This window comes from Urocitellus parryii, chromosome X (assembly GCF_045843805.1).
Source record: "Urocitellus parryii isolate mUroPar1 chromosome X, mUroPar1.hap1, whole genome shotgun sequence".
Taxonomy (NCBI): Eukaryota; Metazoa; Chordata; class Mammalia; order Rodentia; family Sciuridae; genus Urocitellus; species Urocitellus parryii.
In genome coordinates this window covers 86457698-86529786 of record NC_135547.1, presented here as the reverse complement: position 1 = coordinate 86529786, position 72089 = coordinate 86457698, and the positions used below count along the sequence as shown (strand labels likewise).

The window sequence follows — 72089 nt, the reverse complement described above, 5'->3', positions numbered from 1 at the left end:
CAACTAAAATAAATTGATTCCAAAAGGTTAAAAATAGAAGAATGGGTTGATACGATGGTGCACTGTAATCCCGGTTACTTGGGAGGCTGAGGCAGGAAGATTGAAAATTTGAGTTCTGGACAAGTTAGCAAGATGTTGTCTCAAAATAAAAAAAAAAGGGGGGGGGAGCTGGAGATGTGGCTCAGTGATATAAACACCTCTTGGTTCAATCCTCCATATCAGAAAAAAAAAAAAAGAAAAAAGAATGGGCACCAGGTACCATGGGGCAAGTAGCAGCAGCTCTGGAGGCTGAAGCAGGAGGATTGCTAGTTCAAAGCCAGCCTCAGCTACTTAGCTAAGCCCTAAGCAATTCAGTGAGACCCTATCTCTAAATAAAATATAAAAAGGGCTGGGGATGTGGCTTAGTAGTTAAGTGCCCCTGGGTTCAGTCTCTGGTTTTAAAAAGGAAAAAAAAAATAATGGGCAAAGATGTACAAGACAAATGCAAATGAAGAAAGCAAATAATGCAATCTTAATATCAGACAAGTTAGGAATTCAGAAGAAAAAGCACTGATTTATTGTGAAACTCACAAAAAACAAGGAAAGACTGGGAAACTGTCACATATTGAAGCAGACATGATCATTAAATGCAATATGGTATCTTGAATTTGAGCCTGGGATAGAAAAAGAATGCAGTGGAATAACTGATGAAATCTGAAAAAAATGTGGACATTTTAGTTAATAGCAATATACCAGTGTCAATATCTTAGTTTTTGACAAATGTAGTTATACATGATGTTAACAGAAGGGAAAACTAGGTGAAGGGTATATGGAAATTCTGTATTACCTCTGTAAGTTTCTTATGAATATATCTTTTAAAAAATAAAAGGTTATTTCAAAAAAACATTAATTGTGACAAAGAAGGCCAAAATTTACAATGAAGATATAAAATTTTGAATATTTTTGAACCAAATAACATAGCAACTGTCAACGAAATTAAAATGAGATTCAGAGGCCAACAGATAGTAAATTGAAACGCACTAAAACCAAGAGAAATTTAACTCACCTTTTTCATTCCAGGACAGATTAAAGCAATAGAAAATCCAGTAACAACATAGAAAACTTAAACAACAAAGTCAATATTAGGCCAAGAATAAAAATCTCAATAAATTCCAAAAAGTAAACAGAAGATATTTTTCTCTAATTACTACTGGAAAAAAATAGAAGTTGATATAAATGGATCTTTTTTTTTTTTTTTAGAGAGAGAATTTTTAATTTTTTTTTTTTTTTTTTTTTTTAGTTTTCTGCGGACACAACATCTTTGTTTATATGTGGTGCTGAGGATCGAACCCAGGCTGCACGCATGCCAGGCAAGCGCGCTACCACTTGAGCCACATTCCCAGCCCATGGATCTTTTTTTGACTATGCAAAAACTCAAAACAACTCTTGGATCAAAGGAGAAACTCAAGCCAAAATTGCTCAATTTTCAGACAATAGTGGTATTGAAAAACTACATATCCAGAATCTATGGTACAGTGAAAGCAGTGATCAGAGGAAAGTTTATAGCCTTAAAATACTTATATGAAAAACATGGAAAAAAGTAAATGAATAAACATTAGACTCAAAGAGTTAGACAAAAAAAAAAAAAATCCTAGCAGCTTGGGAGGCTGAGGCAGGAGGATCATGAGTTCAAAGCCAGCCTCAGCACAAGAGAGGTGCTAAGCAACTCAGTGAGACCCTGTCTCTAAATAAAATACAAAATAGGGCTGGGGATGTGGCTCAGTGCTTGATTGGCCCTGAATTCAATCCCTGTACCCAAAATTAATTAATTAATTCAAGGAGAGCAGAAGGAAAGAATTAACCAAGATAAAAACTTGAATCAAAGAGTTAGAAAACATCTAGATAACAGAGGATGAATGAATAAATGTACTGATTCTGTGAAAAAGAAATATATAAGCTCTTAGATAATGTAGTCCAGAAAAGAAAAAGAAAAGCACCAATATACAAAATAAGAAATTAATAGATGAACAGAACTATAGCAAGTAGACTTTTAAACATCAAAAAAGACTTCACACAACTCTACACAAATGGTTTTAAAGACCTAGGAGAAATGGATAATGTAGTAGAAAAATATAACTGACCCTAAAAGAGAAAATTCCAAACAGAACCATTTCCTTGGAAGAAATAGAGAAAGCTTTAAGGAGCTATGCACCTCCTAAAAGTATTAGACCAAGATCTTTTCACAAGGGAAAGTTCATTAATATCAAACAACAGATAATCCCAATGCTATTTTTAAATTTTTGGATCTCAATGCTATTTTTATTTTTTGAGCCTAAAGGAACATTTTGTGTAGTGCTGGGGACCAAACCCAGGACCTCATGCATGCTAGGAAAGCAATCTACTAGTGAGCTGCAACCCCAGCCCCCAAACACGTTAAAATCTTTTTATGAAGTGAGTATAATACTGATGCCAAGATCTGACACAGATTCTACAAGAAGCCAGGTACAATGGTACATGCCTGGGATCCCAGTAACTTGGGAGGCTGAATCACAGGTTCAAGGCCAGCTTCAGCAATTTAGCAAGACCCTAAGCTGGGGCTGGGGTTGTGGCTCAGTGGTAGAGCACTTGCCTTGCACATGTGGGGCCCTGGGTTCGATCCTCAGCACCACATAAAAATAATTGAAATAGAGGTATTGTGTCCAATTACAACTGAAAAAAAAGACCCTCAGCAACTTAGCAAAAACCTGTCTCAAAATAAAAAGTAAAAAGGACTGGGTATGTAGTTCAGCGATAGAGTGTTCTTGGTTTCAATTACCACTACCAAGAGGAAAAAATAGAATATATCAGAAAAAGAAAACCATATAAATTAATCCTTACTTATGAATCCTGATGTAAATCACAAAGATTTACATCAGGTTGTGATTTACATCAGGATTCATAAGTAAGGACTAAGGACTATGTGGAGTTTATTCCAAGAATGTAAGAATCACTCAATATTAGGAAATCCATTAATACACATTATTAAATCTAAGTAGAAAAATAATATCAGCATCTCTAGAGATGTCAAAGTTTTGTTTGACAAAACTCAATATTATTCTTTTTAAGGAAATTTCAATAAAAGAAATATATCGCTTCTTCTTTATATGATGTATTATTTCTTTCTTTCTGTTGATAGATTCATAGATTTCCCAAATTCATCATTTTACTTAAGCAGAAAATACTCCCAGAATTTATATGTTAAAATCAGAATTCAGGTAATGGTATTTACTTACTTTCTCTACTATAAATTTAACATTGTATTGGAGGTAGTAATCATTGCAATTAGAAAAAGAATAAATTAAAAGTACATATTTGGAATGGAGGAGACAAAGCTATTACTATTTATATGATAAGATTATAGAGCCAGAAAACTCAAATGAACCAATAGAAAAACTACTACAAATGAGAAAAATCAATAAGGTAGCAAGATATAAAATTAATATATAGAAATCATCCATTTGGAAGATGTATAAAATAAAAGGCTACATTTATTAAAGAAGAAAGATATAATAACTAGAAACCTTAAAAAGAAATGTCTAGCTGGGTGTGGTAGAACACACCTGTAATCCAAGACTCTTAGGAGGATGAAGCAGGAGGATCACAAGTTTGAGACCAGCCTAGGCAACTTAGTGACACCCTGTCCAAAATAAAAAAGGGATGGGGATGTGGCTCAATGGTAGGAGTGCTTGCCTAGTATGTGCAAGGTCCTAGGTTCAATCCCCAGAACTGCCAAAAGAAAAAAATTATGTCTCAAATCTTTGTGAGAAATATTTATATCACCCTAAAGAAAAATGTAGAGGTACTCCATGTTCTTATAAAAATTCAAAATCATAAAGATGTCAAATTAGTTGCTTTTTTTTGAGATGGTATCTTACTATGTTGCCCGAGCTAGTCTCAAACTCCTGGGCTCAAGTGATGCTCCTAACTCAGCCTTCCAAGTAGCTGGGACTACAGGTATATCACTGTGCCTGTTCAAATTAATTTATAAATTCAGTGTAAGCCCATTAAAAATATTTACTTTTTCTGAAATTAGAAAAGCTAATTTTAATGTTGATAAGGGAAAATAATAAGGGGCTGGGGATGTAGCTCAGTGGTGGACTGCTTACTTAGAAATACATTACCCCAGTAATACATAACACACACACAAAGCAAGCATGGTCAGGATATCTCTGAAAGGAAGAACAATGATAGGGGATTCCTGCCATAATAATTATTCATTAAAAAAAATAAACCTGTCTCTGTTGACTTCAACTGGGTTAGCTGGCATGTGCCTGCACTTGGTTGGTGGCTTGGCCAGAAGTAGATTGCTATAGGATGCATCAGCTGGGATGACCAAGTTCATTTTATTTATTTATTTTAGTTTTAGGTGGACACAATATCTTTATTTTTTATGTGCTGCTGAGGATTGAACCCAGTGCCTCACGCATCCTAGGTGAGTACTCTACCACTGAGCCACAACCCCAGCCCCCAAGTTCATTTTTACAAGTCTTTCACAGTCCTCCAGTAGGCTAGCGTGGGTATATATGGCTGTGGTAGAGGTCCAAGAGAGGAAGCAGAACATGTAAGAAGTTTTTTTCTAAGTCTGTGCTTATAACAAGTTTTCTACTATCCTGTTAGTTAAAGCAAGTCACATGGCCAGACAGTGTGCAAGGGTACCATGAAAGGTTGTGGATACAGAGATAAATGAAAAACTGGGGTCATTAATGAAATATGTCATAAAAATTGTGACTAAAAATCTGGAGGTGGTATATGCCTGTAGCCTAATCTACTTGGGAGGATGAGGAAGGAGGGTTGCTGCTTGAGCCCAGGAGTTCAAGGTCAGCCTGGACAACATAGTAAAACCTAATTTTGAAGGGAGAAAGGAAGGGATGAAGGAAGAAGGAAAGAAGGATGAAAGGAAGGAAAGACTAAGAAAGAGAAAGAGAAAAATAATTAAGAAATGAAAATAGAAAGGAAGAAATAAACTAAAAGAGAAAGAAAAATTAGAAAGGGCAAAAGAAAGAAAACATTTACATTTGTTTAGATATAATTTACTTGGAAAAAAATCTATTAGCTAAGTCAAAATAATGACAAACTGGAAAAAATTCCGAAAACTGATACCGCTGACAAAGATGTGATATCTTTAATTATACAACAAGGTTCTAGACATCAAAGAAAGGCCAACAATCCAACAGAAAAAGGAGAGATGATAAAAAGTTAATTCATAGTAAAAGATATAAAGATAATCCTTATACAAATGGAAACATATTCAACTTTACTCATAATAAGAGAAATACAAGTTAAAACTACACTGAGATACCATTTCTCACTTATCACATTGTCAAAAACCTCAGTCTAACAATATACCTCGTTGCTTGTAAGGCTGTGGTGAAACAGATACACCCACACATTGCTGGTAGAAATGCAAAAGGATACACCACCTATGGAGTTCAAATTTAGCAATATCTATTAAAATTATAAATGTAATTTTGGGGATTTATCCTATGGAAATATCTGCATATGCATGCGATATCTATTCACTGTAATACCAAAAACTAAAAACACCCCAACCATGTATCAGTCAGGGACCACAGTCATTAAATAAGAGTGTACATCCACATAATTTAAGACTCTAAGGCAGTCATCTATGTACTGTTATAAGTGGCTTTCAAAATAGTGAAAATGCTCTAATGCTCTGATGTGGAAAAACCTCCAGGTGTATTATTAAGTGAAAAGGCAACATATATAACCATATGGAGAGTATGGTACTTTGTGTTAGGGGGCGGTAGAATATACATTTATAGTGTTTGTAACTGCAGAAAGAAACATTGGAAAGAGAAAACAAATGAACAAAACTGATACCAAAGGGTGTTTTTTTTTTGGGGGGGGGGTCAACTGAGTGGACAGGGGTAAGTGAAATGTTTCAAAGCACAACTTTATTTTTAATAACATTCTTTATTGTTTAGACAAAAGCTAATTTTGGCTTCACCATTTATTTATTGCTAAAATAAATTCAAAGCAAGTATGCAGTTTCTTTTATACTAGAGCAAACCAGGAAATCAAGACACAATTACCATCATCAAATCTTTTTTTTTTTTTTTTTTTGATACTGGGGAATGAACCTAGGGTGGCTTAAGCATTGAGCCACATCCCCAATCCTTCCTTTTGATCTTTTATTTTGAGAGGCAGTCTCGCTAAATACCTAGGGCTTCACTAATTTGCTGAGACAGGTCTCGAATTTACAATCCTCCTGCCTCAGCCTCCTGAGCCACTGGGATTATAGGCATGTGTCACCATACCTGGCTCTCCCATCATCTTCCATCTCTACCATCATCTTCTAGACAACAACATGTCCATAAGTTTGGCCTGAAGAAACTCAGATTCTACCAGTTTTTGAGGCATTCCATATTTAATTAGTGTAGGCACTGCAGGTACTTTCAATTGGTTTCTGAAATCATCATTTGGATCTCTCCAGCAAGATTTTTCTCTTGGCAGTGGGTGAAAATACATCCTTCACTAATATGCTTCAGCCCCTCTTGAACAACTGGTTCAGCCTGCACACAGTAGGGATACTAGCTTTTCCCTTCAGAGTCCTTAGTACTCGTAAAGTAGGAGAAAATGGTCTTGTCTGTTGTGCTGCTTCACAGCCTGATTGAATTCCTCAAAACGCAACATGCTCACTTCCTTGTAGGTAGACATGAGTACTGTGCATTGCATGGTGCTGGAAGAGCCTTCTCTCAAAGCATAATTTTAAAATACTTTGATATTCAGTCCAGTTACTCAGGAGGCTGAGGCAGAAAGTTCACAAGTTTGAGGTCAGCCTGGGCAGTTTAGCAAGACCTGCCTCAAAATTAAAAAAAAAAAAAAAAAGAATTGAAAACAGGAATGGGGATGTAGCTTAGTAGTAAAGTGCTCCTGAGTTCAAACTTCAGTACCTAAATAAATAAATATTGAATAGTTTTGATACTGAAAATATATGTATATTAGCTATAGAAAATATATAAAAACAAAACACAATAGTAACCAAAACTCTAAAGAAAATATAAATTAATATAAAATAATTCTAAAGAGAAAACCTTAAACTTATATAATACAGAAGAAGACATGCTGAACAAATTAGGAGATATTCCATGCTCTTGGATGGAATCAGTTAATATTACAATGCTGTCAACTTCCCCAAATTAATTTATAAATTCAGTGTGATCCCCATCAAAATCTCACTTGCATTTTTTAAGACCTTGATAGATTTAAAACTTATGTGATGATATAATGAAGATAATCTTAAAAGAAGACTAAAGAGGAAAAAAAACCACCCTATCAGATGTTAAGATACATTATAAAACATTAAAACCAATGTGGTATTAGTGCAAGACTAGACATAGACACACTTATACATATCATAATATGGATATGATAAAGTTGGCATGGCAAATCAATGGGAAAAGGAGGAATTTTTAGTATTTGATGATGGAAAATCTGGCTTACTGTGTGAAAAAAAAAAACTATCTTCACCTATCACCACTTGTAAGAATGAATTCTAGCTGGGTGTGGTGGTGCATGCCTGTAATCCCAATGGCTTCGAAGGCTGAAGCAGTAGGATCAAGAGTTCAAAGTCAGGCTCAGCAATGGCTAGGCACTAAGAAACTCAGTGATACCTTGTATCTAAATAAAACACAAAAATAGGGATGGGGATGTGGCTCAGTGTTTGAGTGCCCCTGAGTTCAATCCCTGGTACAAAAAATAAATAAGTAAAAAAGAATGGATTATGGATTCTAGATGGATTAAGGCCTATATTTGAAAGGTGATACTATGAAATTAATGGAAAAAAAGGAGGAGAATATCTTTTTGAGTTAGGAAGGGTAAGTACTTTAAAAATAAAATCCCCAGGGCTGGTGATATGGCTCAGTAGTAGAGTGCTTGCCTAGCATGTGCAAGGCACTGGGTTCAATCTCCAGCACCAAATAAATAAATAAATTAAATCTCTAAACCTCAAACTACAAAGTGAAACTTGTAATCCCAGCTACTAAGGAAGCTCAACAGAAAGACTGTAAATTCAAGGCCAGACTAGACAACTTAGTGAGACCTGTCTCAAACTAAAAATTAAAAAAGCACTGGAGACATAGCTCAGTGGTTAAACACCCCTGGAGTCAATGCCCAGTACTGTAAAAACAAGTAAGTAAACAGCCAAACAAAACAAAAGAAAAAGCCCACAAAGGGAAAAAAAAAACTGATGAATTTTATTTCATCAAAATTAACAATTTCTGTTCAAAGAAGTCTAACATTTTCAAAGTTACAACAGAATATTTACAATGTCTGAATCTGACTAATAGCTAGACTCTGTTAGAAACTCCAGTAAATTAAAATGAAATCCATAGGAAAGATAGGAACTTCAACATAAAATATGAGCTGTTAAGCAAGCAATTTACAGAACAGGTGTTTAATACACATATGAAAGGATGCTAAAAATGCATTAGTATACAAAGAAATATAAGCTAAACCAAAATACTGAGTCACACCTGTTAGACTGGCAAATACTAGAAGGCTGGAAAACATCAAATCTCAATGAGGATGCAGGCATATAGAAATCCTTATATGTGGTCAAAGTATGGGACTGGTACAGCCATCCTGGAGAACCATTTAGAAGAACTGGTGTCCAATGTGAAACTAAATATATATGTACACTTTAGGATACAATCGTTCTGCTCTTGGGTGTATGTTCCAGAACAAATTCTCTCTTGGTACAGTGACATTCACCTGTAATCCCAGCTATTTATGAGGGTGAGGCAGGAGTATTCCAAGTTCAAGGCCACCCTTGTCAACACAGTGAGTCCTTGTCTCAAAACAAAATGAAAAAAAAAAGGAGAGGGGATTTGGGATGCAGCTTAGTGGTAGAGTGTTTGTCTAGTATGTATTAGGTCCTAGGCTCAAGTAAGCAAACAGACAAAAGAAAAAAAACCTTATTGCAAAACAAATCCTCATACAGGTCAATAAGGGGACATGTACAAGGATGTTCACTGAAGTATTATTTGTACCATTGGGGAGCTAGAGACAATCATGCTGTCCATTGAATATTTAGGGGAAATGCAGCAAAAGTGCCCTAGTTACCATGAGGAGGTAGAAGCAAGGGATTAGAAGTATACATAAAAACAGAAGAATGGATGAAAAAAGCAATAGAATGAGATATCATTACTTAAAATAAAATATACAAACACAAAGCATCATCAAGGAACAACTTGATATTATGTGCCTCCTGAGGTGATACAATATGAAATAAAGGATATTTTCTATGTACTCCTCTTGCTGAAAACATTTAATCTGAATCTAACCATATTGAAAGAAAGCATGATCCCATAATGTGGGACATTATACATAACAATGAGCCTGCAAGATAATCTCAACTTGAAGCCAGCTTGAGCAACTCAGTGAGACCCTGTTTCACAATGCAATAAAAATGATTGGGGATGTAGTTTGTGGTAGAGAGCACTTGCATAGAGTGTGTAAGGCTCTAGGTTAAATTCCCATATTGAAGAAAAAGGAAAGGAAAAGTACAACTATCCTGGACTCCTCAAAAATATCAATGTCATTTGAAACACACAAAAAATATAGGGAGAAGAAAGCCAGGTGTGGTAGCACATGCCTGTAATCCCAGCAATTTATGAGGCTGAGGCAGGAGGATCACAAATTTGAGGTCAGCCTCAACAGCTTTAGCAAGATCCTCAGCAACTCGGTGAGACCTTGTCTCAAAATAAAAAATAAAAAGGGCTGAAGATGTAGCTCAATAGTAAAATGCCCATGAGTTCAATCCCCAGTATACTCCCTGAAATAGGGGGGAGGTACAATAAAAAACCCACAAAGATATAGGGGTCTGAGCTAAACTCTGAGCCCTTGGCTATATTTGATATTACTGAATAACTGCTAAATTTTCTTAAGTGTGATAGTGGTATTGTGATTATGTAGAATATTTGGCAAAATAGTAAGGGCACATGGACTTTCATTATACTTTTCTTCTAACTGTCCTGAATTTTTTTTTTTAAAGGATTTTTTTTTTTTAAAGAGAGAGTGAGAGAGGGGAGAGAGAGAGAGAGAGAGAGAGACTTTTTTAATATTTATTTTTTAGTTCTCGGCGGACACAACATCTTTGTTGGTATGTGGTGCTGAGGATCGAACCCGGGCCGCACGCATGCCAGGCGAGCGCGCTACCGCTTGAGCCACACCCCCAGCCTGTCCTGAATTTTGAAAAATTAAAAATTTGAGGAAATATATGCATCTAAAACAATACATCTATTGCAAGGTGGCAAATGTAAAGATATGCATAAAATATCTTAGATTGACTGTGTATAGGAGGGAAATTAAAGTGGGAAGTAGAGATGAAAGTCATTTTAAGTAAAAACAGAAACCTTTCATTAAAATAATACATATTCATCATATAAATGGAAAACACAGAAAAGCACAAGGAAGAAAATTAAATTCACTGATAATCTCATTTTCTCCATCAGCAGTTCTCAAAATGTGGTACCTAGACTAGCAACAATAACAGCTTCTTCTTCGTTGTCGTCATCATCATCATCATCATCATCATCACTACCACCATGCTTGGGAACTTGTTAGAAACGCAAATTCCTGGGTCCTAAACCCCCTAAACCAGACTTACTGAACCAAAACTCTGGGTGTGGGGCCCAGTAATCAGTAATCCAGTGATTCTGATTCTAGCCAAAGTTAGAGAAATAGTGATCTAGATTCAAACTATTATTAATACTTTGTTGTAGATCCTTTGAGTCATTTGAAAAAATATTATTTGAGGCATTCAAATAAGTATAGAGAATAATGCAACACACACCCATGTACCTACTACTCAGCTCAGAAGATAAAATATTAGACAAAACAGTTGAAGTCTCCTGTGCATCTCTCTCTCTTTCTGTTCCTATTTTCTTCTCCAGAAATAATCACCATTCTGTTTTTGGTATTTCTATTTTAAAAATACCGTTTCAACAACTTGGGAGACTGAGGCACGAGAACTACAAGTTTGAGGTCGGCCGGGGCAACTTAGTGAGACCATGCCTCAAAACAGAAAATAAGGTCTAGGGATGTAGTTCAGTGGTAGAGTACCCCTTGTTCAATCCCCTGTACCCCCCCCCCAAATATGTGTCTACATAATCTATAAACAGCATAGTACATTATTTGAGATTTAAAACTCTATGTAAAAGTAGTTTCATACTTTGTGTATTCTTCTGCAATTTGTATTTATCTTGGCATTATTTTTGAAATTTATCTGGGTTCATGCATGCAACTCTTACTCATTCTTTGTGTGTGTGTATGTATTTTTTTGAGACAGATTCTTTCTCTGTTGCCTATGCTGGCCTGGAATTGGTGATCCTCCTGCCTCAACCTGATTCATTCATTTTCAATGTTGTATAGTATTGTGTTGTATGGCTATAGTACAATTTCTTTATTCATTCTCCTATTGGTGACATTCGAATTTTTTTTCTCCACTACAACAGTTCTGCAAAGATTACTCTTGCACATGCCTTCTTGAGCATATGTATAAGAATTTCTTCAGGATTTAACGTGTAGGGGAGATCTTCTACCTATCTCCAACAGGAGAACTGTTGGATCCCAGAGCCATCTTCAACTATTCACGCAATTTGTAATTGTTTTCTGAATCAATAGTACCAATTTTTATTTCTATCAAAGATTTGATTACATTTGTTCTCTACTGCATTTTCTGTGTACTAAGGATTTTGTTTAAAAAGTCCTTCCCCAAATCAGGTACAGTAGTGCAGGCCTATAATCACAGCTACTCAGGAGGCTGAAGCAGGAGGACCTATAAATCTGAGGTCAGCTTAGGCAACTTGGTGAGAACTTGGGTCAAAATATAAATAAAAAGGGTTAGTGGTATTGCTCAGTAGTAGAGTGCCCCTGGGTTCCATTTCTAGTACCACTCCCCTCAAAAAACCCTTCCCCAGTTAAAGGCCACAAAGGTATTTTCCTGCACATTTTATATTAGCTTTATAGTTTTACCTTCTTATTGGCAGTCCACCTTCTTATGTAGAATAAGTAGAGATCTAGGGTTTTTTTTTGTGTGTGTGTTAAATTTCCCAATGCTATCTATTAAATTGTTCATTTTCCAATGATTAGAGATATAGGCTTTAAACTCACCCGTTTTGTCAAATTTGCTGAAACCAACCTTGTACCCATTTTGTGCTAGGTATGATTGAGAACTGGAAGACATATGGTCCCTAATCTCAGGGAGTTCACTCTACTGTGGAGATATAGTCACATAAACAACTACAGTACAATATTCAGTGAGGTGTTAGGTTAACAGTTATATACAAAGTGCTCTGGGTTTTTACTCAACTGTGAAAGTTCATAGCAACTTCACAGAAGTGATAGGAGTTAGGTCTTTCAAAAAACTGAATTTGCAAATGCGGGAGAAATGTGAAGGTGGCCAGGGCTAGTTTGGTGTCCAAAGGAATTTTTATGCCTCTATGGGGAGAGGCTACAAGTCTTTCATGGATATAGGGCTAGGGAGTGAGATTAGCATGTGCTAAGGGGTAGGAGGGCTGAGGAAGTCATTTTCAGCAGATGTGCTTAAAGTGGAGGAACATACCCTCCGGGTAAAGCCCCACCTACCCTCTGCCCCCTCCGGAGGTCTAGATTAGAGGAAGAGGAGGGGCTGGAATTAGATTACCAAGGAAAAGCCATTTCAGACTATTTACTGTTTTTAGGGGTATACCCACTCTCCAACCATGTCATGTGCTCCTCGAAATGGTTTCTGAAAAAAAAAAAAAAACCCTTACTTGGTCCCACTTCAGAGACACAAATTCATTCCTTCCGCAAACGCTGCTCCGCAATTCAGGGAAGGAGGGAGGAGGGTCAGCATATGGGTGGGAGAAGCTCCCAAGTTATTCCTGGCTCCTTCTCGGGCAGAGCCTGGCCACGGATGTGAACTTCTGCAGAAAGTTCTGGGAGTGGCTGCCTCAGGGTTCTTCTGGAGCCCTGTGAACTGGGAAGGTTGTTGGGAATTGCTAACCCAATTCATTTCAGGTGGGAAATTCTCGGCTAGACATGTGACCCAGGCGGCCATTTTCTCATACCCTGCCGGTCGCCATCTTCCAGGCAGACAAAGAACCCCCTCCCCTGCCTACATCCGAGGCAGGCTGAGTTATTTCCCGACCACTAAGATTTGGGAACATGCTGATTTAATCCTAGAGAGAGTCCGGTATACAAGATTCTGTCTTACAAGTAGGTTACATGACCGTAGGAGGAAATCCGATGATTCCCCTTACCATTTCCCCGCCCCCTTCCCCACCCCCGCTATTTCTTAATCTACGAGGCAGTCAGGAGGCGGGGCCGGCGTGGGGGCGGGGAAGGCACCGGAAGGTGAGAGTAGATAATTTGAGACCCCGCCTCTGAAGAGGACGCGCAGCGGGCGGAACCCAGCTCGGCGACGGAATCACGCCTCGCGAGGCTGAGATCCGGAAGTCGGAACCTAGCCGTACAAGCGCATGTCCTCCGTCCTGGTAGTTGTGCTACCCTCTCCTCTGTGATCCCCGCCGGAAGTGTAGGTAAGAGACTCTTCTCCTCTTTTCTCTTGGTGAGCGCTCACCCAAGCCGGCAGCGCCATAAGGATCGACTATTTGAGGTGAAACCAGAGATGCCTGCCAGCTTGGAATAGAGAGGTAAACGGCTGGCTCTTTTCCAGAGTAGATAGGCCCGGAAGGAGGACAGGGATAGTTCCGCACGTGGACATGCGCCAAACTGAATTCTCGCGGGGTTGAGGCTTTGCTCCACCCCATCTAGAAAGGTGTAGACCCCGGACACACTGCCGAGAGGCACAGACCTCACTTGTATGGAAAATCGTTGATGGCCCTCCGCCCCTCGGGATAGTGAGTCTCTGTTTCGCATTACTCCCTTCAGTGTTAGGTGGATATCAACCCGCCAAAGGTGTGGCGACATCGTCCCCACCATATAGGGACACAGTGGCCAATACAGGGCTGAGTGGCATAGACCTCTCCTGGTTTAAGACACAGATCCTAATTGAGGCACCTCATCCCCCAGGACAGGCTTTGATGTATCTCCCAACCATTATTTCTGAGCTGAGAAACATGTGAAGCGTTAGGGAATCTCTTTTCCTGATGTAGACCCAGTGACCCATGCAAGTCTCCACTTCTGCTGAGTAACAAAAGCCCCGCCCCCACTGCACTGCTGCAGAGCTGATAAGATCACCCCTTCCTGGAGTGGTTAGAGGCACCGGCCTCAGCAAAAGGAGAACCTTGCAAATTACTCCTCCTTCCTGTGCTAGAGGGAGTCCTAATTGTGGAGAATTAAACCCAACCTCTGCACCATATAGTAGCGCTGATTTACTGTATTTGTAAAGGCCCACCCCAAAGTGCCTCACAGCAAATATGAACGGATGTTAATATATGAGGAGGTCGTCAGTGGAGCCCCTCGAGGAATCCCCAGCTAGGAAGACTCAGATTTTTATCCTCTCCTTGTGAAATAGACACAGAGACCTCCTTCCAAGGACTTATAATTAAATGTAGCCAAGGGAGAGACCTCACTAGAGCAGAGGTGCAGTTCCCCCACCCTGTAAAATGGTAAGAGGTAGCAAAATCACCAATCACCCTATAGTGCAGTGCACATAGGCTTCCTCCTCCTTATCCAAGGTACAGGAACTCAGATTCATTTCTCCTCACCCAGGGTAAAATTAACAAGACACCCCCTATCTGTCAATATATGAAGAGATAGATCCACATAAAAGTTCCACCATCCATGGAAGGTTTCAGAACAGCCCTCTGCAGGCAAGGTGTATATCCTACTCATTCAAAGCTGCACATTTTCCCTCTATTAGTTTGGTATTGGTGTCATCTCATGGTGAAATCAGGCATATCAGTGCTGCCCCATAGCCCTTTCCAGGGTAGAAAGACCTAGAACCCCTCCCCTCTCTTCCTAATAATTTGGAGATACATTCAATTGTACTTCTCTCCCATGTACCAGAAGTGCATTCAGCCACTGCTGGTTTCACATTTCTCTGCACCCCAGAGTAGAGGGACAGATGACAGCTCCCCTGAATTGACAAGGTGTACACCCTAGTCACACATGCAGGCACAGATTTCCCTGCTCTAAAATTTTGCACTGACCTCATTCTCATGGACACATAGGTAAGAGGCCCCTTTTCCTCAGGGTAGACTCCTGGAATCTATCCCCACCATTACTTCAACCAGGGTAGATGAGGGACAGGGCTTCCTTCTTGGGAAAAGAAATATCACCCCAATTCATGAAAAAAACAGACATGCCTGCTCCTCTCCCCTCAGTGTGAAGGGGTTTACTCTAGTTCCTTATTTAGGGTATAATTTACAAAATGGAGGAATAAGGATCAAGGACTCCATTCAATCCATTGAGATATCGGCTCCACTCAGGAAAAGGGTCTCAGATATACCCCTCCCTTTGGATAATGTGACACTGTGTGTACTCAGCCATATTAGAACCTAGTTCTAGGATAGCCCCTTCTCCCAGCACCTATAGTTGTTAGGGCTTTTTAATCATGTTCTCTGACATTTCATTTTACTTTTAGGGGGCTTGGGGCATTGTGGTTCCCAGGTCTGTATAAATTGCTTCTTCTCCCATTCTGATAGGAAAAAAGTGGGCATATTTGGAATTACCCATTTTCAAGCTGGACTGATACATCGTGATGAAGCACAGACACAGTGAGTTTTTTTTTAATTAACCCCTCCCAATCTTATGCTTTTAGTGAATATTCATAGAATTTCATAGTGACTTTTAAAAATTGCTCGGTATTTTCCAGATCATTCAGAATGTGTGTAAAATGTGGTATAATGGCTGCCCTCCTGACTTCCTTGTAAGAAATGCTTCCCTTATCCACCATTCCCTTTTTACAGGTGAGAAAACTGAGGTTCAGCAAGGTTAAGTGACTTGATCTTAGGTGAATGGCAGTAAATACTATATGGCACTGCCTAATATGCCTAATATTTTTCTTTATGAGTTATACCTTTAAGTTGGTACCATAAGTTGTACCAGTGTTAAGAGCATAGACTCTGGAGCTAGACTGGGTTTGAATCTCAGCTTTCTCACTTGCTAATTCTGTGACTGTGGGCAAGTTACTTAACTATATTCTCCTTATCTACAAAATAGAAGTAATTAATTATGGCATCTACCTAATTGCAATTATTGTGAGGATTTTTATTTTATTTTTATTTTTTTTGAGACGAGATCTTGCCATGTTACCTAGCTCGCCTCAAACTTCCAGGCTCAAGTGATCCTTCTGCCTCATCCTCCCAAGTAGCTGGAAGCTTAGCATAGTGGCATATGCTTGTAATCCCAGTGACTCAGGAGGTAACTCAGTGGTTAAGTGCCCTTGGGTTCAATCCCTAGTACCAAATATAAATAAATAAATAAGCAAATAGATAAATAAAATTTAGTCTTTTTGTTTCTCTTTGGAATCTGGCCTTTCAGAGGATGCATATACTATGCTACCCACAAATTGTTGTCTGGCTTCTCCTGACCTTTGGATTTTTCTTTTTATTTTGTTGGTACTGGGGGTTGAACTCAGGGGCACTTAAACACTGAGCTATATCCCCAGTCCTTTTTTGTATTTTTTATTTTGAGATAGGAGTCTTGCTAAATTGCTGAGATTGGCCTTGAATTTGCAGTCCTCCTGCCTCAGCCTCCCCAGCTGATGGAATTACAGGTGTGTGCCACCACACCTGGCTAGGGTTTTTCTTAACTCTAAAATAAGACATGTGGACAAATTGTTATTCTTTGTGCCTTAGGACTTTCTGCCTCCCCTCCCCTCATTCTTCAACTGAGTAACTATTGATTTTCAGATTTCAGTTTATTCATCACTTCCTCTGGGAATCCTTCTCTGATAACTTCCTTCCTTGGTTTCTACTCTGTGCATCCAAAGAAACTGGGCCTATTGACCAGGGTTGTCTCCACCACTGTACTGTTGACTTCTCATCCTTGTCTGATTCATCATTGTGTCCCAAGGGCCTGGCATGATGAGGCATAGTTGTATAAAGTTGTATATAGTGTATGCCAGGAAGTAGAGTGACTCAGTTTGTAGTGCTCATTCAGTTCCCTCTCCTACCATGATGTATGAAGCCTAGAAGGAGAAAACAAATATGTCACACAGATTCCTGCATAAAAGAAAAGAAAAGGACTTTTGGACAAATGCACTTCTGGGCTTCGCTGCCTTTATCTTGCCATGGTCCACAAAGAAAATGACAACATTTGGATAACACACTTGGTGGACTGGACAAGAATTGTGCAACCATTGTACAGTCTATTGATCCTATGCACCAGTGGTTCTGTATTCTGTGTGAATCATGGCCCTGCCTATGTAGAGCTTGGTGGAAAAAACAAATTTGAATATATTTTCTTTATAAGATAATAAAAATTTTATCAAAAATCAAACTTTTAATATCAAGAACAAATAATATTTATAAGTAGCACAAGAACAGTGAACAAAATTAATTATTCTTTATTTAGCAACATCTACTACCAGATAATTAAAATACTGATAATGATGAAAAAGACAATAATTAGGTGGTTGCAATAAAGTCATATTTTATAAAATATGTACATGTAGAAATCTAGACAGTTTAAAAAATGAGGAAATATTGTATGGAAAAATTATTTGGAACAAGAATGTTGTATGGAAAGACCATTAGACAGAAAGATTTTCAAGATTTGTTAAGTGGAAAAAAAAAAGCAACTTGTTGATAGAATAGAGTGTTAACTTTTTTTAAAAAAAAATTAACCACTGTTAAATTCTTTTTTTTTTAAAGTTTTTAAATTGTCAATGGGTCTTTATTTTATTTATTTCTGTGTGGTGCTGAGAATTGAACCCACTGCCTCACACATGTGAGGCAAGCACTCTGTTGCTGAGCTATAATCCCAGCCCCACAGTGTTACCTTTTATGGGAGAAAATAGAAATAAGAGTATATGTGTATATTTGCATAAAGAAACTGAATAATGCCCAGTAAGATGGTTTCTTGTGACAGTGAAGGGACTGTAATGGATAGTAGCAAATGTGGGAGAGAAGTCTTTTAAATACATTTTTATTTTTGTGTTGCTGGGGATTGAACCCAGGACTTCATATATGCTAAGCAAATGCTCTACCACTGAGACATACCCCTTATCTGAAAATATACTTTTGATTTTGGAGCTATGTGACTATTGTTAAAAATAAAGAATGATGGGCTGGGATATAGCATGGTGATAGAATGCTTGCCTAACATTCATGATTCCCTGGGTTTGATTTCCCAGCTCCAGAGAGAAAGAAAGAAGAAAAATAAAGCTATAAAACTACATTAAATGGTAAAAGTTAAATTGAGTATAAAAACTTTTTATAGTGCACACAAAACAGGACTTTCATTGGTAAATTGCAACTAAAATTACCAGACTAACTGGGATGATTACTGGGAAAGATGAGGGGGAGGTGCTGTGTTCTGAACTGGGCATACATAGTTAGGACCCAAATAATAATAATAATAATTAAATCTGGAAAGGTAATTGAGGAATCCTATAAGGAATGTTCAAATACATTTTTTCCCCTCTGGTACTTGGGATTGAACCCAGGGGTGCTCTGCCAATTAGCTACATCCCTGGCCATTTTTATTTTTTATTTTGAGATAGGGTCTTGCTAAGTTGTCATGTCAAGGCTGGCCTAAAACTTGTGATCCCCTGCTTCAGCAGCCTGAGTGACTGGGATTACATTCTTTTGGTGGAATTACATATCAAATCCAGGGTCTTATGTTTGGTAAGCAGCTGTGCTCCTGCTGAGCTACATCCCTAACTCAAATATAATTTTTTTGTAATACTTGAGATTGAACCCAGAGAGTCTATACCACTGAGCCACATCCCAGCTTTTTTTTTTTTCTTTTTTAAATTTTGAGACAGGATCTCACTAAGTTGTCCAGTCTGGCCTTGAACTTAAAAATCCTCCTGCCTCAGCCTCTGGAGTAGTTGGGATTACTGGCGTGTACCACCATACACCATGAAATAAAATCATTTTTATTTTATTTTTTCTCTCTACATTTATTATTTTTATTATAGGGGTACATAATTATGGGATTTGTTTTTACAAATTTATACATTGACACAATGTAACAATGACTCGAACAAGCTCCCCTCCTCCCTCCTCTCCTTGCTCCCCTCCCTCCCCTCCTCCCTCCTCTCCTTGCTCCCCTCCCTCCCCTCCTCACTCCCCTCCTCCTATCCCCCTGGTCCCTTTCCTCTACTGATATCCCTTAGATTTTCATGAGACCCTTGCTCCCCTCCCAGTGCAATTTTTTTTTACATCCATCCATCCATCCGTCTGTCTGTCTGTCTATCTATCTATCTATCTATTTATTTATTTTTATGTGGTGCTGAGGATCGAACCCAGGGCCTTGCATGTGCTAGCCAAGCGCTCTACTGCTGAGCCACAACCCCAGCCCCTCCCAATACATGTTTGAGTAGGTACATGTTTGAGTGGTTATTTAAAGGGGAAGTACACACACACACACACACACACACACACACACACACACACACGGCATTGAACCTGGGATGCTTTTTGCACACTGAACTGCATTCCAAGTTTCTGATTTTGAGACAGGTTTTTAATATGTTGCTGAGGGTCTCACCAAGTTGCCGATATTGGCCACAAGCTTGAGATCTTCCTGCCTAAATCCTGCCCCCAATCACCGAGATTACAGTTGTGCACCACTGTGCCTGGCAAAAGGGGAGTGTTTCATTACGTTAAATGCTTATGACCATCAGTTTTATTGGTACAGGTGTATAATGTTGACAGGTTGTTCAACAAACACTGGCAAATATATCTCAGTGAGGTGATGGAAGGGCAAGGGAACTGAGGCTTTATGTGAGAGCATGATTATACTGGTAGAATGTGGAATGTTAGTTGGACAGAGGTGGGGGTGACTGAAGAATAAAGAGCTAAACAGATTGCTGGGGCCCCTGATGGTTCATTTCTGTAGAAAGTTATATGAATTTGAAGATAGGAGAGAGGGATATCTGTGACTGCTTGTAGAAGTCTGAGCGATTATAGGTGATGCCTCTATAGGTATAACCAAATGGATGGGTGGTGAGTAACTGAGATGGAGTGGAGATACCTAGAGGTGAGGATGTCAAGGAAATGGGAAACCCCAGGTTATTGGAATAGTTACTCAGTCATCTTCAAAGTTATCCAGGTTGATGGTGACACAGATTGGGTTGAAAGTAAAGCAGTGATCCAGGTACTTTAATAAATCAGGAAAAGTGACAATTAGGTGACAGATACTGCAGCAATGTGGGGTCCTCAAAAAGCAGGGTTTAATCCTACTTTTTTCTTTTCCTTTTTAACAAGAAGTAATAGTTACAGACTGACAATTGTAAGTCTGGAGGATAGGTCTTTTATCTACTGGCCACAAAATAACAGTGTTCCAGACAGAAGCACCACTTTTTGAGAGGCCTGCAAGTGAAGCATTGTTATTGGGAAAGTGAAGTCTCAAGGCAGGAGGCTGAGGAATGTTCCCAAGGACAGGTTGAAGAATTAGGGTAGTGTTGATCACCTCCATGGGATTTTTACTCAATAATTTCCATCTGTCTAACTTCCCTGGAAACTGAGTGCCTATGCTGGCTGGATACAGGCACACAATGAAAGAAAATACATCACACTGAAAAGAGAAAAGCATCTGCTTCAGAGGGAAGAAGTAAAGGGAGGAACAGTGAAGAGGAAAAGGGAGCCGTGCTGTCTCATCATTCCCAGTACTGCAGCACTCATGAGCCTCTGTATATTGGTTTATTTTTATTATAGTGGTACATAATGATGTTTTTATATTGAATCATGTGGCGTTTGATGACAGGGTAGAGGGAGAATGGGATAGATGAAGTCAGTGCAAAGGTGGGTGTACAGGGTATAGGGGAAGTATAGGTACCTAGAGCGTGGGAAATGAGGGATGAGAGATGAATGAATGGAGAGATCAGTTTTAGAATATCCATGTGAGAGTTGGTGGGTTTTGGCCTAGATGTTGGATATAGACATTGAGGCTCAGATTTTTTTTAAAAAAAATCTTCAGCCTGGTGCATTGGTGTACATTTATAGCCCCAGCTCCTTGGGAAGATTGCTTCAGTTAGGGTTTGAGACCAGCCTGGGCAACATAGCAGACACTTCATCTCAAAAACAAGCAAATAGAAACAAAATTGTTTAGGGTCATATAGCTATGTAGTTGGTGAGCCAGAATAAGTACTGCCATCTGCCAGCTGCAGTATGGTGGCTGTTTTCTTTCTGAAGCTGTTGATAAACCAATATACAGAGGCTCCTGCGAGTGCTGCAGTAGTGGGAGTGATGAGATGGCACCCCTTCCCCTCTTCTCTCAATGTTCCCCCCTTCACTTCTTCCCTCTGAAGCAGATGCTTTTCTCTTTTCAGTGCGATGTATTTTCTTTCATTGTGTGCCTGTATCCAGCCAGCACAGGCACTCAGTTTCCAGGGAAGTTAGACAGATGGAAATTATTGAGTAAAATGGCCAGACCTGGTTCATTCTAATCCTCACATTCTTTTTTGTTGCAACATGAGTACTTTGTAAGAAAAGGAGACATGGTTTCTGTTTTTGTTGTATATGTTTTTTTTAATAGGGAAATTCAACACATATTCATTATGGTAACTAAATTATCTGGTCGAATTTCTACATATTTTTGATCAAATTTCTACTATTTTATTTTTATTGTTGATTTCCTGTTATTGCTTCATTTGTTTATGTTTTGCTCAATTGATAAAGTTTTAAAATAATCCTTCACCATCAAATTATACAGCTTTTGCACAGTAATGGAAATGATTAGGAATGTGAAGAGAGAACCTACAGAATGGGAAACATTTTTGATAACTACTCTTCTGACAGAGGATTAACGTCTATAATATATAAAGTAACTCAAAGAGCTTTACAGCAAAAAATCAAATAACTAAAAATGGGCAAATGAATTAAACAGATACTTCTCAAGAGAAATAGTGATGGCCAACTATATATGAAAAAAATGTTCAACATCATTAGCAATTAAGGAAATGAAAATCAAAACTACACTTGAGATTTCATGTCATACCTGTCAGAATGGCAGTCATCAAGAATACAAATAATAATAAATGCTGGAGAGAATGTGGAGGAAAAAGGAATACTTTTATGCTGTTGGTGGAATTGTAAATTACAGCCACTATGGAAATCAGTATGAGGTTCCTCCAAAGGCTAGGTATAGAACTGCCATATGACCCAGCTATACTACTCCTCAATATTTATCCTGAGTAATTAAACTTATCATACTATAGTGGTACATGCATATTCATGTTTAAATAGCATAATTCACAATAGCCAAACTGTGGAACCAACTCAGGTGTCCAGTGGTTGAATGAATAAAGAAAATGTGATATATACACACAATGGAAGCAAAATAAGTCAAACTGAGAAGGTTAAGGGTTGAATAATAGCTTTTTTTTGATATTGAAGATTGAACTCAGAGGCACTCAACCACTGAGCCACATCCCCATCCCTATTTTGTATTTTATTTAGAGACAGGGTCTCACTGAGTTGCCTAGGCATCTTGCCATTGCTGAGGCTGGCTTTGAACTCATGGTCCTCCTGCCTCATCCTCCCCAGCCATTGGGATTATAGGCATGTGCCACTGTGCCCAACAATAATAGCTGTTTGATACTATCTTACAGAGTGAAGCTTTTAGTGTGATTTCATGTTTTTGCTTCTCTAAGCTAATCCCTAATTTTTATTTTTTTCAAGTAGTTTTACTAGAAGGGAAACAGATGGTAATCTTTGCATGTCTGAAAATGTCTTTTATTTTCACATAAGAGTCATCTATTGGTCAGATAGAGGAATTTGATTTGATATACAGTCCATTTTCTCAGATCTTTGTACAAATTCAGCATCCCTAATCTAATATTTCAAAATCTGAAATGTATTTAGTGCTGACATAATGTAACAAGTGGAAAATTCCATGCTGAAATTTTGTTTCATGTTAATTTAAAAATATTGTATAAAAGTATTTTCAGGATATGTTGTAAGGTATATGTGAAACATAAATAAATTGCATGTTTAGATTTGGGTCCTATCCCCAAGATATTTTATATGTATATGTAAATATTCCAGAATCCAAAATTCTTATTTATTATTATTTTTTCAGTACTGAGGATTGAACCTGGGGGCAATTTACCACTGAACTATATCCCCAGCTTTTTTATTTTTTGAGACAGGGTCTCACTAAATTGTTAAGACTGGCCTAGAACCTGAGATCTGCCTTCCTCAGCCTTCCCAGTAGCTAGGATTACATGCCTGTGCCACCATGTCCAGCTCCAAAACACTTCTGATCCCTTTTATTTTGGATAAGGGATACTCAACTTGCAATAGCTGTTGCAGATTTGGGAATGCTGTCTACTTCTCTCTTATTTGTTACAGGCTCCTGTTTGGAAGCTTATATGATTTTTCTCTTTAGCCATGGAATTCAGAAATTTCATCTGAATATGCCTAGGATATGTTTTTTTTTTTTGTTTGTTTGTTGTTTTGTTTTTGATTAGTCTTTTTAAAAAGATTTTCTTTTGCCATGCTGGGGATTGAATCCAGGGCTTTACATGTGCTAAGCACATTCTTTGCTACTGAGCTACACTTCCAGCCCCCTTGTTGTAAATTTTATTTTTTGTGCTGTAGGTTGAGCCCAGGGGGTCCTTTACTACTGAGCTATATTCCCAGCCATTTTTATTTATTATTTTGAGACAGGGTCTTAGTAATTTGCTGAGGCTACCTTCAAACTTGCAACCCTCCTGCCTCAGCCCCCTAAGTAACTTTGATTACAGGCATGCACTACCACACTTGGAAGCTTTTTTTAAAGTATTTTTTAGTTGTTGATATACCTTTATTATTTATTTATTTATATGTGGTGCTGAGAATCAAATCCAGTGCCTCACAAATGCTAGGCAAGTGCTTTGCCACTGAGCCACAACCTCAGCCTCAGGATGCTTTTTAATCTTGATCCTCCATGTGCCTTTTCAATCTGGATCCTCAAGCCTGTTTTTGATTTAAGGAACTTTCATATATTATTTAAGAAAGCTATTGTGTCTCCTTTTGTACCTTTTTCTCTTCCATCTTCTTTTTTTTTTCATTATAATTTCCATTTCTTTTGGATTTTTTTGTTTAAAGTAAGCTCTCTCGTTTAGTCCTCTAGCTTAATATTTTTTCTCCCACATTTCTTATTGGTGTGTTATAGTTAAATATACTGATGGTATTTGTTGTTACATATTTGTGCATGCACACAATATACAATATAACTACATAATTTGGCCAATATCACCCCCAGCACTTCTCCCTTCCTCCCCATTCCCCACCCCTTGGACCCTTTCCTCTATTGATCTCCCTTTGATTTTCATGTGATCCACCCACATCTTTTCCTTTTCCTTTCTAGCTTCCACATATGAGAGAAAATATGACCCTTAATTTTATGAGTTTGATGTATTTCACCTAACATAATGATCTCTAGTTCCATCTATTTTCCTGCAGATGTAATGATTTCATTTTTCTTTATGGCTGAATAAAATCCCATTGTGTATATATACCATGTTTTCTTTATCTGTTCATCCATTGATGGAAACCTAGGTTGGTTCCATAGTTTGGCTATTGTGAGTTGTGCTGCTGTAATCATGGGTATGCTTGTATCACTATAGTATGATGAATTTAATTCTTCAGGATAAATACTGAGGAGTGGTATAGATGGGTGGTTCTATGCCTAGCCTTTGGAGGAACCTCATACTGATTTCCATAGTGGTTATAATAATTTATAATCCCACTAACAGTATAAAAGTGTTCCTTTTTCTCCACATCCTTTCCAGCATTTATCATTATTTGTATTCTTGATGACTGCCATTCTGACAGGTATGACATAAAATCTCAGTGTGGTTTTTTAAAAATAACTGTATTTATTTATTTATTTATTTATTTATGTGGTACAGAGGATCGAACTCAGTGCCTTACACATGCTAGACAAATGCCCTACCATTGAGCCACAACTTCAGCTTCTCAGTTTTGATTTTCATTTCCCTAATTGCTAATGATTTTGAATGTTTTTTCATATATTTATTGGCCATCTCTATTTCTTCTTTTGAGAAGTCTGTTTAATTCATTTGCCCATTTATTAATTGGGTTATTTGATTTTTTTGTTGTAAAGTTTTTGTGTTCTTTATATATTATAGATATTAATTGTCTGTCAGAAGAGTAATTCTAGGTTAATATTAATTTGATGGTTATTGATGTCCATTCTGTTTTCTACTACATCTATTACATTTCTATTCAATATCAACTTTTGGGAATCCTTTTTTCCCCCAAGACTTAGTCCTACACATTCAAGAAACTTCTCTAGTAACAAGTTCTCCAGTAACTATAGAAATGATCCCTTAAGTTTTAGGAATCTTTCTCACACAGTTCCTTTGAAGTATCTTCTTGAACTTCCTTACAGATTTGCAGTAATATTTAAGTTCTGTTTCCTGTATTAACTCTGCTTCAGTGTGAACCACTCCATATGATAGTGGAGCCTGTTTTTTTTGTGTGTGGTAATCTCGAACCGCTCATACATTTGTATATATCTTGACCTTCCAGAACCTCCTCCCTCTCTAGGAATTCCTTTGACCCCCTTGAAAGTGGTGAGAATTAAGGGAAACCATTTTTCCCCAGGAGGCCAGCTGTGAAGGGGATGACAGATGGGACTTCTCTTTGAAGTTGGGGAAAGGCCTCTTAAGTTCCTAAGGCATGGTTTGAAAAGTGGTAGCTCTCTCTTTCTTGGATCCAAGGGAGGCAGCAGTTTAGTGAGTGGGTCAAGTCTCTTAGAGGCGATGGCTAGAGCAGAGCCAGCAGGAAGGGATAGTTCTCTCACATGCTGAGGGCATTTTTGCAGGATTAGCCTGCTGGGCATCCTCAGATCACCTTACCTTGCTTCTTGCTCCCTGATCTCACCCTGACTCTGAAATTATTGAGGTGCCCCAAACAAGGAGATTGGCACTGGAGGCTTGTAGTCACAAGCACACATTTAGGTAACTACAGAATTCTTTGAAAATTTGTTTTGAGTTTACATTGAAATAACTCTCAAAACATTATATCCTATATTTCTTTGATACTGTTGTTACTATCTGCGTCTCTGTCTTATGCTGAATCTAGATAGACACAGTGTATGAGGGTTTTTAGGTTTCAGGGTGGCCTGACCTTGATTAAGGTGTGACCAAATTTGGATAGATGTATGATGATTCCTTCCTTTTTTCTTTTTTCCTTTTTTGCAGAAAATAAAAAGCCAAGTAAAGGTTCCAAAGGCTGTAAGAAGGTAAGTTGGATCCACAATCATATGGGGTGGCTCACACTTAAGGTATGCCCATTATTGGAGATCAGGTCAGTAGATATTGGCTGACTCTGGACAGAGCACCACATTGGAATTAGTAGACCTGGCTTTTGGTGGCTGCAGCAGAGATTCAGCAGCATATATTAAGTTCCCACTATAAGCCATACATTGCTTTTTATGCTTGATTTACGTTGGTCGGGATTATTGTCATTCCCATTTTTTAAAATATATTTTTAGTTGTAGATAGGCAGAATACCTTTATTTTATTTATTTATTATTGTGTGGTGCTGAGGGTCTCACCCAGTGCCTCACATGTACTAGGCAAATGCTCTACCACTGAGCTACAACTCCATCTCACTCCCCATTTTTTAAAAGTGCTGAGGATTAAACTCAGGGCATCAGTTCATGCTGGGAAAGAGCTGTGTTGCTAAGCTATTATCCCCAGCCCTCACATCTGCTTTCTTTATTTATATTTTATGGTGTTGGGGATAGAACCCAGGACCTTGTGCCATGATAGGCAAGAGTTCTACCACTGAGCTATACTGCTACCCCAGTTCCATTTAAAAAAACTTTTAATGTATTTTTTGTGATACTGGGGATTGAAACCCAGGGACACTATATAACTGAGCCACATCCCAGCCCTTTCTTTTTTTAATATTTTTTAGTTGTAGGCAAACACAATATCTTTATTTTATTTTTATATGGTGCTGGGGATCAAACTCAGTGCCTCAAGCATGGTAGGCTAGTGCTCTACCTCTGAGCCACAACCCCAGCCCCCATCCCAGCTCTTTCTATTTTTTTTTGAGACAAGATCTTGCTAAATTGCTGAGGGTTTCTGTAAGTTGTTGGCCTCAAACTTGGTATCTTCTTGCTTTGGCTATCTGAGTAACTGGGATTACAGACATGAGCCACCATGCCTGACTGCAAACTTTAAACCACCCTCCAGAATCATATTTAGGGTGGCTTTAAACAGAATGCTGGGTGCTGCCCCAAAGCTTCTTATTTAGTAGGTCTGGCATGGCATTTAATAATTTGTATTTCTACCAAGTCCCCTGGTGCTTCTGTGGTTGGCCCAGGGACCACATTTTGGGAACTACTTGTCTAGAAACCTTTTCCCTTGGCCTTGGTAAACCTTTTAGGCTGCCCCTGCCTCCACCAGTTTCCTGGAGTTTTTAGTTAGTCCCTGCCTGGGTAAGTAAGGGAGGGTCTCTTCTCAGCCAAACAGGCAGTTCTCTAGGGATGAAGCCCTTTGGGCCTACTCCTTTCTTTCCCTCCAGAGCTACAGTCCTCTGAACAGGTTTAACCTCTGTGGGTGATTTCTTTGGGTTTATTTTCTGTTTGATTTTTTTTTTCTTCTTCTTATGTGGCGACCAGCCTATAAAGCAAAATGGAAAGAAAGCAACTTCCAAAGTGCCCTCCGCTCCCCAGTTTGTTCATTGCAATGATCATGCCAGCCGGGAGGCAGAATTAAAGAAGAAGAGGGTGAGCCCTTCTTTACCTTGGGGGAGGGGAGAGGGCCTGGTTTAAATGCTGGATCTGCAGAAGTATTGAGTGGAAGGGTAGAGGTGAGAGAAGTTAGGATTCTTGAGGCTGTTTGTGGATGGGGAAAGTGAGGGAGGGAGGTTACCTTGATATAGGATTTAGTTTTTCTGTTTGCTGACTTCCCCCTCATGTCCCCATCCATTACTCTCTGGCTTACATTCCCACTTCTCCATGGAAACCACCCCTGTTGGCTTCCCCAGTGCCAACCTTCATGCCATATTCATGGATAGCTTTTTTCTCTCATCTTAGTAGAATTCTCAGCATTTGAGACCATGCTTTCCTTGAAGCATTCCCGATTTTGACTTTGACATACCACTCGCCTGAATGTTTCCTTCCTCTTGACCAACCTTTTGCATTTCTCTCTTGCTGCTCTTCTTCCTGCTTTTTTGTTTGCTTGCTTGCTTGTGTGATTTTTGAGACTAGATGTCTATGTTGCCCAGAGTATCCTTGAAATCCTGGGCTGAAGGGATCTACCTCCTTTATCCTCCTGAATAGCTGGGAATACAGGCCAGCACCATGGCATCCAGCTTTTTCTTCCAACTTTTAAAATGAGGTTGTATCCCAGGACCTTGTCCTTTTTTCTTGTCTGGTCTTAAGTGATTCCTCTCTGCTTATAATGCAGTCTCTTAGCTTCACATACCCTCTTTTTCTTTCATTCATTCATTCATTCATTCATTCATTCATTCATTCATTCATTCATTCATTTATTTATGATACTGGGGATTGAACCTAGGGGTATTCTATGCAATGAGCTACATCCTCAGCCCTTTTTATTTATTTTTAAAAGTATTTTTCTAGTTGTAAATGGGCATAATACCTTTATTTTATTTATTTTTATGTGGTGCTTGGGGATTGAGCCTAGTGTCTCACGCATGCTAGGCAGGCACTCTACCAATGAGCTACAATCCCAGCCTTAACCCTTTTTATTTTTGAGACAAGGTCTTTCTAAGTCACCTAGGCTGGGTTCAATACTTCTGATCCTCTTGTCAGCCTCATGAGTCTCTGGGATTACATGTGTGTGCCACTGTGTCCACTCTCTTTTTATTTTTCTCTACCACTATCTCCTTCCCTTCATTTCTCCAATTTCTTCCTCTCAAGTACTCTATTTCCTGCTGTTCTTCTGTCTGCCCTCACTCTGAATCCCAGTTTCTCTTACCTCTGCCATGTAGCCCTATTTACTCTGTCATCCATTTCTCTCTTAGTATTTAGATCTAGTCAGCTCTAATCCTAGCAATCTGTTCACTTGGTAGGTTGAGGAGATGAGGGAGAAGCAGCAGGCTGCCCGGGAGCAAGAGAGAGACAGACGCAGGACCATTGAGAGCTACTGTCAGGATGTCCTGAGACGCCAGGAGGAGTTTGAGCGCAAGGTAAGAGAGCAGCCTGTGCCCCTGGGTGGGATTAGTGTGGGTTTGCTGTCACACTGCAAAAGGGACAGGAAGGGTGTGAGGTTGTTGGAGGGGAAGAAAGGAATAAGTTCAGAGAGGAAAGATTAGGGACAGGGAGGGAGGGTAAAAGGGAGATAAGGGGCCATTTTGAACCTTATTTCTGACTAGGTATCTCTGGAGAGCATCTCTCTCCCAAACTTGTGCCCAAACTGGGAGTGGTGGTAGGGTTGGGGGCTTGGAAAGGTGTGATGAGTGGAGGGGGTACAAAAGAGGGAGTAAGAGTATAAGGGGGAGGGTTGAGAGAGAGAAGCATATGGGGGGATTTCGTTTTCCTTCTGGGCCTTCTCACTGCTTTTCTGGCATCTGTTCTTGATTCAAACACAGAATATGCAATTACCAACTCCATACTTTATTCCCTGATATATAGTGCAGATTTTGGCTTCCTAATTCTATATCTACCATAGATTGTTTTCCTCACATCCCTTCCTTACACTCCACTGTGCATGCTCAGGCATCTGACTGGTGCCCAAGTATATGCATACACATAGCTAAACACATGCACCATGTGGTTCTGTTCATTCTTTTTCTAGTTTTCAACTGTGTGGGTTGGTCAAAGTTACTTTTAGGTGGAGTGAGACTGACATGGCTTCCCTAGCCTTCTGTGGTTTCCAAAGTCCTTGAGCATGTACACTTCTGTACTCTTTGTCTTTTCCCCCTTCTCCTCCCTTCTTTCCCCAATCCATTCTCTTTATTTTCTCTTTTAGGAGGAGGTTTTGCAGGAATTAAATATGTTTCCTCAGCTGGATGATGAGGCTACAAGGAAGGCTTATTACAAGGAGTTCCGTAAGGTGCAGGGATCCATTTCTTAAGACCTTTTTGGGAGGGTCCCAATCCATTTTCATTTCTTTTCCATTTCTGATTTTTCCTTACTGAAATGGAGACCTTTATTTTCATGAGCCTACATGACTACTGCCCACTCTATTCCCTGCCTTAATCCCTCTGTCCTCTGCTGTACAGGTAGTACAATACTCTGATGTGATTCTGGAAGTCCTGGATGCCAGAGACCCATTGGGCTGTCGGTGTTTCCAAATGGAGGAGGCTGTTTTGCGGGCAGAGGGCAACAAGAAGCTGGTCCTGGTCTTGAACAAGATTGGTAGGTGTTTGGCTGGATTGAGTAAGGCAGGGAAGGGGTCAGCCTTCTTGAAAGACTAGCTCATACCAGATATAGATCGAGCAACACATTGGTACTCATAACTGTCATGCCAGGTAGAAATTCTTGTTCCAGTTTTCAAAGCCAGGAATATTGTCTGAAGGTACACAAATTCATACACACACAAATGAGTGTAATGCAAGGTGGACGTGAAGTCAACCTTTCAGGTCACCATTCTTGCCATTTTTGAGCCATTTTTATGACTTGACAGTCCTGGAGAGCTCTTCTCTTCCCCAAACTGGAACTCAAAGATTGGAGTAAAAGAGCATATGGACTGAGGAATCATTCAGGTTTTTGTCTCATCCTACCTGTGTTATTTTCTCTTGAGTTATTAGACAAGTCATGTCACTTCTGAGATCTCCTATTTCTCTGTTTATAAAATGGGTCATGAATGTCCCAACCTGACAGGTTTGTTTGAGGGTTAATGTTTGGTACATGGTCAGTACTTCACAAATGATAGTCTTTCTTGTGATAGTTGTTATTTTTCTTTTTACAGTACTGGAGTTTGAATCCAGGAGTACTCTACCACTGACTACATCCTTAATACTTCTAGAGAGAGAATTTTTGTGCTATGGGAACACTTTATTAATTTTTGTACCAGGCACTAAACTTATTTTTTAAGGGTACTCTACCACTGAGCTATATCTCCAACCCTTTGAGAGGGAAAGCAGTCTTTGGCAGGCCTCTGGCACCTTGGGCACCTTGACTTGGAAGGAGGCCATTTGGGACCAAACAACTAGTTTGCACATTTTTTCCCTGAGTGAACAGTTGCCTTCAGGGAGGGCCAACTGGTCCCGTAGACACACATGCTAGGCAAATATTCTTGTCTCCTTTGTAACTCCCATCTGGAGACTGGGCAGGGACTGACAGAGCCAGTGGAGAGACCTATTGGCAGGAGGTGGCCCTACCCTTTGGTGTTTATGGATATGTCTTTGGAGTGAGCCATGGAGGTGATGTTCTCCTTGCCAACCCCATCTGTTCCTATTTTCCCCAGATCTGGTTCCTAAGGAGATTGTGGAGAAGTGGTTGGATTACCTTCGTAATGAGCTGCCAACTGTGGCTTTTAAGGCCAGCACCCAACATCAGGTCAAAAACCTGGTAAGTCTGGTATCAGGGTATCTGTCCTTTTTCAGGGTAGCCTAGGACCAGGGTTAGAGAGTTATGATGTGGAATGGGTCCTTTATCCCTTTAGTAATTGAACTGTGCCTTCAATGTTGAGCCTTAATTAGGATCCCATTTTTGTGTTTATACATGTTGTGGAGTTTCATTGGTTATATATTCATATATGAATATAAGAAAGTTATATTTTACTGTTAATCATATCATTAATATAGAAATACATTTTTTTATTATGAAAAAATATTACAGAAACATTGGTTGCTTCTAGAGAGAGAATTTGGGTGCTAGGGGAACTTTTTTTTTTTTTTCCAGTTTTGCACCAGGCATTAAACTTAGTTTTTTAATACCTTTATTTTATTTATTTTTTTTATTTTTGTGTGGTGCTGAGGCTTAAACCCAGTACCCCACACATGCTAGGCAAATATTCTCCCACTGAGCCACAAACCCAGCCCAGGCATTAAACTTAGTATTTTTTGTAGTGCTGGGAATGGCACCCAGGGCCTTAAGAATGCTAGGCAAGCACTTTACTATTGAGCTACATCCCAGGCCCCTAGTTTACCATTTTTCATTGTTATAATCTGTACTTCCACAAATTCCCTTGTACATTCTCCTTGTATGGAGGCAAGTATTGGTGTGGGTTAGGTACTGAGAAATGGAGTCACTGGGTCATACATAGGCTTTGTGCATTTTGCATTTTTCACGACATAGATGGAATTGCTTTCATAATGGCTGTCACAGTTTATCCTCCCACCAGTGGGGTAGATGAATAGGACCCCCTGTATCTTTTTTAAATACTGAGTCTTGAACCCAAGATTGTTTCATCCCTAGTCTTCCTATTTTTTATTTTGAGACAGGGTCTTACTAAGTTGCTGAGGCTGACTTCAAACTTGCAATCCTCCTTAGCCTCCTGAGTCACTGGGATTATAGGCATGCACCACCACACCTGGCTCCCTGTCCCCTTGCCAATATTTAATAGTATTAATGTTTTTATTTTTTATTTATTTAAAAAATTTTTATAAATAGACACAGTACTTTTATTTTATTTGATTTTATTTTTATGTGGTGCCAGGGATTGAACCCAGTGCCTCATTCTTGCTAGGCGAGCGCTCTATCACTGAGCCACAACCCCGGCCCCATGTTTTTATTTTTCTATTGTAGGCATGCCTGTTTTTATTCCCAGGGACATGTGATTCTCAAGTCAACATTTCCCAAACAGAAATCCCTATATAAACAGGGTTAATCTATGTTGGATTTATTTAGATAACTTTGAACTTTTATGGCTTTGAGAAATATGTTGTCTCAATATAGTCTTTTGACCTTTTTTTTTTTTCACATGGGTTTGTGTGCTGTTAGTGATCAAACCCAGGGTCTTGTGCATGCTAGATAAGCAGTCTACTACTGAGCCCAATGTTGTGGCTGTTTTGAAGGCAAAGATGTTTTGAACAGTTGTATTCCAGCTGGGCATGGTGGTGCAAATTTGTAATCTCAGACAATCAGGAGACTGTGAAGATTGCAAGTTTGAGGCCAAGGCCAGCAATTTATTAAGTCTCTGTCTCAAAATTTTAAAAAACAAACAGGACTGAATGTGCTTCTCAGTGGTATAATGCCCCTGGGTTCAATCCCCAGTACCTCAAAAAACAAACAAATGAAAGAGGAAACCTGTTGTGTTACATTTGTATTCTACCTTAAGGATATGCCAGATAGGCTTTTTGAACCTATTTCTTATTGATGGATATTTAGTTTAATTCTAACTTTGTGGCACTAGAAACAATGTTGGGGTGAGTAAGGGATGAAGAAAAGGAGGAAAGGCATTCTGGGAAGAGGAGGTGGTATTAGGAATAAAGATGTGGAGGCTAGGATGGCCTTGTCTTATGTGAGGTGTCAAGGGAATGTAGTCTGTGGTTCAGTCACCTCCTCATCCCTGTAGAGGCAAGGAGGGCAGGCATTCCTGTTGTGCACATGAGGCCTAGAGAAGGGAAGCAGGCTTTGCTTGAAATAGGCCTATGAGAGGTAGAACTGGCACTCAAACGTGGCTTATCTAGAGCCAGGATGCCTCCCTGCCCCCTTCAATGGGAAGCAAGAAACATATGTGAAGTCAGAAGCAGAGACAAGAGAAATCTGGAGATGCAAAGACAGTGGAGGGGAGTGAGTGGTAAAGAGTAGGTGTTCAGTACCTGTCTGAGAAGCCCTCTGTTTTAGGCTGAGGAGTTTGATGATCACAGGGACTTCCTGAATGTTTCCCTCTAAGTTGAAAATCTGGACTCAGATTTCATCTGCTACCTGATGCCTCTTCTGTAACAGCCCTTATTTTCCAGAATCGGTGTAATGTGCCAGTGGATCAAGCCCCTGAATCGCTGCTAAAAAGCAAAGCTTGCTTTGGAGCTGAAAATCTCATGAGGGTTCTGGGAAACTATTGCCGCCTGGGTGAAGTACGCACCCACATCCGTGTGGGTGTTGTGGGTAAGGCATGGTGAACAGTCTTGGGGTCTAGGTTCCTTCTTTGAAGAGGGATTTCATTGGGGGAAAATATGCCTTTTGGGGGAAGAAGGGAGTGGTTCAGAAAGGGTTTTCTGAGCTGTAATTTGGATAGGTGGACATGGAAAAGCATGTTCATAGTCACCACAGTGATTGAATGTTAGAACCATGGACCACATACATAGTGCCAAGCTTGGAATTGTTATCATCTCATCTTGTCAGAGCTGTAGGAAGGAGGTGTTACTGTCTCTCTTTTACAGATGAGAACACTGAGACCCAGAAAAAGGAAAAAAAAAAAGACTTGTGGAGTTAGCCCAGTGCAAGACAAGGCAGGGCTGAGGTTTAAACCTGAGCTTTTATGGAACCCAGGGTACTGAGGGAAGGATCATGGGAAGGGACTAGGGAAATCATGAGAGACAAACGAAGACAGATCATCAGGCAGAGAAAGTAAAGCCAAGATAGAGAAATGGAGAGAGAGTTGGACAGTTGAGAATGTATAGATACATAGAATAGACAGAGGAAGATGCAGAAAAATAAAACAGGAAGGCCAGATGGCAGGGTTGGTAGAGAATGAAAAATTAGACAAATTTAAATTACAGAGGGATGCAGAGAGAGAGAGAGGGATATAATGACCAAAAAGAAATACCAAAAGGGACATTGAGTTAGATTTGTGTGTACAGAAACCTACAGAGGGAGGCATAGCAAGGATAAGGACACCCCATGTATATAGAGTGCAGACATCATACCCAAAGAAAGAACATTCAGGGATGAAGGCAGACTCAAAGATATATATATACACACACACACAAAGAAAAGTACACACACACACATACACACATCTACATGTGTGGGATCTTGTACACACCCAGCAGATGCACATCTGGAGACACAGAGGGGCCAATACATGCAGACCAAGCATTTTCCACATGTATTCACCCCAACTCTGTTCTCTTAAAGCAAATAGAGTCATAGGGTAACATTCATGTGCCTAGATACACTATAACCCTCTAACACAATGTAGAGTCATCAGGAGAGAGATACATGAACATATGAACGATGAGACAGATTGTATGTGTAGAGAGAGAAACACACACAAACACACATAGGCTTAGGGAGATAAAAAGAGTTACAATGAAACACATTCAGGAAGCAAATACATAGAGGAACTCATAGAGAGGAGGCTTCCATGTCTTCAGCCCCTTCTAATTTTGGACCATCCTCTGATTCTTACTCTGGGCATGGGAGTCTCTAATAGCCATCATTTACCTGATTCACCTTAGGTATGGTCAGAAGGAGGCTGACAGAAGTTAGCATAGAGGGAATTATAGAGAGGCTGAATTGGTGGGGTGTAGAGAATCAGAAAGAACTATGGCCAGAATGAGAAATAGATGCTTAGATACAAACATACACAGAAAAAGAAAAAGAGATGCTAGAGAAATACACTGGGAGATAGACAAAAAAAAAAAAAAAAAAAAAAAAGCACAAAACAGTCATATTTTGGAATGAGAATCACTAAGAGAGGTGTATAGAAACCAAAGCACATATATGAGAGAGTAGTCTACATATGTAAATTCATGCACATGCAGAGAGAATGGTGAGAATGAGAGACCCAAGGAGGAAGAAACAAGCTATTCACAGGCTGAGAGCAGTTCACAGGTGCCACAAGAAAAGACAGCTGCACAAAGAGACTGGTATCTGGAGAGAACCCCCTTATCCCCCAGGGCAATTACACAGCAGAACAGATGGCCCTGTGTTTTACAGACGTTTCTTGATGTCCACCTTCTGTTGCATTGGGCCTATGAGGCCTTGAATTGAGCTCCTCTCCAGGCTGGTTGTGGGTAGGAGGTGGATGTCACATCTAGAGAGAAGAACACATTTACCGAGCATGTCCACAAAAGGAAGAGAGGCAGAAAGGCCCTGTAAGGGTCTTGATCAGAGCCTAGAGTGGGAAGGCAGGAGGTCAGGCTCTGTTTTTGGCTTCTCCATGGCCTGACCACTGCTCCTGCCAGGCTTCCCTCACAGAGTCTGACTTGATGTTCCTGAGGGTCATTTCTACCCTGAGTCATCTGCTGCTACTTTCTAGGCCTTCCCAATGTTGGGAAGAGCAGCCTGATCAATAGCCTGAAGCGCAGCCGTGCATGCAGTGTGGGAGCCGTTCCTGGGGTTACCAAGTAAGCACCTGCTCCTCTACTTCACAACTTCTTAACACTAAAGTTCCCTCAGACTCCTATTCCTTCAGCCCTCATCCCTTTCCTAATTTTGTACAATCCTCTGATTCTTTTCCTGGGCGTGGGAGTCCCTCATTTTCCTAGTACCCCCAGGTGTGGGACAGGCACCCTGCTGGGTCCTTATCATTAGTTCCTCCTAAGAACAGTGCAAGATTGGGCTACTCATGAGTTGCTCAGGTGCATAGGTGGAGCAACTGAAACCCAGAGAGTCAGAAGCATACTTATGGTTCTGCAGCCTGGTCCCCAGTGGCAGACACTGAATTTTAGAATCAGCCCAAGGTCTACAGGGCCCCAGACCCCACCAGCTCTACATTTTTCAGCTTCTGAAAGACACCTTCTCCTTGCTCCTTTATCCCCTCCCCCACCTCTCTAGGCTCAACCTTTATTACTAAATGTCAAGCACATGCAGTTTTTTCTTCTCTCCCACCCCAGATTCATGCAGGAGGTCTACCTAGACAAGTTCATCAGGCTGCTGGATGCTCCAGGCATTGTCCCAGGACCCAACTCCGAGGTGGGCACTATTTTGCGTAACTGCATCCATGTGCAGAAGCTGGCAGATCCTGTGACCCCAGTGGAGACTATTTTACAGCGCTGCAACCTGGAAGAGGTACACAGCAGGTCCCTTGGTGGATGCCCTACCCTACCCACTCCAAGAACTATTTTTTCTTCCTAATGACTTCTTTTCTTCCTTCCTAAACTAGATTTCCAACTACTATGGAGTTTCTGGGTTCCAGACCACTGAGCACTTTCTGACTGCAGTGGCCCACCGCTTGGGAAAGAAGAAGAAGGGAGGCTTATACAGTCAGGAGCAGGCTGCTAAAGCTGTCCTAGCTGACTGGGTGAGGTGAGGAAGGGACTGAGCATGAGGCCTGCTGGGAATCTGGCTCTACAATAGCTCATCTGTGTTTATCACAGCTGGTGTGGCTACCTGTCCTCTATCCCAAGGCAGGGGAAAATCAAGGCACGAGGGCATGTTGTGCTTGGGACTTTGTGCCAGTGATTATCCAGCAACTCATCCTATTGTTCAGAAGCCACTCTGGGTTTTCTTGTCCTTACTGTTTCTGGCTTTTGAACTTGTCCTCTTTTTGATTGATCATTATTTCTCTCAATGACCATCATCAATTTCCTTCCACCTCTCAATGCAGTGGAAAGATCAGTTTCTATACACCACCACCACCCACCCACACTCTACCAGCTCACCTGAGTGCTGAGATTGTTAAGGAAATGACTGAGGTCTTTGACATTGAAGATACTGAGCAGGCCAATGAAGACACCATGGAATGTAAGTATGGATAACTGGTTGTACTTGGTCTTCTCCTGATGGTGCCACACAGACCTGATGGCAGATCCCATTTACAATCTCCTCTTCCCTGGTTCTACTACTTGTGTTTTGTACAAGTTTAACAAGCTCAGCCTAATTTCTTTTCCTGCAAGGTAGAGAATTGTAATCTGGGCCAGGGGTTGGTTGTGATGGTGATGGTTATGAGCTTTTGTTAGGTGCAGATTCTTATCTCTTGGGACCTGGCCTGGAGTGGGTTTAGATGTTCCTTTCAAAAGCCCTTTGTCTAGTGTTGCTATAGGCTTTTCCACCACCATGGCAAATGTATTCCTAGGCTTTCCTTCTTAATGCCCATTGGCTGGTGAGGTGTCTAATTCACAAAATGGTAATGTTTGCCAAAAGGCACATAGACAGTGGCATGCAAAGGTAGCCTTGGAACCAGCTCTACTGCCCTGTTATCTAAGACACCCAGCTCTGAGTAGCTAGGTGGCTGAAAGGTTGAACTGCCTGCATTCAGTCCAAGCTTTGTTTCTTATTAGCTATATGAGGCTGAACAGTTATTTCACTTCTCCCTGTATCAATGATGTCATCTGTAAAATGGTGACAACAGCACCCATGGTAAGTGATGGTAAGGATTTATTTACTGTGTAAAAGATAGCTAGGGAGTGTAGCTCAGTGGCTTAGTGTGCTCACAGCCCTGGGTTCAATGCTTAGCACACGAGAAAGGAAAAGACATGTAGAACAGTAATTTGCATATAGTAAATAAATGCTTAGTAAATTTTAGCTATTATTAAGGTGATTATTATACAGAGGTGTGACTTTCAGAAACATTTTAGAAAGTTTCTTTTCACAAGACACTACCCTCTGAAGCCCTGGCTTTGTGGTTCTAGCCTCTTTCTGTATCCAGTCCCAAGACTCCCTGGACCCATGTGTAGACACTGTGAGGTAGTTGAGAATGTCTTGGTAACCTAGCTTCTGGTATCTGTTTCTCTTGGAGAGTCAGATATTTTCTTCTCTGGGTTTTCTAATTTCCTTTTATTACAAATGAGGACAAGAGAACTTGTTTACTTCCTTAATTATTCTCCCTGTGGCTTTAGGCAGGTCATCCTCCACCTTTCTGAACTTTAGTTTTCACTTCTCTCCGGGGGAACTTGAGAGGGATGGGAGGTCATGTTTTCAGGATAATATTGACTCTTGATGGGTGTGAGGACAAGTGGGGCTTCATCACTGAGAGTACATTTAGGCAAAAGATTGAGGTCTGGGACATAGAGAAGAGGGTGGGGGAGAGCTTAGTAGTGAAGCATTTTTGGATGAGTTGGTCCTAGTACTGGATCTTAAAGGGTGAGTAGGGACTAGGAAGAAGGGAATGGGGGCAGAACTATAGGAAGTATGAGGATAGTGTGGCACAAGGCAGTTGGCACATCTGAGATTACAGTGGAGACCAACTCCAGACAATGGGCCAGAAGAAACAGAGAGTCCTGGTCCTAGGGAGGTAATCCTGGTAGTTTCCAGTTATAGAGCAACATCATGGTTGGGTTAAACAATAATAGGGCTCCTCTGCCATGTCTCACAGCAGCCCTCTGTATATAGGGCTTGTGAAATTTCTATTTTTCAGATTAGCAAGCCAAGACTCTGAGGCCAGTCCCCAGTAGGCGAGTGTCGTATTATAAAACTCATGCTTTTAATCATTCTTCATGTAGCCTTTTAGTAGGACTGAGAAGCTTCTCCCCCACTTGACTCCCCTGAGCAGCATCCACATGTCCTTTCTGCTGACACCTGACCAAGGGGCTGACAGCAGAGAGGAGCAAGGATCCTGATGATGGTTTTGGTTCTGTTAAAGGCTTGGCCACCGGAGAATCAGATGAGCTGTTGGGCGACACAGACCCGCTCGAAATGGAGATTAAGTGGCTTCATTCTCCGATGGTGAAAATAGCAGATGCCATTGAAAATAAAACCACCGTATATAAGGTACCTCTCCTCTTTCTTCATGGCAACCCTTTCCTCTACCCACATTCTAGAAAGGGGTTAGTCTGTCTTGCCTAGCTCCTACAAGGTGGGTGTGAGTGGTTCAAATACTCCCTGTGGGTTCCTGGATGCCTGACCTGGTATGTCTTTTGCCAAATGATAATAGGTCTAAGGAGAAGAGAGATAATCTTCCAAGCTTTTTTCCCAGACCTGGCTGTAGTCCATAGAACAGGTATCACTATTTAGTCACTCAATTGTTTTAAGTTGCAAATGACTTTTCTTTCTCCCACTTAGTACCCAAGATGCTATAACTGTCAGCCAGCAAGTCCTATGGTTTTTCCCTTCAAAATCTCTTGAGAATCTGTCAATTTCCTGGTGTTTCTACCATTTACATAATCCTAGAGTCAACTCACCTAGACATATGCCCCAGGTCTGTTTTTTATGGCCTAGTCCGACCATATTAACCTCCTCTGATTAAATGCCGTTCGTGGCTCCCTAGCACCTATAGAATTAGGTTCTTGTTTCTGAGTTCTGTTATTCAAGACTTGCATGGATGACTCTAGGTGGTTTTTTCCAGCCTCTTTTTCTTCCAGTTCCCCCATCTCTGCATTTCAGAAAGATATCTTCACTCTGATGAGAGGCGCATGGAGTGTTGGCAGGGATGGGAATGGGGGTGGGGTGAAGGTTGAAGACAGCATGACTCTAAGAGCCCTCATCTATACTGTTTGTGGGTTAGAGAAGAAGGATACAGCTCATTTATAAAGTACCCCAGGGTTTAATCCCAAGTACCACCACTTAAAAAGTTGCTTAAGTCTTTGCTAAATTGCTGAGGCTGGATTTGAACTTGCTATCCTCCTGCCTTAGCCTCTCAAGGTGCTGGCGTTGCTGGGATTACAGGGATGTGCCATTGTTGTGCACAACTTTTTTTTTTTTTTAAATTTTGAGACAGGGTCTTCCCAAGTTGTTGAGGTTGACCTTGAATTTACTATATTCTTGCCTCAACCTCCCGGGTCACTGGGATTAGTGGTGTGCACCACTGCACCTGCCTTCAAAGGGATTTTCACCTCTGTTGTGCTTATTAATTTTTTTCTTTTAAAAAATTTTTAAAATAGGTAATGCAAATCATATTTTAAAATTTAAAAGGTACTAAAAGCTATACAGCAAGAAGTAAATCTTTCTCTTGTTTCTGTGTCTCATCACCCTGTCCCTTTCTTGGAGCCAGTCACTATTAGACTTTTGGATGTCTTTTCAGAGCTATTCCATATTTATATGTGCACATATACCCACACAAGCAGTTACAGATAACTATTTTAATGCTGTTCATATAGTTCTGCATTTTACTTGATTAATGTACAAATTCATCTTGGAGATTGTTCCACATGCTTAATTTCAGGAGCTGTCCTTTATTTTTATGGTTATATATCTGGAAGGGTCTCTTAGGCAGGGAAATGACATAGGCAGGTTTGTATATTAGAACATTAATAATAAAGAAAGGGGCCACCATAGGGCATGTAGTCAGTCCAAGGAGGAAACCATAATCTCTAGTTAGTCTGGAAGAGAATTTGTGGTCTGCAGCCGTGAAGGAATCACACTATTCTTGTTTTCACATAGTTTTAGAGGTTTCCCATTGCTTAAAGGGAAAATCTGTGTAAAGTTGTAATATTTTTCACTGAGTCCCTAAGCTCCAGAACACACCCTTTTTTTTTTCCTCAGAAACCTGCAAGGAGTTCCCTGGTATACTGCATCGTGAATAGTGCTTCTGCCCTCAACCCAAGTGGTGCAGTGTGATAGCTTTACTCAGTCCCATCTCTTGCCTTTTCCTTGCTACAGGGAAGTGGGTGGTCCTATGCATGGGCTCTGGAGCTAGTCTGCTTAGGTTCTAATTTACTCCACTGCATGTTAGATGTGTGACCTCATGTGCTTTGTTTGTCATAGCATTGTTAGAAGGATTAAGTTAATTAACACATATATACAAAGGGGTAAATATAGTCACATATGATGCCTCTCAATGGGGAGATGTTCCGAGAGATGCATTGTTAGGTGATTTTTGTGGTTGTACAAATATCCAAGAATGTACTTAAACCAAGACACATACACACTCACACACTCACATGTATATTCATATATGAACTTAGAATGGTACTGGGCATATAATAAACTTTCTGTTAATACTGACTTGTAGTACTCACATACATCTTTCACTCCTGCCACTCCCATTCCCTTTTTGGTGCCCCCCAAGTATGCTCTGTGCTTTTCCAGTGTTTAGTTAGCAATGACCCTAACTGCTGGGCATGGTTGTGTATGCCTGTAATACTAGTGACTCTGGATGATGAGACAGGAGGACAGCTTTGGTACATGGCGAGAACCTGTCTCAAAAAGGTCAGGGATACAGCTCATTTATAAAGTACCCCAGGGTTTAATCCCCAGAACCACCACCAAAAAAAAGAAAGAGGGAAAGAAGGGACCCTCCCCATCAGTAGTATGTTGCCAGTTATCATCTGTCACTCATCCTTGAATCCCTCATGGGCAGACACCATGCTTATGAGATAGATTGTTATATGCTCTTTAGCTTGGTTGCTCCCTGAAGGTAGAAATGAGTTTGACTCTTTTTCTTTGTTCCCACACAGAGCTGGGAACATAATAGGTTCCAAGAATATTTGTTAAATTTAATTAGACCTTAGAAAACTTAAGCAAAGTATCATTATAATACAATTGTCATTGATAAGTAACCTTACATTTTCATTTTATTCTTTTTGGTGGGATGATGAACCCAGGGGCACTTAACCACTGAGCCACATCCCCAACCCTTTTTTTAAAATTTTGAGACAGGGTCTTGTTAAGTTGTTCTGAGATTCACTAAGTTGATGAGGCTGGCTTTGAACTTGCAATCCTCTTGCCTTAGCCTCCTGAGCCGCTGGGATTATGGGCATGCACCACCACACCCAGCTCATTTTATTCTTGTAAAAGTCATATAGGCTACCTGTTATTCACTCCCATGTGACAAAGGAGAAAGCTAATGTTGTGAGGCTGACTAAGCACCTGCTAGTATATGGTGAAGCCAGAATTGGAGCCTGGTTTGCATGACTCTAGGCTCCATTTTTTCCCTTTATTGGGGATTGAATCCAGGGGCACTCAATCACTGAACTACATACCCAGCTCCTTTTTATTTATTTATTTATTTTTGAGCCGGGGTCTGAGTTTCCCAGGCTGTCCTTGAATTTAAGATTCTTCTGCTTCATATTCCAAGTAGTTTGAATTACAGATGTGTGTCATCATACCCAGATATAGGCTTCCTATTCTTTACCAAGCCTGTTCCTGCCTCCTTTGTAGAAGTCTCTGGAGGTCAGGACCTTACCATTATCCTCTTTCTCTCTCCAGATTGGAGACCTCACTGGGTATTGCACCAATCCAAACCGCCATCAGATGGGGTGGGCTAAACGCAATGTGGACTACCCCCGTCCCAAGAACAACAGTGTGGTGGATGTCAGCCCAGTGGACCGCCGTCCGATGCTGCAGAGGATCATGGAGACAGATCCTTTGCAACAGGGTCAGGCTTTGGCATCTGCCTTGAAAAATAAGAAGAAGATGCAGAAGCGTACAGGTGGGGATACTTGGCTGACTCTTTGCTCTGAAAAGGTTCAGTCTGGGGCCTGGAATAGAGGCTCCTGAATGAGCATATCCATGTGTCTAGCTCCAGGCTAGGGTTAGGGGCTCAACTACTAGAATAGTGGTTCTCAAACTTTAGCTTGTACCAGAATCATCTGGAGGGTTTGTTAAGGCAGATATATAGAGCCCTTCCTTAGAGTTTCTAATTGAATAAATCAACTGATACTGGTCCTCTGGGGACTACACTTGGAAAACCAGTGGCCTAGTCTTTGTATAAACATGGCCACATTTATCAGGTACTTTCTATGTGTTAGGTAGTTAACAGGCTATATAATTTATACTTTATCATTTGGCATTGCACTCAAAATCCTAAAGGATATACAGTAAAACATCTTTCCTATCTGCTAGTCATCTAGGTCTCTCATAGGCAACCAGTTAGTTTCTTGTGTCTCTTTCCTGATACACAAGAAAATACCTATATATTCTCTGTTGTTTTTTCTACTCAAATGCTAGTCTACTGAACCCATGGTTTTGCCCCATCACTTTTCTGTTCAATAGTCTTAGGGATATTTCCATATCAATACATGAAAGACCTTACCTTCATTTTAATGATGGTCCATTGTGTAGCTGGCCCATTAGGTTTTCATGCTTTATTGTTGCTCCTCCATATCTGTGGCTTCTGTATTTGCAGATTCAACCAACTACAAATCAGAAATATTTGAAAAAAAATTGCACTTGTATTGAATGTACAAATACTATATTTTTGTCATTATTTCCTTAACAACATGATATGACAACTACTTACATAGTATCTATCCTATATTAAGTATTATCTAAAAATGACTTAAAGCATTCAGGAGGATGTGTGTAGTTTATATACAGATACTACACCATTTTAATATAAGGGCCTTCAGAATACCAAATCTGGATTTGGTGTCTTCCAAATCTTTCTCTATGGATACTGAAGGATGGTTGCACTTACCCTCACTAACTCATTCTAAAAGATTTATATCACATGTAGTAAGTGAGGTAACTGAGGCCCAGAGATATTCAGTGACACTTTCAAGGTGAGACAGCTAGTAATAAGTGGAGGCAAAATGTAAACTAGGTAGGGTTGATTGGCCCTGTCAGCCCTATTCTTTGAACTAGGCCATATTTTATAACCAAACATTCATTCTTGGCCTGGCTCTACACTGAATCCTAGGACTCCAGAAATAAACTGCCCTTGAACTTCTGGTTTTATTAGAGAGTGTGGAGGAGACAAAACAGACATTTGACAGTACAGAGTGATCACTCTGAAGAGACAACAAGTACTGTGAGGAGATCTAACCCATCCTCAGGGAATCCTCAAGAATCATGGGACAAATGAGAGATGTGAGCTGTGAGCATTCAGGCCCAAAGCTATTACTGCTGTGCTGCTCTTTTGCTGTGGGAGCTTTGTTTTTTTTTTTGTTGTTGTTGTTTTGTTTTATTTTTGTGGTACTGGGGATTGAACCTAGCGGCACTGAGCTACATCCTCAGCCTTTTAATATTTTATTTTGAGACAGGGTCTTGACAAGTTGCCCAGGCTGGCCTCCCACTTGTGATCCACCTGCTTCAGCCTCCCTAGTCATTAGGGTCACAGGTGTGCATGACCATGCCTGGTGAGAGCTTTGTTTTGAGGGTAAGGATGGAGTGCTAAGTTCAACACAGTATAAAAAAATTACTATTTTGGTTCTTGGAAGACACAAAAATATTTGGATCCCTGAGAGTTGAAACTCTGAGATAGAAGTTATATTATGGTGTTCACAGGTTGATAAATGGTTCTACTTGTGAGGTTTAATAGTGGCTTCCAACAGCCCATCAGTTGTTTTCTTTAATGTTTGGGGATTACGTGAGCCATTTGGGGAGCTTGGTGCAGACCAAGCTTCATTTAGGCCAGCTCGGGTAGGCCTTCTTTTGGCAAGCCAGTCACCAAAAGATTGCATCTATTTCTTCATTTGCAGATAAAATCGCCAGCAAGCTGTCTGATTCCATGATGTCTGTTCTCGACCTCTCCGGCAATGGTGATGACAGTGCTGGTGACTGATCAGCTGATCCCACTCCCCTCCCCCTCCAAGCACTGGTTCCTATAGGATGGGGGAGTACAAATGGAGTTTGGTTCTCTCGGAAGTACCTATATATATATCTATATATTAAAAAAAAAAAAAAAAAAAAAACTTCCCATGCTGTGTGTCCCCTCCCAATACTGTTCCCTCCATTCTCTCTAGAGAGGTTGCAGTTGCCAAATCCAGTGAACTTTACTTAATCCCTGCTGTGTTTTATAAGAGAAAATATCAGCAGAGCCCAGGTGCTAACAATTTATCCCTCACTCTTAATCCCAGGATCCCACCCCGTAGGTTGAGCTGATATTAAGGATGACCTCCCACAAGCCCTCTTAGACCGCTGAATGTACAAATAAAGGCTAGACTGTTAGTAGACCTAGAGCCCCTGCAGGGAAGATGATTTCTTTACCATTCAATGAGAGGTATCACCACCAAGGTATCCCTATAATGGGCTTCTGGCCATGCATCTTTCTTCCAAGTTCATAGGTCCTCACTTGGGTGGCAGTGGGGACATGGGAATAGTGATGAGCCTTTTTATATCTGTGCAAGGGTCTGGAGATAGGATAAAGGGAAGAAGAAAACAAATAAGCCTGGCTGGTATTAAAGTGTGTTAGAGACTATATTGTAGGAGGAGAAAACAAGGTACCTGTTGGTAGGGCAGCTGGGTGCTTTAGGGACAAATCCCATCTTGGCATATGTGAGAATTTGGAGAAATTCCGTTAACTGAAGTGCTCTGGCTGATCCTTGCCCTTGTATGACCTTATCCAGCATCAGCATTTGAATTCCACAATTCTGGAGAGTTCTGATACCAGTTATTTAGAGTGTGTCCTTGAGAGAGTTGCTGTATTTGGGACTGCACCAGCTATCTCCTTTCCCAGTGGCTGGAAGCTACCCATTAAAATATAATTAACTATCACCTCTTGGAGGGCCTACCCTATCAGACAAGGGCATCAGGCCCAAGCACTACTAGGGGCCTAGCTTAGTCAGCTTGCTGTCACTATTGTAAAATACTTGAGATATCAGTTTATAATGAGAAAATGCTTATTTTGACTTAAAGTTTTAAAAGTTCCAGTCCATGATTGATTGGCTCTGTTGCTTTGGCTTTCTGGTGAGATAGCATAGATAAGCTGGTACATGTGGTGACCAAAACCTTTCATCTTATGGCCAGGAAGCAAAAAAAAGGAAAAAAAGTGGGAGTGCCTGAAGTCCCACAATCCCTTTCAATATCCCAATGATTTAAGGATCTCCCACCAGGCCCCACCTCCTAGAAGTTTTACTTTACCCTGAGATCAAGTCTTTTAACATATGGGCCTTTGGGATACATTTAGGATCCAAGTTATAACAGACTCTTGTAAAGGGTCTAGGATAGAAGATTACAACTGAAACGATCTCATTTTACTAGGAATTTTTGTTTCTTGTACAGAATTTCAGTTCCTAGCCATTTATCCAGAGTTGATATATTTGTAAGGAGTGGGCATTACATTACTTCAGTCTTTGCTACCTACACTAAACTTCCATACCATTCTTTGACCATGAATATATACCCTTTAGTCTTGCTCTTGCCTCTGCCTCTCAGGCTGGCACCCAAAGTTTACCTAACCAGATCCTGAATCAGGTGACACAGGAGAAAGCTACTGACTATAGGCTCTTCTGTCTGGAAAGTGCGGACTTCTACTGTATTCAGGCACAGCCAAAGGAAGGAGGTAGTTACTAATTGTGCACAAACTGCAACAAGCTCTGGAAATCTGTTAAACCTCCTTAATTCTCAGTATGGCTATACTGGTATGGGATTAATATCATAAGAAAAATAAATAGGCTCAGAAAGTTGACAGGTTATGCCCAAGACAACATTAACTGGTGGTGCCAAGTGTGATTAAAACCCTATGCAGGCCCTTTCCTCTGCATTATACTGCCTTCTTAACAAAAGTACATTAATTAAGCACCTACTGTGTGCCAGTCTCTGTTATCAAGTCCTTAAAATGCATTTTCTTATTTTTTTTGCTTTAAAAATCCTGGTATTATCTTGCTAAAATTTTGTTCTCGTAGTCTCCTTGAATGAGGTCCAGTTTAATTCACATCACATTATAAGGCTCTCCTGGTAGGTAATTCTGTTAAAATAAAAAATTGTGTACTGAGACTGCCAAAGCCATTTTACAATCATATAGAATTTTATTTATACACACACACACACACACACACACACACATACAAATGCATATACATGCACCCTTTTTTGCAGTGCTGGGGATTTAACCCAGGACCTCAGGCATACTAGGCAAGCACTGAACTACATCCTCATCCCTTTTTATTTTTTATTTGAGACAGAGTTTTGAAAGTTGCCCAGGCTGGCCTCAAGCTTGCAATACCCCCCCTCAGCATCCCGAGTAGTTGTGATTACAGGCATGTGCCACCATATCCAGTTGGAATTTCATAATTTAATATTTAAAATAGTTTTTTTTTTTTTAATTCCTGAATGGTTCTGGTAAACAAGGATGAGAAATATAAATATCTGGGTGATTGAGAAACATGGGAACATAATTTGGCCAAAATCAAATGGAAGAATTAAAATAGTCATGTTGGGATAAGAATTTTAGATTCTAGATATTCCCCCTGTAGCATATCTTGTTTTTTTAAAAACTCCTGAGTACCTGGGATTACAGATGTGCACCACTGTTTCTGACTTAAAGCTAGTTATTGAATCTTTTTCCTCTTCTTTTTTAAAAAATTAAGATAATTTGTATAAAGTTTACCCTTTCTAGTTTAAGTTCTGTGGACTTGGACACATTAATATGTGAGTGAACCACCACCACAGTCCAGATACAGAATATTTGTTATCACCCCAAAACTCCGCAGGCCTTGTTGTTGTCAACTCTTATCCCTTATCTTCAGTTCCTGGCAACCACTGATCTGTTTTCTGTCCCTGTATTTTTGCTTTAGCATGAATGCCATATAAATAGAATCATACAGTATATAGGCTTATTTTACACCATCAAGTTTTAAACCTGTATTCTTAGAATTTACATTAGAACCAGGCATATCGACATTCACCTATAATCCCAATTACTCTGGAGGTAGAGGCAGGATAATTATAAATTTGAGGCCAGCCTGGGTAATTTAGCAAGACTGTCTTAAAATAAAAAAAAATAAAAAGTTCTGGGGTTGTATCTCATTGATAGAGTGCCCTGAATTTAGTCCCTATTACTGCAAAAAAAAAAAAAAAAGTAAAATTTACTCTGGATTATAGTTATATAAGCTTTGATAAATTATGCATTGAGGTATGTAATAACCATTACAATCAAGGTATGGAACGGTCCTATTAGCCTACCCCCACCAAATTCACTCCTGCTACTTTATAGTTAAAACCAGTCCCCTATAACTAACCTCTAGTAATCATTGATTTGTCTTTGTCCTTATGGTTTATGTTTTGAAGAATGTTATATAAGTGGAATTATACAGATATAACTTTTTGAGACTCAATTTACTAATAATAAATTTGAGATTTACCAATGTCATTGGTTGTTAACATTAGTTCTTGTTCCTGAGTCATACGCCATTGTGTGGATGTACTACCATTTGTTTTATCTATTTCCCATTTGTAGGACATTTTAGATTCTTTGCAGTTTTGGGCAATTATGAATAAAGCTGCTATGTAAACATTTGTATGCGACTTTTTGTGTTTTCATTTCTTTAGAGCAATTTCCCAGAGTTGGATTGCTGGGATATATGGTAAGTTTATGTTTAACATTCTTAGAAACTGCTGAACTGTTTTTTGAAGTGGCTCTACCATTTTGACATTCTCATGAAAGGTTTAGTCCCACATTTTCTCTAGCACTTGGTTTTGCCAGTTTTTTTTTTTTTTTCACCCGACATTAGCTATTCTCATAGGTATGTAGTGGTATCTCTTTGTGGTTTCAATCTGTATTTCCCTAATGACTAATGATTTGAACATTTTCATGTTGCCATCCGAATATCCTCTTTGGCAAAATATTCATCTCTTGCATGTTTTGTAATGGTTTTATTATTTGTTGAATTTAAAAGATTCTGTTCTGGGTTCATGTTCTTTATTGGATATATGCTTTCCGACAATTTTTTCCCAATTATGGGAAAGCTTTGTTGACAAATTTTATTTAAAAATTGTAGTAAATGATACATAATAAAAGTTACTGTCAACCATTTTTTAAAAATATTTATTTTTTAGTCTTAGATGGACACAATATCTTTATTTTATTTTTATGTGATACTGAGGCTCGAACCCAGTGCCCCATGCATGCTAGGTGGGCACTCTACCACTGAACCACAACCCCAGGCAACTGTCATTCCTTTTTAAGTATACAATTCATGCCATTAAGTACGTTCACATTATTTTGCAATCATCACCACAGTCCTTCTTCAAAACTCTTCTTATCTTGTGTAACCAAAGCTCTGTACCCACTAATGATATTGTTCTGCCATTCCTCCACAATTATTTTTTTTCATTTTTCATTTTTATTTTCCTTTTTATTGGTGCATTGTAAATATGTATTAACATTGTTATATATTTGTACATGCACACAATATATAATTCTGCTTTCCATGAATATTCTTAAGAACATCATATAAATAGAATAATACAATATTTGTCCTTATGTGACTGGCATATTTGTCATAATTTCATTTTTAAGAGTTAATTTATTACATGTATCTACCTTTTTCAGCTTTTGGGGTTTAATTGACAAAAATTGTATATATTACAACATGATGATTTTTGTTTTTTGTTTTTGTGGTGCTGGGGATGGACCCAGGGCCTTGTGCATGCCAGGCACTCTACCACTGAGCTATACCCCTGGCCCTAATGTGATGCTTTGTTATTATGTGTACATTGTGAAATGATTGCCACAGTCAAGTTAATTAACATATTTATCACTTCACAGAGTTATCTGTTTTTGAGTAGTGAAAACTCTTGATCTACTCTCTTAGCCAATTTCAAGTATGTAGCATTTTATTATTAACTAAAGTCAACATTAGGTCTCCAAAAATCGTACAGTGCCAGCGCGTGCACACGTGCACACACACAGAAATACATATGTACACTGGGAATTGAGATTTTGAGCTTAACCACTGAGCCATATCCCTAACATGTTTTATATTTTATTTAGGGACAGGGTCTTGCTAAATTGCTTAGTGCCTTGCTAAATTGCTGAGGCTGGCTTTGAACTGGCCATCCTCCTGCCTCAGCCACTTGATCCTCTGGGATTACAGGTATAAGCCACCATGCCCAGCTAGTTATTCATATTTTAATTGCAAGTTTGTACATTTTGGCTAACATCTCCCAGTTTCCCTTAGTTCTTACTCATAGCCCCTAATTTTTACCCTACTACTTTCTAAGAGTTTATATTTTGGGGGGGGGTAGGGTACCAGGTATTGAACTCAGGGGCACTTGACCATTGAGCCACATCCCCAGCCCTATTTTGTATTTAAATAAAATAAGATAAAATAAGAGACAGAGTCACGCTAAGTTGCTTAGTGCCTTGCTTTTGCAGAGGCTGGCTTTGAACTAGCAATCCTCCTGCCTCAGCCTCCCTAACCTCTGGGATGATGGGTGTGGACCACTGTGCCCAGCTTGAGTTTACCTTTCTTAGAGATTCTACATGTAAGTGAGATCCTGTAATATTTGTCTTTCTGTTAATGGCCCATTTCACTTAGCACAGAATCCTATGTTGCCACAAATGGCGGAATTTCTTTGTTTAAGGCTGAATAAGTTTATATATATATATATGCCCATATATTTATTTACATAACCCACTATATTTTCTTCATCCATTCATCCATCCATCTTTCCATCTACAAACACTTAGATTATTTCAATATATACCCTATCGTGAATGTTGTAATGAACACAGAAGTGCAGCTCTATCTTAGAGGTAGAGATAAATCTTTCCTTTGGATACATCCCTAGATTTGGTATTGCTGAATCCTATTTTTTTTTTTTAAAGAGAGAGTGAGAGAGAGAGGGGGACAGAGAGAGAGAGAGAATTTTAACATTTATTTTTTCTTAGTTCTCGGCGGACACAACATCTTTGTTGGTATGTGGTGCTGAGGATCGAACCCGGGCCGCACGCATGCCAGGCGAGCGCGCTACCGCTGAGCCACATCCCCAGCCCTTGCTGAATCCTATTTTAGTTCTTATTTTTAATTTTTTTTTTTTTTGGTACTGAGAATTGAATCCAGTGGTTCTTTCCCACTGAGCTACATCCCCTGTTCCCTTTTTTAAATTTAGAGACAGGGTTTCTAAGTTGTTGAGGGTCTTGCCAAGTTGCTGAGGCTGTCCTCAAACTTGTGATCCTCTTGCTTCAGCCTACATGGAATCTTCATTGTTTTCCATATGGAAAACGTGGACTGGACATGTGGAACATAGAAGATGAAAAGATAAAATCCTTGTCTTCAGGAAGTTCATAGTCTAAAAGAGGAGACAAACAGTAAAAATTTAATAAGGTCATTGCTACGAAAGAGGTTTGTACAAATAACTTTGGTAGCCAAGGCTAAGGAAGGCCTAATTTGTTAAGGAAAGGTTTCATAGAGGAGGGAATTTCTAAGCTGAGACTTGAAGGGTGAAGGAATGTTGTGCCAGGCAAATGGAGAGCAGATACATCCCAACAGTTCAAGCTTCTTGAGCAAAAGCAAATGTAACACCATTACTTTGAAGAAACTTCTTTTCTCATTGTGTGTACTAGGTAACTTTTGTCAAATCAGTTGGATATAAATGTGTAGATTTGTTTCAGGGCTTTTTATATTGCCTCGTTGTTCTATGTATCTGTTTTTATGAACTATACTTTTTAGATTTCTATACCTTTTTAATATAATTTTTTTATAATTGGAAATCAGAAAATGCTCTTGAGGGATATATGGTGGATGTGTATTCACCTTTTTTATTTAAATAATATATTCTTTTTTTTAATTTTTTTTTTTTTTTTTTTTTTTTTAGTTTTCGGCAGACACAACATCTTTGTTTGTATGTGGTGCTGAGGATCGAACCCGGGCCGCACGCATGCCAGGCGAGCGCGCTACCACTTGAGCCACATCCCCAGCCCTCTTTTTTAAAATTTTATTTTTATTTTTTTAGTTTTCGGCGGATACAACATCTTTGTATGTGGTGCTGAGGATCAAACCCTTGCCGCACGCATGCCAGGCAAGCGCGCTGCTACCACTTGAGCCACATCCCCAGCCCAAATAATATATTCTTTAAGGATTAATGAGTATGTAAAAGGATATTTGTTCTTCATACCCAATTAGGGCAATTCTTTTTTTTTTTTAAAGAGAGAGAACTTTTGAATATTTATTTTTTAGTTTTCGGCGGACACAACATCTTTGTTTGTATGTGGTGCTGAGGATCGAACCCGGACCGCATGCATGCCAGGCGAGTGCGCTACTGCTTGAGCCACATCCCCAGCCCCTTAGGGCAATTCTTTAATCATCATCTTGAGCCATCCATCAGAAAATCAAGTTGAGTGTTAGTTACAGCTGGGTAGATAAAATCAGGATCCCTGCCACATATGGCTTAACAGCAATTTTGTTTTTCATAATTAAATGTGCCTTTTGTAAAAACCTAGGACAAATATTATGTCCTATTGATGAGGTAAAAATATCCATTTAATTATATCTAATATTTTATGAATGTGTTCCAGAGTGGGAGGTTAGGATTAAATTAAGAAAGGGTTTTGTTTTGTTTTTTGTTTTTTTATATAGAACAATACCTGTAAGTTGAATTTTAGTCCTTAATTATCTTGTTTTTAGTGAAGACCCTGAAACAAAGTCATCTTAAGCTTTTAATTTACTAACAATCTATAAAAATACAATAAATTCCCCAAATATATTATTATAGAACTTGAGAAGCCAAGAGTGCTTAAATTTAAAATTAGTAGTTGATGTTATAGTATTTAACTTTGTATATGAATCAGATATTTTAAATAAACTTATTTATGAAGATTAATTCCATTTATGTTAAATTTATTTGTTGTAAAACATGTTACCCATGAAGATAAAGATATAGGATGTTGTATTTTAAACATTTTATAGATTCTATTTTTTTGATTGGCTGATCACCTAGAAAAACTTGCAGATTAGTAATTTTGAAGACATCTTTTATTTTTTATCTTAACTAATTTAAGTCACATGACCTGAAAAGCATTGGGTACTTAAAAACTATTATGCGTGCTCATTTATCTATACGCTAATTTTGGTACCATGTACATGATTTATAGACACAAGTGAACAACACACAATACTCAGCTGTGCACACATGTACATAAAAATCAATAAGAAGAAAAGATTTTATAGCCCTTTGTTAGGTATTAGATGCCCACAGGTAGGAAGCAAAAGAGTTATAGATGTTTAATTAAATAGATTGTCAGACTTAATCCTTTATATATTAAATTAGAGTTTTCACAGATTCTTGTAATATAACTCAGATATAGGATAGTCATGTTCAATTGGGGATGTTAGGAGTAGAGTCTGTCATCCATGGCAGATGCTGAAATCAGAAGTTCAGGTGGCATCCTTCATGGGGTTAGTTTCATTCCCACCATCACCATTGTTTATTATTATTGTTATTATTTTGTTTAGTATTCTTTTAAAAAAATTTTAATATTTATTATTCAGTTTTTGGTGGACACAACATCTTTATTTTATTTTTATGTGGTGCTCAGCATCAAACCCAGCGCCCCACGCATGCCAGGCGAGCGAGTTACCGCTTGAGCCACATCCCCAGCCCTTGTTTAGAATTCTTTCAAGGAGAAGACTCTTTCCTTTTTTTTAGTGTATTTGAAAGTTAACCTCTGAACAATTCACCCTGAATAAAAATAGCAGAAAGAAAAACAGGACTACAAATTCTAGTTAGACAAATTCAGACTAATTGGTGTGGGACCAAATATTAATTAGAAAACCTTGAGTTTAGAATAAGGCAAAGACCTTGAAAAAAGCAAAAAAATGATATGGCTGCAATTATTTTATTAAAAGAGCATATGGAGCATGTTTATTAGACCAGAGAACACTTTGGATCAGATTAGAGTCAGCATAGATATTTAAAGAATTTGGAAACTCATGAAGTCCTCAGAAAAAGTGTTTTAAGAAAAAGAAAACTATGGGATCTTTTATCTATCTATCTATCTATCTATCTATCTATCTATCTATCTATCTATCTATCTATCTATATCTATCTATTTTTTATGTGTCTATCTGGTGAGAAGAGAAATCTATTTAGGGAGGAGCTTATTGAAGGGACAGGAACCCAGAGTGTAAGAAAAGAGAAAACAGTCTTTTATGTCTCATAGCAACTTGTATTATAAAGTGACACTTATTCTTTGGGGGCTGACTTCTTAAACCTATAGATCTAATGATACACTGCCTTTGTAGGAATGTCTAATATGGGTTTGATTTAATTGATATTTTCTAGTAATCTTTGTAAATCATTTAATGTGTAAAAATTTGGTAAATTAAGTCGAAGCTTCTATGGTTTAATGGCTTGATTAGTTACTAAAAATCCTAAGTAATTCCATGGTTCTTTAGTTCCTTTTACTTGGGAGCTTGAATAGGTAGTCTATCTAGAGGGGGAAGATTGGGGCATAATTGTAAATTTTGAATAGGTTGAATAGCTAAATGGCATTGATTCCAAGTAATTAAATTCTTACTCAATAGACATTTTGAGGCATTCTCCTATTTGCTCGCAAGTTTCTGCTACCAGCATCTGGATACCAAGGGTATTGTTTCCTAATAACAGTTAAAAGCTCTAAATAATAAATGATAAAGAACAGTTGGTCCTATTTTCTTTATTAAGGCTCTTAACTGAAAAGCATGCCCTTTAACTTCAGGAGAAATGGAATTCCCCATATTTGCTTGACTTGAGAAAGAGATAGCAGACTCCATCCCATGCTTAATGGGACAGAACCCCAAACCTGTTGTTGATTTACCACTGGGATGTCCAACCAAGATACACTCTCACTGGGTTGTTTCCTCAGTCTGTAGGTGACTAGATAGTTCCCTTACAGGGGATCATTGCACTGGGGTCCTCACATGGGGGGCATCAATTGCAAGCACAATGAAATAAAGGAAAACTAACTCATGAAGTAGTTTAAACCATGGGGGAGCTGAACTCCCAAGCAGCTGGATTCCTCATACTTTTATGATGGTAGTTATCAGCAATTACATATCAACAAGCAGGAATTTAAACTACAAAAATACAAGATGTTTTTCTCCTGTTAATGTCTAAATTCCCTTTCTGGAGAGTGTCATAATTTTCTTGGAAAAGTTCTGTTTGTAGAAGTAAGATACTAATCAGCTGTGTGCAGCACGTGTTGTTTTGTACTTTCCTACATCCTATTTCCTCACAAGATCTATCTTTAGAAAAACATCCACAAGTACAAGATGGAGCCATAATACAAAATGGAGTCAGTCATGGTAATCAATTTGCTTCACTGTGAAGTCCACATTTCTAGTTTTGTTCTCACTCAAGATTGTTTTAGCTATTAGGGTCTTTTGTGGTTCCACATGAATTTTAGAAATCTACCCCCTTTTTCTACAAAAAAAAAGCCATAGGAATTTTAAGAGATTGCATTGAAACTGTAGATCTCTTTGGGTAGTATGGACAATATTAATTCTGATCCATGAATATGGGATGTCTTTTATTGATTTGTGTCTTTAATTTTTTTCATGAAGTTTTAGTTTCCAGTGTACAAATATTTTACTTCTTTGGTTAAATTTATTCCTAAGTATTTAATTTTTTGATGTATTAAAATGAGATTGTGGGGCTGGGGATGTGGCTCAAGCGGTAGTGCGCTTGCCTGGCATGTGTGCTGCCCGGGTTCGATCCTCAGCACCACATACAAAGATGTTGTCTGCCGAAAACTAACTAACTAAATAAATAAATGAATATTAAAAAATTCTCTCTCTCTTTAAAAAAAATGAGATTGTGTTCTTAATTTCTCTTTCAGTAGTTCTTTTTTAGTATATAGAAGATGCAACTGATTTTTAAATATTTTTTTTTTATTTAGCAATGTTACTGACTTTTCTTATTCTAACAGTTTTTTGGTGGAGTCTTTAGCATGTTCTATATATGAGAACATGTCATCTGAGAAGAGTTTAGCAACTTTTCTTATTTGGATGCCTTTTAAATCTCTATTGAGTAGTTGCTTTGTTTAGGACTTGCATTACTATGTTGATTAGAAGTGATGAGAATGGATATTCTTGTCTTTTTTTTTAAGAGAGAGAGAGAGAGAGAGAGAGAGAGAGAGAGAGAGAGAGAGAGAGAAAGAATTTTTTAATATTTATTTTTTAGTTTTCGGCGGACACAACATCTTTGTATGTGGTGCTGAGGATCGAACCCGGGCCACACGCATGCCAGGTGAGCGTGCTACCGCTTGAGCCACATCCCCAGCCCTCTTGTCTTATTCCTGAATTTACAGGGAAAGTTTTCAGCTTTTCACCTCTAAGCATGACATTAGCTATGGGACTTAATACATAGACCTTATTATATTGAGGCATATTTCTTCTGTGCCTAATTCATTGAGAATATTTATCATGAAAGGATGTTGAATTTTATCAAATAATTTTTCTACACTTACTGAGACAATTACAATTTTTGTCCTTCATTCTGTCAGTGGGATGTATCATATTTGTTGATTTGCATATCTCAAAACCCTCATTGCATTCCAGGGATAAATCTTGCTTGATCTTTCATTGTTGTTTGTTTTATTTTTGCAGTCCTAGGATCAAACCTAGGGCCTCACACATTATAAGCAATCACTCTACCACTGATCTATACCCTCAGACCAAGAAGGCTTTTTGTTGTTGTTGTTGCTGGGGATTGAACTCAAGGCCTCATACATTCTATGAAAGCACTCTATCATTGAGCCACACTCTTTGTTCTCAAAAATGGTATTTTAAAATTTTAAATCAGTAGACTTTGAGTAAATGGCTTACCCTTCAGAATGTAGATAGGTCTCATCCAGTCAATGGAAGGCCTAAGTAAAAAGACTATCTTGATAACAATGACTAACTTGTGGAGAAAAATGTTGCTGTTTTGAGTCTGACTGCTTTCAGACTCAGGACAGCAGGATTCATCTCTTCCCTTGGTCTCTAACCTGCTGTTCCACATTGTATATTTTGGATTTATACCCTCTACAATTATGTAACACAATTCCTTAACATCTTAACATATATCTCTTTCTCTTTTCCAATTCTCTCTCTCTCTCTCTCTCTCTCTCTCTCTCCATTTATATGGTTGGTAGTTTGCCAATTTTGTTGATTTTCTTCAAAGAGTCACTTTCTTAGTCTTTTAGATTTTCTTTACTGATTTTCTATTTTCAATATCCTTGATTTCTGTTATTTTTATTCTTTCTTCCTGTATTGGGTTAATTTGTTCCTTTTATTTTTTCTTAAGTAGAAATCTAGATCATTGACTTGAGATACTTGTCTTCATGTGTGTGTGTATGTGTGTGTGTGTGTGTGTATTTGTGTGTGTGCACGTGCTTGGTGCTGGGTATCAAACTCACAACCTTGTACTGAGCTATATCCCTAGCTGTGTAATATATTTACTTAATGATATGAATTTCTCTCTAATCACTGTTTTACTCATCTCCCATAAATTTTGATGAATTATCCTGTTCACTTTCATTCAATTTGAAGTGTCTTAAAATTCCCCTTTTATTTTTCCTATTAACTTCCCGTTAACTTGTTTTCCTGTTTAGATGTGTATCACTCAATTTTCAATTATTTGGGAGTTTACCAGGTATCTTTCTGATACTGATTTTGAGTTTAATTTTATTATTGTCAGAGAATATGCTTTGTATAGATTTTGTTTCAAAAATTTGGTAAGTGTATCAGGATTCTCTAGTGAAACAGAACTTAAAGGATACAGATATTACAGGACATTTATTAGATTGGCCCACGTGATCTGAAGCTGAATATTCCCACGATGGCTTTCTATAGGCTAGAGACCCAGAGAAAATAGAAGCTGTTCAGTCCAGGAAGCCAGAAACCTTAGAATGAAAGAGACGCCAATAATGCAGCCTTGGCCTGAAGCTGAAGGACTGAAAGTGCCCTGGTAGTGCAAATCTGCATTCAGAGACTAGAAAATCTGGAATCTGATGTCCATGGATGACAGCAGCAGAAAAATACACCAGCTCAAGAAGGGTCAGGCAACAGTGAGAGCTACATTTTCCTTCCTGCTTTTTCATTCCATCTGAGTCTCTAACCTATTGTATGGTGCTGTCCACATTCCAGGTGGATCTTTCCCACCCAGGCTACTGACCTACACGCCAATCTTCTTTGGAAACATCTTCACAGACACACCCAGAAATGTTCTTAACCAATTTTCTAGGACTCTTCCAATCCAATCAAGTTGACAACAAAAATTAGCCATCACGATAAGTGTTTTATTATGACTCTCACTATGTCTATCATGATGAATGTTCCATGTGAACTCTAGCAGAGTTTACCCAGAACTCTGCTATTTTTGGGTAAATTCGTCTGTAAATGTCAATTAATAGGTCATATTGGTTGATAGTGTTGTTCAGGTCTTAAATATACTTAGTGATTTTACATTTAAACATTATGTCAGTTACTAAGGTAGTAATATTGAAGTCTCCATCTGAGTAGAGTGATGGTTTTGTCAATTTTTCCTTTCTGGTCCTTCAATTTTTAGCTGCTATTTATTTTGAATTTCTGTTTTTTTGGTACATTCAAGGTTGTTATGTCTTTTTGGAGAATTGACCACACTATTATTGTGAAATAAACTTGTTTACCTGTGGTAATATTTCTTGTTCCATAGTCTACTTTATGTGATATTAATATAACTAATCCAGTGTCCTTTTTAAAAATATATTTTTAGTTGTAGATGGACACAATACTTTTTATTTATTTTTATGTGGTGCTGAGTATCAAACCCAGTGTCTCACATGTGCCAGGCAAGTGCTCTACCACTGAGCTACATCTCCAGTCCCTCCAGTGTCCTTTTGATTATTGCTTTCACTACACACATGGCGCGTGTGTGCACACACATGCACGTGCGCGCACACACACACACACACACACACACACTCTTTTAGTCTTTTAACCTTTTTATGCCTTGATATTTAAAGTGGATTTCTTTTAAACAGCTGGGTTTCATGTTTTAGTCTAATTTCACATTATTTGTTTTCTATTTGGTATATCTAGAGTATTTTTATTTAATATAATCATTGAAATGGTTGTATTAAAATCATAGCTATTTCCTGTTTGTTTCATCTGTCCTCTTTTTTGGATTGTTTTTCATGTTTTTATTTTATTCCACTATTGGCTTATTATTTATACTTTATAATACATCTTTGTTTTATTTTTTTAAATTGTAGATGGACACAATACCTTTATTTTATTTATTTATTTTTATGTGGTGCTGGGGATCGAACCCAGTGCTTCACACATACTAGGCAAGTGCTCTACCACTGAGCCACAACCTCAGCCCTATAATACATCTTTAGTTTAAGTCAACATTAAAATTATTTTATTTGCATGAAGTATAAAGATCTTATGACAGTATTATCCCAATTATTCCCCCATGCCATTGTGATATTAGTATTATTTAATTTTACATATTCTCTGAACACCCAATACCTGGGTACTCTTGTGTTGTATTTTTTATTTTTGTGTGTGTATACAAGTATCTTTCTGAAGTTCTGCTTTGGAAATCTTTATTTCTTCTTCAATTGATTTTATTTTATAAAAAAAATTTGTGCCCGGTGCAGTGGCCCATGCCTGTAACCCCAGCAGCTGGGGAGTCTGAGGCCAGGAGGACGGCGGTTCAAAGTCAGCTTCTGCAAAAGTGAGATGCCAAGCAACTCAGTGAGACCCTGTCTCTAAATAAAATACAAAATAGGACTGGGATGTGGCTCAGTGGTCGAGTGCCCCTGAGTTCAATCTTCAGTACCAAAAGAAAAAAAAAATTGTTTCTTGTGGTATTGGGCTTGCACATGCTAGAGCTACATCCCCAGCCATTTTCTTTATTTTATTTTGAGACAGAGTCACACTAAATTGCCCAGACTGGCCTTGAACTTTGAATCCTCCAGCCTCAGTCTTCAGCTGGCATTACAGGCATGTGTCACCATGGGTCAATAATTGTTTTTATTTTTTTATTATCATAGTAAAATTCACCCTTTTTTGCATGACAAATACATACAGTTATTTAATCAACACCAGAATTAGGATGAAGTTAAAAACTTCATCACTTTCATAATTTCCTTGTTCTTCTATTTTTCAGTGAAATCTTTGGCTACCCAAAAATCTGATTTGTTCTCCCATGCTAATTATTTTACAGTTTTTAGAATGTCATATAAAGTATATAGGCTTTCAATCTAGCTTCTTTCACACAGCATAATGCATTTGGGATTTATCTAGTTTGTTTCATGTGTGAATCATGTTGTTTTAAATTGCTGATTAGTATTCCATTGTATGAACATATCACAGTTTATTCATAAATTCAGGTTTTTTCCAACTCTTAGCAGTTGTGAAGAAAGCTGCTATCAATATTTTTAAGCACATGTTTGTGTGAAACTAGGTTTTCATTTCTTTTGGTAAATATATAGAATATGTATTTCTAGGTTGCATATTAAATGTTTAATATTATTGGAAACTGAAAAAAATGTGGGCGAGTACTATTTAGTCTATATCCTTACTGGCATTCAGTAGTGTTTTTTAATATTTATTTATTTAGTGCCAGGGGTTGGCCGGGGGCACTCGATCACTGAAGCCACATCCCCAGCCTTATTTTGTATTTTATTTAGAGACAGGGTCTCACTGAGTTGCTTAGTGTCTTACTTTTACTGAGGCTGGCTTTAACCTCTTGATCCTCCTGCATCAGCTTCCTGAGCTGCTGAGATTATAGGCATGTGCCATCGCACCTGGCCTCAGCAGTGTTACTTTTTTTTTTTAACTTTTTAAAAAATCCATTCTAGTATTTCTGAAATGCTATATCATTGTGGTTTAAGTATGTAATTCTCTGATGATTAATGTTGTTGGGAATCTTTTCATGTACTTATTTGATACCTATACATTTTCTGTAAAGAAGTGTCTATTCAAATATTTGGCTTGTTTTTAAAAATTGAGGTATTTTCTTATGATTTAATTTTATGAATTCTTTATATATTCTATACATATGTCCTTTATACTACATGTGATTTGCATATATTCTCTCTCAGTCTTTGGCTTCCTTTTTATTAAAAGTGTTTTTCACAGAGGAAAAGTTTTAAATTTTGTTGAACTTTATTTTATTTCTTTTATGGATTGTACTTTTGATGTCTTTGAAATTATTGCTTTACCTTGTTACAAAGTTATTCTATTTTTATAAAGTTCTAAAAATGTTCTATAATGTTGTTTTAAAGGTATCTATTGTCTATTTTGATTTTCCCTTTCCTTTTCTTTTTTCCTTCTTTCTTTGATTGAACCCAGGGTCTAACACATTCTAAGCATGCTCTCTACTATTGAGCTCTACCCCCATCTTGATTTCTTATATAAATTGTGAGATTTAGGTAAAGGTTTTGTTTGTTTGTGATCCAATTTTTCACTCATCATTTTAATTAAATTAATTAATTAATTATTGTGGTAGTGGGGATTGAACCCAGGGTGCTCTACCACTGAACTACATACCTATCCCTTTTAAAAATTTTTATTTTAAGACAGGGTCTTGCTAAGTTGCTGAAGCTGGCCTCAAACTTGCAATCCTCCTGCCTTAGTTTCTCCCATTGATGAGATTACAGATGTGTGCCACTGTGCCCAACTCTAGAACTTTTTTTAATAAAACAATCCTTTCTTCATTGAATTGCCTTTGTACCTTTCTCAAAAAAATTGACTATATTCATGCCAGTGTATTCTGCACCCTTTATTTTATTTCATTAATCAGTGGGTATATTCTTTCATCAGTATCACACTGTATAGATGATTTATTTTTCAGTCTTGACATCAGATAGTATGAATTCTACAAATTTGCTATTTTGACTGAAAATTGTTTTGGCTGTTTTATTTAATTGCCTTTTCACATAAGCTTTAGAATCAGCTTGAGGATATCTACAAAAAAGTCCTACTGGAAGTTTTATTAGGATTATGTTGAAACTACAAACCATATTAGAAAGAAATGATAACAACATAGTCTTTTAACCCATGAACATGTTGTATCACTCCATTTTAAAAACTCTTGGTTTTCTTTCATCAGTGTTTTATAATGTTTTATCAGAATAATGACTAGTTTATGTGCTATTGCAAATTGTTTTTAAATTTTTTTTAGTTTCTGGGGCTGGGGTTGTGGCTCAGCAGTAGAGCACTCGCCTAGCACGTGTGAGGCACCTGGGGTTTGATCCTCAGCACCACATAAAAAATAGATAACTAAAATAAAGGTATTGTGTCCAACTACAGCTAAAAAAAATTTTAAAAATTTAAAATTTCCAATTTTTTTTTCAGTACTGGAGATTGAACCAAGGGCCTCACAACATTCTAGGTAAGAGCTCTACCACACCATGGTATTTTCTTCCATTTACATTACAATTTTTCACTGTAGTACTGTTTTAAAAAATGTACATCCTTTTAGATCTTGTCCCTTTCAATTAGCAAAAAATATTTAAGATTTATCTGTATTGTTGTATGAATTGACACCCTTTTTAATCTTTTTATTTTAAAATAATTATAGGATCACAATAAATAAATTATAAAAATAGTACAAAGTGCCATTTTAGGATATTTGTGTATATGCCATTTTATCATACATGTAGATTGGTTTAATTACTACTACAATCAAATTATAAGACTATTAATTGCCATAAAGTTATCCCTTATGCTGCCCCTTTAAAATTTTACTCCTCTCCCACTTCCCTAACAATACGTACCCTTGGGAGCCACTAATCTGTTTTCCATCTTTATAATTTTGTGATTTGAAGAGCTATAAAATGGTAATATTTGGTGTATGACTTTTTAGTAAATAAAGCAATCAGCATTTATTTAGCTTGTGGAGGGAGGTATAGCTCAGTGGCTCATGTATACATTAAGACCAGGGGGGTGGCTGGGATTGTGGCTCAGTGGTATAGCACTTGCCTAGCATGCGTAAGGCACTGGGTTCTATCCTCAGCATCACGTAAAAATATAAAAAATAAAATAAAGTTATAAAAAGCAAGTTACTGCTGTGTGTGCTGGCACACACCTGTAATCCCAGCAGCTCGGGAGGCAAAGACAGGAGGATTTCCTTCAAAGCCAGCCTCAGGAATGGTATGTAACTAAGCAACTCAAAATACAAAATAGGGCTGGGATATTGGCTCAGTGGTTGAGTGCCCCTGAGTTCAATCCCTGATACCAAAAAAAAGTAAGTTACTGTTGAAAAAAACAAAACTAAAACCATGGGTTCCATTCCCAGGACCACAAAAAAATGTTGCATAGTTAAGACTCAAACAGTGATCTTTTAGGATAGGATTTTTGTAGTTAGCATATTTCTTTGGAGAGTCATCCAAAGTGTTGAATGTGTCAATAATTTGTTCTTTTTATTATTATTGAATAGTCTTCCATGGTATGGTTGTACTAGTTTAACAATTCATCTGTTGAAAGATTGGGGGGTGATTCCAATTTTGACTATTATAAATATAGCTGCTGTAAACTTTTTTCATGCAGATTTTTGTGTGAATATGTTTTAGTTTCTCTGGGATAAATACCCAGGAGTGCAATTTCTGGGTCATATAGTAGAACTTTAATATTTTTTATATTTATTTTTTAGTTATAGGTGGACACAATATCTCTTTTTTATTTTATTGCTTTTTTAATGTGGTGTTGAGGATCAAACCCAGTGCCTCACGCATGCTAGGCAAGCGCTCTGCCTCTGAGCCACAACCCCAGCCCCAGAAGTTTAATATTTTTTAAGACTCTGCCAAACTGCTTTCTAGAGTAGGTATACCTTTTTACATTTACCTCAATAATAAATGAGTAGTACAATTTCTCTGTATCCCCATCAGCATTTGATATTGTCTCTATTTATTAATTTAAGGTTCTGATAGGTTTGTAGTAATACCTCATTGTGACCCTAGTTTGCATTTCTCTAATGGCTAATGATGCTGAATACTTTGTTTTTATTTTTTATGTGTATTTAGTTGCCACTTGTATTTTCTCTTTAGTGAAATGTCTCTTCCCATCTTTTGCCCATTTTCTAATTGGATTACTTATTTTTATTTCTCTGGAATCTAGAGAGTTCTTTCTATATTCTATATTCTAGTCCTTTGTACAATGTGTGATTTGCAAATATTTTCTTTCAGTCTGTAGCTTGTCTTTTTGATAGCTTGTTCTATCAGGAGCTCCAGAGCAAGAATTTTTAAATATGATGAGATGCTATTTATTGATCTTTTTTTCTTTATAGATTGTGTTTTTGGTGTCAAGTCTAAGAATTCTTTGCTGAGTCCTAGATCCTGATGGTTTTCGTCTATTTTTTCTATATGTTTTATAGTTTTAAACTTAGGTTTGCAATCATTTTGGGTTGGTATTTGTATAAAGTGTGAGACATCTATTGAAGTTCATTTTTGTGATACCTGGGGTTGAACCCAGGGGTGCTTAGCCATTGAACCAAATCCCCTGTTGTTGTTGTTGTTGTTATTGTTCTTCTTCTTCTTCTTCTTCTTCTTATTATTATTTGGAGGCAGGGTCTCACTAAGTTGCTTAGGGACTCACTAAGTTGCTGAGGCTGGCCTCAAACTTGAGATCTTCCTATCTCAGCCTCCTGAGTTGCTGCAAATACAGGTGTGCACGACCATACCAGGTTGAAGTTCATTTCTGATTAAGTTAAATTCACATAAAATTAGCCATTTAAAAATGTACAGTTCAGTGGTATTTAGTATATTTATAGTGCTGTAAAACCATTTGTTCCAAAATATTTTCATCACCCATAGAGCAAACCATATACCTATTAAAGAGTGGAAAATTGAAATCTCCAACTTTTATTGTTGAATTGTCTGTTTCTCAGTTAAGTTCTAGCAGTTTTTGCTTTATGTATTTTGGGATTCTCTTAAGTACATATATATAATTGTTATACATTGACCTTTTTGGCTCTAGTAATAATTTTTGTCTTGAGTGTGTTTTGTCTGTTTAAAAATTAAATTTTTGGGGGGGCCTGGGGTTGTGGCTCAGAGGTAGAGCACTCTCCTAGCAAGCATGAGGCACTGGGTTCGATCCTCAGCACCACATAAAAATAAAATAAAGATATTGTGTTCACTTATAAGTAAAATATCAATGTTAAAAAATTAAATTTTCGACTGACAAAAATTTGTACATATTTATATCATGTACAAATCATAATGTAATATTTCATTCATATATACCTTGGGCAGTGATCATTTTAGGGATATAGACATCTCATCTCTCTTTTTTTAAAAAAATATTTTTTAGTTGTAAATGGACATAATATCTTATTATGTATTCATTTTTATGTGGTGCTGAGGATTGAACCCAGTGCCTCACATGTGTGAGGCAAGCACTCTACCACTGAGCTACAGCCCCAGATCCTCAGCTTTCTTTTCATTACTCTTGGCATAGTATTTTCTACTATTTATTCTTTTTTGGTACTGGGGATTGGCTCCATGGGTACTTTACTACTGAGTTATATCCTGAGCCCTTTTCAATTTTTATTTTGAGACAGGATCTAACTAAGTTGCTGAGGCTGGCTTTGAACTTGCAATCTTCCTGCCTCAGCCTTCCAAACTGCTGGTTATTTGGTAGTGGGCATATCCTAGGTTTGGATTTGCTGGATCCTATAGTAACTCCATGTTTAATCTTTTTTTTTTTTTTTGGTACTGGGTATTGAACCCAGAGGCTCTTAACCACTGAGAAACACTGCCTGTCCTTTTAAAAATATTTTATTTTGAGTCAGGGTCTCAAAAAGTTGCTTAGAGCTTCATTAAGTTGCTGAGGCTGGCTTTGAACTCACGATCCTCCTGCATCAGTGTCCTGAGTGGCTGGGATTACAGGTGTGCACTACTGCACCTGTCAAGTTTGATCTTAGGAATTGTAAGACTGTTTTTCCAAACTGGTTGCACTACTTTTTTTATTTTAAAGTTTAATTTTAATTTTTATAGTGTTGGGAATTGAACACAAGGCCTAGTGCATGCTAGACAAGTGCTCTAACATTGAGTTACACCTCCATCTTGGCTACACCATTTTATATATACTATATATCAACAATGTACATTTTTTGTAATCCTTATATATACATATTATTGACTGTCCTTTTTTTTATATACTGGAGATTAAACCCAGGGCACTTAACCATTGTATTTAGAGACAGATGAGAGAGATATAGAAGGGCTTAGGCAGCCAAGGCAAAATGTTGAGTGAGTGGGCAGGGCCAGAACAAAGGAGCATGGAGAGGGTCTTCTGATGAGGTCAACTACCTGTGGACATAAGCAGGGGACCCAATCTGACAGACACTTCTGTATTTCTGCTCTTAAGTGGGGGATCCAATAGAAAAACAAAAAACAGACACATGGACACAGTGGGGCACCAGCCGATAATACTGAGGAGTACGTGGACAGGGGAGGAGATAAGGAAAGGAGGAAATTCCAGAGACCATAAAAAGAATAGGCCAAAATTCCCCCACTGGATTCCCAGCTCTGGGGCCCATTCTCTTCAGAGAAGTCTATGTCTATATTTCTATTGCCTTTGCAATAAACCTACTTCTTTCTTGCTATCTCTTTGTCCTGTTCTTCAATTCTTTGCTGAATGGAGATGACAAAAGCAGCACCTCTACATGGTAACACAGGGTCTCACTGTGTTGTTTAAGGCCTCACTAATTTGCTGAGGCTGACTTTGAATTTGTGATCCTCCTGCCTCAGCCTTCCTAGCTACTGGGATGATAGGCATGTGCCACTGCACCTGGCCTTGATTGTCTTTTTGTTTATGGCCACACTGTGGTTTTTATTTTCATTTTTATATCAGCTAATGATATTAAACATTTTTTCTTGTACTTATCGGTAATTTGCTTATCTTTTTTGAGAAATGTTATTTAGATCCTTTGCCCACTAATTCACTGGGTTGTTTTTCTTCTTAATGTTAAATTGTGAGACTCCTTTATATAGTCTAGATATAGCATGTGAACAAATTCATGATTTATAAATATTTCAACTGCATTCCTTTGGTTTGTTTTATCACATTTTTTTTGTACTAAGGATTGAAGCCAGGGACACTTAACCACTGAGCCACACCCTCATCCCATTTTTTATTTTTTTATTTTGAGACAGGGCAAGTTGCTCAGGGCCTCACTAAATTGCTGAGCCTTGGGATTACAGGCATGCACTTCCACACCCAGATTATTTTATCACTTTATTAATGGTGTTTTTTGAAGCTCAAACCCTTTAAGTTTTGATGAAGTCCAACTTGACTATGTTTTTTTTTGTTTGTGATTTTGATATTATAGCTGATAATAACAGATATGAACCCAAGATCATGAAGATTTAAACATTTTCTCTACATATTATATAGTTTTAGCTCTTATAGTTTGTTGGTGCATTTTGAGTTATTTATTTTTTTTTGCATAGAGTTTGAAACAGGCATCCAACTTTATTCTTTTGCATGTGGATATCCAGTTGTTCCAGTAACACTTGTTGAAAAGATCACCTGTTCCCAACAGAATGATCTTGTCAAAAATTAATTGGCCATAAGTGTCAGAGTTTACTTCTAGAATTTCAATTTATTCCACTTATCTAGATATATATTCTTATGCCAAGTACCATGATGTATTATTTACTATAACTGTTGTTGAGAGCCACAGTTTAGTCTGAATGACCCTGGCATTTTGCTAGAGGGAATGGTTGAAAGGTGACCCTGCTTGGGGGATTAGGGCGGATCCTCTGGGAATAGGGCAGCTCTGGGATTAGGGCAGATCCTGCTGCCTCCGGAGAATTGGCATGGGAGCCTGGTGGGGGGAGTGTGTTCCTGGGAAGTGTGTGGAGAGTGCCAGTGAGAGTTCGGGAATAAAGAGTTGCTGTTTGAACCTACAAGGCTGTGTGGTGGCTCGGTTATTTTGTGCCCAGCCAGACTGTGGCAACTGTAGTAAGCATTGGAATCAGGAACTTCAAATCCTCTATCTTCATTCCTCTTCCTCAAGTTTTTTAAAATTCCAAGACCTTGAATTTCCATAAAATTTAGGTTAAGCTTATTAATTTCTGCATTTAAAAAAATCATGGCAAAGCCCACCTAACATAAAATATACTATTTTAACCATTTAGAAGTGTATAATTCGGTAGCATTAAATACACTCACAATGTTGTACAACTCTCATCACTGTCATGTTCCAGAAATTTTTCATCATAACAAAAGGTAATCCTGTATGTATTAAGTATTTACTTCTAGTTGCCCATTCCCTCTGTTCCTAACAATCACTAATCTCCTTTTCATCTCTAAGAATTTTCCTATTCTGTAGTATTTCATATAAATGTAATCGTGATTTTTGTGTGACTTCTTTCACATAGCCAAATATTTTGGGGATTAATTCATGTTTTAGAATCATTACTTCATCCCTTTTTATGTTTGAATGATATTCCCTTATATAGATACACCACATTTTATTTATCCATTAATTAATTTATCCATTAATTGTTGGATACTAGTGAATAGTGCTGTTCTAAACATTTGTGTATAAGTTTTTCTCTGAAAATGTGTTTTTCATTTTTATGGATTTATACCTAGGAGTGTAATTCCTGGGTGATATGGCACCTTTATGTTTAACTTTTTGAGGAACTGACAGTTTTCAAAGTACCTGTATTTCCATTTCCATTGACAATGTCTGAGAGTTCCATTGTCTCCACATCCTTCCCCTTGCTTGTTATCTATCTACGTATCTATTGATATTTATGGGTACTGGAGATTGAACTCAGGGGCACTCGACCACTGAGCCACATCCCCAGCCCTATTTTGTATTTTGTTTAGTGACAGGGTCTCACTGAGTTGCTTAGTGCCTCGCTTTTGCTGAGGCTGTCTTTGAACTCGCAATCCTCCTGCCTCAGTCTCCCAAGCCATGGGGGTATCAGGCATTCTCCACTGTGCCTGGCAAGGAAATTACTTTTGATTTATTTGATTCTATTATTTTGTCTATGCTCTATTTCTTTTATCTCCACTATAATCTTTATTTTTTCCTTTCTGCTAACTTTAAATTTAGTTTACTTTTGTTTTCCTGGTTCCTTAGAGTATATAGTTGGGTCATTGCTTTGAGATATTTATCCTTTTTAAGTAAGTGATTTACAGTTAAACATTTTTCTCTTAGCATTGTATTTGCTATATTCCATTGGTTTTGGTATGTTGTGGTTTACTTTTTAGTGTGTCAAAGTGTTTTCTAATTTACCTTGTGAGTTTTTCTTTGATCCATTGGTTGTTCAAAATTCTGTTGTAAATTTGCACATTTGTGAAAATAGTCCATTTTTTCTCTGACTGATGTTCAATTGTTCCATTATGACCAGAGAAGGTACTTTGTATGATGTAATGTTTTAAATTTTATTAAGCCTTCTTATGTGGTCTAACACATGTTATTTACTGGAACATGTTCAGTAAGTATTCAATCTTTACCTCCCAAAGTCCTTGATTGTAGAGTCTCCATTCTACCTCATATTCTTTAACAGCAGCTCATGAAGGGAAGTCTAAGTATACATGGTCCTAGTTTATTAATTTTGAAATGTTTTTCAGGCTTATTGAGTTATAATTGATAAATAAAATTGTATGTATTTTTAGTGCACAATGCAATGATTAGGTGTATGTATACATCATGAAATTATTACCCCAATACTGTTATAACACATTGATCAAATCACATAGCTTCTTTTATGGGAGAGAAAGATTAAGATCTCTACTCGCAGCACATTTCAAGTGCACAATACAGTATTATTAACTATAGTCACCATGCTGTATATTATATCTTCAGAATTTCTTCATCTTACAGATGAAAAGTTCATACCTTTTGACCAACAGTCTTCTTTGCTCCTAGTCATTTCCAGTCTACTCTGGTAAGCCAATCTCCTCAGCAATTCTTTCAGTGTGGTTATTTTTTTTTCTCTACTATTTTGCTGTAGGTTCTTAATTGGACTCTTGACCCCCTCAAGGCTATTTTTGACCATGGATAGGTGTTTAATTTTATGTTGTTTTGAGGGAGGAGGAAGGCTGGTTTCTCCTACTCCACCATCTTAATTATGTCACTGTCACAGATTTCCTTTTACTTTCAATCTGTTTGTGTCTTGGATTTAAAGGTTTTTATTTATTTATTTTTTTTGTATACAGCATATATTTGGGTCAGACTTTTTATATTATTTGTGTTTTATGACATTTTTGTTCTTCAATTCCTCCATTACTGTTTTTTTTGTGTTTCATTGATTTTTTGTTGTGTACTATTTTTATTACCTTATCATTTCCTCTGAATTTTCAAATTGTAGTGGCAATTACAATTAACATCTCAATCATTTAACAATTTAGTTTTAATTATTATCAACTTAGCTTTAATAGTATAGAGTATTCTGGTCCTGTACAACTCTGTTCTTCCCCCTTTTTGTTGCTATGACCACAAATAATATCTATACATTATGTGCCCATTATTATATAATTATAAATAATAATAATTATTGTTCTATGCATTCATTTTTTAAAAATCATTTAGGAAAAATAAAAGAGTTACAAATCAAAATTCAGTAATGTTAGTTTTAAAAAAAAAATTTAGTTGTAAATGAACACAATATCTTTATTTTATTTATTTATTTTTATGTGGTGCTGAGGATCAAACCCAGTGCCTCACACATGCCAGGCAAGTGCTCTACCACTGAGGCACAACCCCAGCCCAAAATGTTAGTTTTTATATTTATCTTTCTAGTTATCTTTTCCAGTGTTTTTTATTTCTTCATTTAGCCTTAAGTTTCTATTTACTATTCTTTCTCTACCTCTTGGAGAACAACTTTTAGCATAACTTCTGTGGCAGATTCTTCTACTTACAAATTCCCTTAGATTTTGTTATGTATGATTTTCTTCTTATTCTACATATTATTTGGTACTGGGGATTGAACCCAGGATGCTTAACAACTGAGCCACATCCCCAGCACTTTTTTGTGTTTTATTTAGAGACAGAGTATTGCTGAGTTGCTTAGGGCCTTGCTAAGTTGCTGAAGCTGGCTTTGAATTCATGATCCTCCTTCCTTAGACTCCCAAGACACTGGGATTACATGTGTGTGCCATTGTTTCTGGTTTATTCTACGTTTTTTGAAGAAAAGTTTTTCCAGATAGAGAAATTTTGATTAACATTTTTCAATTCAGTGATTTTAATATTTTGTCCCACTGCTTTACAGCCTCTATTGTTTTTGATGAGAAATTGGGTGTTAAATTTAATGAAGAACTTTTGTATATGATAATTCACTTTTCTCTTATTGCTTTCAGAATTTTCTCTTTTTCTTTTAAACATTTGATTATAGTGTTTTAGTGTGGATATCTTTGAATTCATCCAGTTGAAGTTCCTTAAAATTCTTAGATTTCTATTTGTGTCTTTCTTCAAATTGAAAAGGTTTTGGCCATTATTTTTCAAATATTCTTTCTGTCCCATTTCTTTCTCTTCTCTTTTTCTTTGATTCCTAGTGTATACATCTTGATATGCTTATTCCTTCCCACAGGTCCTTTAGGTGCTGTTCATTTTTCATTATGTTTTCTTTGTGTTCCTCAGACTGAATACTTTAATTTACTTGTTTTTACATCCATTTATTGTTTCCTGTGCCTGCAAAAAAATCTGCTATTGAATTTCTCCAGTAAATTTTTCATTTTAGTTATTTTATTTCACAGTTCCAGAATTTT

At 38.2% G+C, this 72089-nt stretch overlaps 1 protein-coding gene and 1 pseudogene across 2 annotated transcripts; one reads left to right on the top strand and one right to left on the bottom strand.

Annotated features, from left to right (window-relative positions):
- Positions 1-6327: 6327 nt before the first annotated feature.
- Positions 6328-6696, bottom strand: LOC113195785 (thioredoxin domain-containing protein 17 pseudogene; annotated as a pseudogene).
- A 6738-nt stretch (positions 6697-13434) lies between these two features.
- Gnl3l (G protein nucleolar 3 like) lies at positions 13435-48919 on the top strand. Of its 2 annotated transcripts, none has more exons than XM_026407414.2 (16): positions 13435-13562; positions 15633-15704; positions 26315-26355; positions 27745-27852; positions 29163-29279; positions 30062-30145; positions 30315-30450; positions 31502-31605; positions 33942-34086; positions 36185-36272; positions 36762-36936; positions 37031-37173; positions 37475-37611; positions 39449-39576; positions 42952-43174; positions 45165-48919. In XM_026407414.2, the coding sequence occupies exons 2-16, from the start codon at positions 15689-15691 to the stop codon at positions 45245-45247; spliced, it is 1728 nt and encodes a 575-aa protein (XP_026263199.1). In that variant the 5' UTR covers positions 13435-13562; positions 15633-15688; the 3' UTR covers positions 45248-48919. The 2 variants fall into 2 exon arrangements, with proteins under 2 accessions (XP_026263199.1, XP_026263200.1); XM_026407415.2 differs by lacking the exon at positions 13435-13562 and adding an exon at positions 13797-13883.
- The last annotated feature ends 23170 nt before the right edge of the window (positions 48920-72089 follow it).

Bases quoted from the DNA above. Each gene is read 5' to 3' on its own strand.
- Gnl3l (XM_026407414.2), top strand. The intron at 30,451-31,501 runs GTAGGTGTTTGG...TATTTTCCCCAG, and splicing joins CCTGGTCTTGAACAAGATTG to ATCTGGTTCCTAAGGAGATT. The intron at 31,606-33,941 runs GTAAGTCTGGTA...CTTATTTTCCAG, and splicing joins AACATCAGGTCAAAAACCTG to AATCGGTGTAATGTGCCAGT.